The 72089-nt window shown below is 42.2% G+C and overlaps 5 protein-coding genes and 2 pseudogenes across 7 annotated transcripts in view; all 7 read right to left on the reverse strand.

Annotated features, from left to right (window-relative positions):
• Positions 1-9094: 9094 nt before the first annotated feature.
• Positions 9095-11303, reverse strand: LOC311626888 (disintegrin and metalloproteinase domain-containing protein 21-like; the record flags this gene model as incomplete). Its single annotated transcript, XM_084892820.1, has 1 exon — positions 9095-11303. The coding sequence occupies one exon, from the start codon at positions 11301-11303 to the stop codon at positions 9171-9173; it is 2133 nt and encodes a 710-aa protein (XP_084748946.1). The 3' UTR covers positions 9095-9170.
• Positions 11304-25865: 14562 nt separating this feature from the next.
• On the reverse strand, positions 25866-28144 carry LOC311613498 (disintegrin and metalloproteinase domain-containing protein 20-like; the record flags this gene model as incomplete). Its single annotated transcript, XM_084867471.1, has 1 exon — positions 25866-28144. The coding sequence occupies exon 1, from the start codon at positions 28116-28118 to the stop codon at positions 25866-25868; it is 2253 nt and encodes a 750-aa protein (XP_084723597.1). The 5' UTR covers positions 28119-28144.
• Positions 28145-41007: 12863 nt separating this feature from the next.
• Positions 41008-41744, reverse strand: LOC311613509 (disintegrin and metalloproteinase domain-containing protein 30-like; the record flags this gene model as incomplete). The annotated part of the gene is given in 2 exon segments (XM_084867480.1): positions 41008-41267; positions 41270-41744. Coding segments are annotated over 2 exon segments (735 nt in total).
• A 6377-nt stretch (positions 41745-48121) lies between these two features.
• On the reverse strand, positions 48122-50338 carry LOC311613514 (disintegrin and metalloproteinase domain-containing protein 20-like; the record flags this gene model as incomplete). Its single annotated transcript, XM_084867496.1, has 1 exon — positions 48122-50338. The coding sequence occupies one exon, from the start codon at positions 50336-50338 to the stop codon at positions 48122-48124; it is 2217 nt and encodes a 738-aa protein (XP_084723622.1).
• A 4950-nt stretch (positions 50339-55288) lies between these two features.
• Positions 55289-57650, reverse strand: LOC311613518 (disintegrin and metalloproteinase domain-containing protein 30-like; annotated as a pseudogene). The gene is made up of 3 exons: positions 57340-57650; positions 56984-57164; positions 55289-56265 (listed from the first exon to the last, which is right to left on the reverse strand). The product of its transcript is annotated as a disintegrin and metalloproteinase domain-containing protein 30-like (transcript).
• Positions 57651-62563: 4913 nt separating this feature from the next.
• LOC311613527 (disintegrin and metalloproteinase domain-containing protein 20-like) lies at positions 62564-64822 on the reverse strand (the record flags this gene model as incomplete). Its single annotated transcript, XM_084867521.1, has 1 exon — positions 62564-64822. The coding sequence occupies one exon, from the start codon at positions 64820-64822 to the stop codon at positions 62564-62566; it is 2259 nt and encodes a 752-aa protein (XP_084723647.1).
• Positions 64823-70211: 5389 nt separating this feature from the next.
• LOC311613533 (disintegrin and metalloproteinase domain-containing protein 30-like) overlaps positions 70212-72089 on the reverse strand; it is a 5853-nt pseudogene continuing 3975 nt past the window's right edge. The window contains exons 2-3 of the transcript in view: positions 71623-71822; positions 70212-71119 (exon numbers count right to left, since the gene is read on the reverse strand). The product of the transcript in view is annotated as a disintegrin and metalloproteinase domain-containing protein 30-like (transcript). The remainder of the gene's footprint in view (positions 71120-71622; positions 71823-72089) is intronic.

The raw sequence follows: 72089 nt of genomic DNA on the forward strand, positions 1-72089 counted from the left end.
TGCACTGAAAGGTCACCTTTTTGATTCCTGGTCAGGGCACATGTACGGGTTGTGGGCTTGATCCCCAGTAGAGGGCATGCAGGAGGCAGCCAATTAATGTTTCTCTCTCACATAGATGTTTCTCGCTTTGTCTCTCTTTATATTCCCTGGTACTAAAACCCACTTCAAAAACAGATTGCATGACTACCTGCATTTCTTAGGCTCCTTGCTCTCCCACTGTAAGATCCTTTGCTCTCTCTGTAATATCAATAAAAACATATATTTTTAGAAAGAATGCATTTGACCAAATTGACAACATACTGGGGAGCAAGATCTCAAATGCTCCATGGAAGTCATCTCTTTCTGTATCCTGAATGGACACAGGTCCAAACCTTCCCCCATCTTTGCATTGTAAGATGTACTATCTGGGAAGTGCCACTATATACCCCATTTCTGTCTTGCCAGCTCTCTTCCAGGTAGCTGTGCCAAAGGGGGGGGCAGTAGAAGTAGCCTGGAATAAAGGATGAGGGAAGAAGGAGTTGACTTTCCTGTGTGCTAAAAGTTAACACTTAGTGCCATTTTGGCTGGAGCCATTCACTCTGGTTGTCATGTTCGGTTTGGGATTCCAGTTTTGTTGGCTTTGTTAGAACCACCCTCATCCTTGCTTAGAAGCACCAGCACCAGTTGGCCACAGATACCCCTCAGAGTTGTGATTTCAGTGCTGGGGTTAGCAGGGTGATCCTCCTCTGAGTTCTTGAAGCATGAGCGGTAGCTGGTCACTTGCCCTCCTTAAAGGGTCTTGGTCCCTGTTCTGCTGAGGAGCTCTTTCAATACGCTCAGCTTTTCTTTGCTCCCCTGGCCCTAGGGATTCATCAGGAATGACTTCCTTCTGGTGGTTGGAGTTCTCCAGAAGCAGACCCCAAACTGGAGTTTAGAATGCAAGATGTTTCTGAGGGATGAGCACCTGGAGAGGAGAGCGCTGCGTGATGAAGCCAGTTCTGCAGACAGAGAAACCGAATTGTTTTGTAGGCCTGAGCAAGCCTTGGCCAACTTGGATGAGCACCAGGGACCAAATATTTTCTGTCAGATTTTTCCTTGCTTTGGGCTGCATTGGCAGGGCCTTCATCCCCAGATATATGAAATGAGAGTGCTGGGGGTTCTGGACCTCACTTACACTGCCCATTCCCTATAATCGTTTCCTTGAAGTTATAAATAAGGTTTAATGAGGGTTAAGACCTCTGATTCCTAACAATCCAGTACTTTTGTTTTCTTTAAAATAGTTGAGAAAATTAGCTGTTGAAATCTTTTGTTAATCTACGATTTCAAATTCAATCCCTTTAACAGAGGTAGAACTATTTCGTTTTTTATTTTTTAAAATATATATTTCTATTGATTTTTCACAGAGGGGAAGAGAGAGGGATAGAGAGTTATAAACATTAATGAGAGAGAATCATCGATCAGCTGCCTCTTGCATACCCCCCACCGGGGATGTGCCCGCAACCAGGGTACCTGCCCTTGACCGGAATCGAACCTAGGACCTTTCAGTCTGCAGGCCAACGCTCTATTCACTGAGCCAAACCGGTTTTGGCAACTATTTCGTTTTTTAAATCTTGTGTCAATTTTGGTAAATTACGTTTTTCATCATTTCCTCCCTTATTTTTCTCAAGTTTATTAGCATAAAGTGTTCATAATACCATATCTTTTTCCTTTTTATATTTATATGAACTCTAATAATGTATCCTTATTCATTTTTTCCTGATACAATTTCTCAATTTTGTTCTTGATCAATTTTCTATATGCCTGTATTCCTATTCAGTTAGGATTATTAGGTTTTCTTTCTTTTTAAAAAATTATTGTTTAAAGTATTACACAATAATATTTCTCAATTTTGTTATTGATTAATTTTATATATGCCTGTGTTCCTATTCAGTTAGGATTATTAGGTTTTCTTTCTTTTTTTAAAAAATGTTGTTTAAAATATTACACAACTTTTCCCCATTGACTTTGCCCTGGCCACTCTCACCCCATAGCACATGCCCTTACCCCCTTAGTGTCTGTGTCCATTGGTTATGCTTATATGCATGCATACAACTCCACTTACCCCTACCCCCTCTCCTGCCTTCCCTCTGAGGTTTGACGGTCTTAGATGCTTCTCTGTGTCTGGATCTATTTTTGTTCATCAGTTTATGTTGTTCATTATATTCCACACATAAGTAAGATCATGTGATATTTATCTTTCTCCAACTAGCTTATTGAACTTAGCATAATATTCTCCAAGTCTATCCATGCCGTTGGGAATGGTAAGAATTCCTTCTTTTTAAAAGCAGCATACTATTCCATTGTGTAGATGTACCAGTTTTTTAATCCACTCATCTGCTGATGGGCACTTAGGCTGTTTACAAATCTTAGCTATTGTATTGTGCTGTTATGAATATAGGGGTGCATATATCCTTTCTAATTGGTGTTTCTGATTTCTTGGGCTGTATACCTAGAAGTGGGATTCCAGGGTCAAATGGGTGTTCCATTTTTTATTTTTTTAGGAAAATCCATACTGTTTTTCACAGTGGTTGCACCAGTCTGTATTCCCATCAGCAGTGCACAAGGGTTCCTTTTTCTCCACATCCTCGCCAGCACTTGTTGTTTATTGATTTGTTGCTGTTAGCCATTCTGATACTTGTGAGATGGTATCTCATTGTCATTTTGATTTGCACCTCTCAGGTGATTAGTGAATTTGAGCATGTTTTCATATGTCTCTTGGCTTTCTGTATGTCCACTTTCAAAAAGTGTCTATTTAGGTCTTTTGCCCATTTTATTATTTGATTGTTTATCTTCTTTTGTTAAGATGTATGAGTTCCCTATACATTTTGAAGATTAGACCCTTATTGGATATATTGGTAACATTGCCAAGTATGTTTTCCCATGGAGTGGACTTTTTTGTTTTTTTTGATGGTTTCCTTTGCTATGCAGAAGCTTTTTATTTTGATGTAGTCCCATTTGTTTATTTTCTCCTTAGTTTCCATTGCCCTAGGAGCTGTGTTGGTAAAGATATTGCTATGATATATATCTGATATTTGGGGATTGTTAGGTTTTCTTGATGTTCTCTTCTAGTGAAGTTACTATATCTAACACAGTACACATGACTGGAGTTTTTATTTATGCAAGTTGATGATAATTCACTATCACTCACAAAGACACATTTGATTCTTTGCTGTAGAAATACTATTGAACTAAATGGGAATAGGATGTGGATCACCACCTGCAGCCATTAAGTGGTGGCATTAATCTCTGCCGCTTCATTCATGATATGTTTGTGTTTCTGTTTTACTATAGAGATAGGTGGGTATGGAGGAAATATTTAGGGTTTCTCACTTGGACTTTGCTATCGTAACTTACTTCACAGATCAAAGAATCATTATGCAGGCCCTGTCATCTTCTGAATTTATTTACTTGGGAGCCAAGGAAGTTACCAAAGTGTGGTACACAGACTTATCGGACCCATTTTGAGATGCCCTGGGATCAGAATTTTCTTCATTAACATGGTCTCCTTCATGGGACATTTTGTGGTGTCTCTGTGAGGTCAGACCTTGCATCTGATAGTCTTCAAAAGATCTGAATATTCCCCCTTCTCCCATTGTGCGGTTACCCTCAATGTATATTTATTTGGGGAACAAGAACCTTGGGGAAAACAAGGCCCAGTTGGGGGAAACAAGGTAAGGGTTATTTTTGTATATATTTGTGGTGACATTCCATGGTGTTTCCTGAAAGGTACCTCATTTTTCCTTCCATTGGAAATGGCTCATTCAATGATCTGACTCAGGATTTGAAAACTGGACAAAAGATGGCCACTGCAGAAGTTGGCATCAGTATGCTGATCACCAGCTCTTGATATTTTTTTTATTGTATAATGCAATAAATGCTCTCATTGTCTGCCCCTCCTATATCACCACTAGGAGAACCAAAATCTATTATACATGGCCTCAGATATACTTAGGTCAGGGCCCAGAGTTCATCATTCTAGTCTTATTGCCCATTACAGTAATTATACCATTTTGTTTCTAATAGTTAAGGACTAAAACTTTTTTTTTTTTTTTTTTACTATTCTGTAATCTATGACCTTCACTGGCACTACAGAGCCCAGTTCTATAGCACCCAGTCTTGTCAGCCCAGGTCTACAGAGACAGCCACCATTGAGGTCCCAATGCTGACTGCTTTCCTCTGACTGGCATGTGCATTTCTTACTGCTTAAGTCAAGATGTTCCTCTGGGATCTCCAGAGAAATGGTGTCAGCGGTGATTTCTCTGGCCTTTCATAAGAAATTCATTCTTACACACCTTCTTCCCTAAATGTTCTGATCCCCATATTCACTTTTCTGCCAAAGTAGTTCTAGCATCTCTACCTCAATTATTATAGTCCACCAATATTTCCAAGCCTCAAAGACACAATTCCAGCATGGCCGGCATGGCTCAGTTGTTAAGCATTGACCTATGAACCAGAAGATCATTGATATTTCTTTCTCTCTCTCCCTCTCCCTTACTCTCTGAAATCAATAACATATATATATGTTGTTATTATTATTATTATTATTATTTTTTTTTTTTTTTAAGAAAGAAAAACTTCTACAGAGACTTCACTGTTTCTGATTCTGTGACAGCCTTGAAACCTAGGTCTTCACAGAAAGTGAATTTGTTTAAAAAAATAAATAAAAATAAGGAGGTGCTCAGGATTTAACATTCTTTTTAAAAATATATATTTTATTGATTTTTTACAGAGAGGAAGAGAAAGGTATAGAGAGTTAGAAACATCGATGAGAGAGAAACATCGACCAGCTGCCTCTTGCACATCCCCTACTGGGGATGTGCCCGCAACCCAGGTACATGCCCTTGACCGGAATCGAACCGCAGACCGACGCTCTACCACTGAGCCAAACCGGTTTCGGCAGGATTTAACATTCTTGCAAAGGTACCAGAGCTGATTCTAATGTGCTGCTGGAATTATTGCATTAAAAATATTTTTTTATTTACTTCAGAGAGGAAGGGAGAGGGAAAGAGATATGGAAACATGATGAGAGAGAATCATTGATTGGCTATCTGCTGTACACCCACTGTGCCCTGACCAGGAATCAAACCTGGGACCTTTAGTCTGCAGGCCAACACTCTATCCACTGAGCCAAACCGGCTAGGGCTGACCCCCCCGCCCCCCTTATTTAAAAGCTTTCCCTTGTATAATCTTATATTCTATTTCTCCTGAAACAAAATCTTTAGCATCTGTTCCTATATATTCCTGGTTCCCAGAGCTCTCTTGATGGTGACCTACTTCTTCTCATATTAAGATCTGTACTGACCCCAGTTATTGGTCTGGGTGCAATGAGGAAAAGTTAGGAACAGAAATTTAGGAGGATAAGTATGATCTTTGGTGGAACATGATCTCCAGGCAATGAGATGCTGTGCTCTTGCAGCAAAGGGTAAGGAATGAGTTCTGCTGGCCCAGCATGTTCATGAGAACCTCAGGATTTAAGTTTTCAGATGCATCCACTCAAATGACATCCTAAATCTCAGGATGGCATTTCTTCTCTAACAGGATTTTCACAGAGGAAACATACCAGAGTTCTAAATTCAGTAAACCTTATAAATCTGCATATTTATGATAAATCTTGGGTATCATTTCAACACAGTCTGTAGAATGAGATTCTCTTCAAACATTGCCATAGAGGTCTTAGGACTTTCACACTATGTCTGAGTTATTTGAACTAAGCCTGTCATTTTCGTTCCTCTTGGCTTCTTCACCAGTTAACTAACTTCATAATCTTCATATTTCTAATTCAGACATGAGAGCTATTGTATAAGTCAGGGCACCATTTCCATCTGTACCTCATCTTAACATACCACAAGTGAGAGTCTTAGTTCCTGGTGTTGCAGCACACCGGTTGTTACAAATCCACTGGTGCAACTGTGAGTCCTAGGTGGCCTTCTGACAAATAAGCAATCCAGTTTTAGAATCTCACATCCTATGGATCTGCCTTTTAAAGAACACTTCTAATACTAGCTATCCCTGACTCTGAGTCCATGAGATAAACATTTGAATGTGAATAGTTTATTTGAGATACAGTCCCAAGATGTGAGTGCATGGTGAAGGAGTGGAAAATAGAGACAGGAAAGAGTTAAAAGCAATTCAAGCATACATGGGTGACCATGTGAACAACCAGAACAGAATTTTACTGTGGCCTGTCTGAGAGACATCGTCAGACACCTCACAATTATCCCATGAGGTTTGGGGGGCTATGAGGTATATTTACAAAATATCTCTTATTGATTAACAGTTACTCCCAGATGCATTAATTTCCTCTTGCTCCCAGCCTGCTCACTTCTGTAAAGTAAAAATGGGCCAAGCACACTTCTGTAAAGTAAAAAAGTATTGGTGTATATTTATAAAATAGTGTGTATTTATAATTCTGCCTTTATATAGGCAGAATTATAAATACGTCTGCCCTAGCATCTGTTTTCTATGGAATCTGAATACAGTAGATATTTATGGTCCACCCTACACCCCCTGGCAGCTATAGTAGACAATGTCCATCTCTGGAAGTTTCCTACTTTAAAGTGTTGTATCTCACTTTTTTTCCTGACAGCTTTCTCCTGCACCACGGAGGAGTATTCTGAGGTGTATTTCACACAGCTTCTTATTGAGTCTGCAGGGGGATAGCCCCAGTAGCTCACAGTGGGAACTTGCTCATTAATATGCTATTTTTGTGCTTCCAAATAACTAGCTCAACCTAAATCCTGGTCTTAGCATTTGCTTTTTTGGGAATCCAAAATAAAATAGCAGGTAAGACACTATGTTTGCAATGGGAGGTTAATTCTACAAAATTATTAAAAATACTAGAGGCCCAGGGCATGAAATTCATGCATATAGTTGTGGGGGGAAGGTCCCCCTCAGCCTGGCCTTGTAGGATCCCTCAGGGGATGTCTGACTGTAGTTTAGGCCCGATCCCAGCAGTCAGACATCCCTCTCACAATTTGGGACCCCTGGCTTCTAACTGCTCGCCTGCCTGCCTAATGGCCCCTAACTGCCTCTGCCTCAGCTCCCGCCACTGTGGCTCCGTCTGGAAGGATGTCCAGAATGAAGTACTGAATGTTGTTCAGCTGTCAAGTCTAATTAGCATATTATGCTTTTATTATTATAGATTTTTAAAATATATAAATCCTAGTAAATTTAAAATAATTGTTTAATTGATACATTTGACAATCATCAAATGTAACATTTTTTACAAAAATAAAACAACTTCGAAAGAGAAGTAACCTGGAACAGCTGCCTTTTGTCTCCAGATGGCCAAATACACTTAAAACATGTGGGTCTTCTTCAGGTATAATCAGATTATATTATTGCTTCATGCTTCCCTATTTCTATGGCTCTACTACATGTCCCTTCTTTCTATCCCTGGCTGGTAGGTTGTTAGACAATCTCCTCGTATATTCCTAGAGTGCATTAATTGGATTATCACAAAGTGACAGAAGCACATAAGTAGAACACATAACATTTCACAAGGAAATGCCTTTCCAAAGGTATGATGTTTAACCTTTACTGAGAGAAAAATTGGGAGTTTTCCAGGGCCTGTGTAGGGATGGTAGGTGGGGAGGGTGGTAAAAGGCATTTTTGGAATGAGAATTGCACGTACAGATGTGCAGACACACAACACAGTCAAGTATATTCAGAACAGAAAATAGAGGGTGCAAAGTGTGCAAAACATAATGAAAAATGGTATCAAAAAGATCTTTTAACTCAATTTACAAAGACTATCATTTAGAAGTTACCTAGATCATATATAAAGGGTACCTGATTAGATGTGTATTTTCAAGAGACAATATTTTCAAAAACATTGAAAATAGAATGGGGACTATTGTGGGGGGGGGGGAACACCTGTAATAATCTGGACAATAAAGATTTATTATTTAAAAAAAAATAGAATGGGGAGAAAACAAATTTGGGACAAAGAGACTAGTGAAGGGTAAGAACTAAAGGCAGAATTATAAATACACACTATTTTAAATATTCAATGTCCAATTTTGAGCAGAACCTTCAGTGGTTTTAAAAACAGGAGCAACTTTTAATTTTCCTAATTAATATAATTGATAATCCATTTGTAATATTTCTTTCAAATATTTATTGTATATAAGGCACTGTTCTATATATTGGGATAAAACAGTGTGCAGAAAAAAAACACACACAGATATAAACCACTCTGCCCTTCCAGAGAGCATGTTCTGATATTCAAAGAAAATACTCCAAGAAGATACCAAACCATCAAATGAAGGCAAAGAAAGCAGACAGACTTGATTAGAAAACAGAGAGGGTGCAGGGCCAGGAGTTTTATTAAGCAATAATTTGTTTATGCTTTAACAGGAATTTCTTTTGGTTGCCCAGTAGACCCAAGAGTTTGGGTGGGACAAGCAATTGTATCCTCTTCCTTTTCAGATTTTGGAGCAGAATGTTAGAAATTTTAAATAATTTCTCCAACATCATTACATCTCTTTTGATAATAGGAGGCACTGTCATACAGGGAATCCAGGCCTGGGCATTTCCATCTTCTGGGCATTGATGGGATGTTCCACTCTGGAAGGTCATGTTCATTGACCTGGTTTTCTACAGAATTCTGTTAATGATGAAGTTGGCAATCTCAACTTGTTTTATGCTTATCATTGGGAAAACACTTTCAAGATTTTAAATTTCAATCCCAATCAAAATCACATAAGTACCCACTGCTGATAAATGGTATTCACTATGCTGACAATAAGAAATGTATCTTCTTTACCTTTGAGAAATTACTTTGGGAATAAAAGGAGAGGCAAGACTCACCCATGGGTCTTTAGATGTCTGTCTCCTGGCTTTCCCATGAGTCGTATGTGTACTCAAGAAACACAAAGAGTACCAACTCAGAGGGAATTTTTTTGTGCTCTTTATACAATGAATAGTAGTTAGGCAGATGTTGGGAATTACCTTTTTCTTGATGGCAATGTTTCTGAAATTGACCTATTATAAAGGAAGGTCTCTTCTTTTTTTTCTTTTCTTTTTTTTGTGATCTGTCAGAAATGTGCTTCAGGCATGTAACCTTACTACCTCCAAGAAACTAAAACTTTATAATGTATAAGATATTAACTAGAGGCATTTTCTTAATCTGAAGGGTGAGCCTTGGTCTTCTAGGGACCCAAACGTTTTTGGAGATATATAAACACAATAGTCAACAGTAGGAGAAAAACAGACAAACTAAGAATCATAAATAGAAAGAATACTTTTCTGGCAGATGCTGGGCCACTGTCAACACTACCTCCATAGCCTCTGTGCAGGCAGTAGGGCGGGGACCACCCATAGCCACAGTGGCAGTGATGCTTATTATTGCAGATTCCCTTCATGTTGCAGTTCTCAGGCAGGCAGACTTGTGATAGGAGAGGGAGACTGACACACTTCTTCTGTATGCAGATCTTTCCTGAACCACACATGGTGCCATCTTTCACTTCACCAATATCAGGTGTGTTCATCCCTAAATGATGGCCGACACCCCAGCAGGGGACACCATTGATGTGAATGTGCTGCAAAGCAGAGTGATCTCTTAGACGGGGAATGTTTCTTACATTCTCACACTGAACTCTCCCACAGAAGATATCTGAGGTATTACATTTTAGGTATGTAGTACTATCTAGACCACAGTGGCCATAACGGCTTCCCTGGGAGTTGATTTCTTTGTAGCACTCCTGAGATGCACTCTTTGCATCTTCACCAAAAATCTCCCTGCACTGTCTGTCATGGCTGCTACAATTCTTTTTATAGCAGTAGGCTTTGTCACCACAGGGATTCCCATCCTGCACATATCCGTCTTCTGGGCACTGGTGGGATGTCCCATTGCACCACTCTGGAAGGTCACATTCACCGACCTGTGGTCTGCACAAAGCCCCTGATGGCATGAGCTTGCAGCCTTTGCAACACAACCCAAAAGCACAAGCAGAACCAGGGCTCAGAGTGCAGTTCAACAGACAACAGGGATCTTGTTCACACTGCTTTATAGATCCACAATCACACTCCTCTCCTTCTTCAATCACATCATTTCCACAGCGCTTCAGCATAATCATTTCCCCTGTACTTGGAAGATTGTGCAGACATGATCCTTGGTTTAAAGTGGTCTTTGTAAAAGCTGCATAACTACAGTTGGTGAATCTCTCTGCTAGCATTCTAACAGCACTCATAATGCAACCACTTTGCCCACACCAGCAAAAATCTTGATCGTGCTGCATACCCAAAGTATGGCCTAACTCATGGGCCACGGTGAGGGCAAAAAGAGACCAGGGGTCTTCTTTGAAATTATTAACTGCACAGTCAATAGGAGGCCGGCATATTCCTGCAACATAGGCTATACCAAGTGTACTTACAAGTGAATTTTTAATGAAAATATGGGCAGCATCACACTTTAGCCTTGAAAGACTTATTTGTTTCCACTGAGCGAAATCCTCCAGAACCTGTTCTATGCTTATCATTGAGAAAACATTTTCATGATTCCAAATCTCAATCGCAATCAAAATCACATAGGTATCCAACTGCTGATAAATAGAATCCACTATGTTGATAACAAGATATACATCCTCTTGCACCTTTGAGAAGTTACTTTGGGAGTAAATGAAGAAATTTCGATCTACCACCACAACCAGCTCCAGAAACCATGAGTGGGCCCACCAGTTATCAGTTGGATTTTGTTTCAGAGTTGTTTTCTCAGTCTCTTCTAATCCCAGTTGTTGATGTGCTACATCCTTCTTTGTCAAGCCACATCTCATAGGTGGGAACTGTACTTCATCATTATCTATCTTATACACCAGGTGTTCAAATGTGGTAGAGTGTCTGATGGGCTCGATTTCATAAGCAAGGTCATTTATGTGTAGCATTCCTCGGAAACCTCCAGAACAGGTACTGAGGGCAACCAGGGACCCTGGGACCCCCTGCACATAACCATGGTAGTAGCAGTCATCAGGGACAAAAGGCTGATCCTCTTGGAGGGCATGCTGGTCTGTGTAGGTGAACACTGGTAGGTGTCTGGAAACCAGGAACTTCTTGACCCTCATGTGGATAATGTGTCTCTGGCCCCCTAACTGAATGCTATAGGAGAGCCAGCCTGGAACCTCTGAACCTCTGCCCTTGCTTGTCACCTTCAAGGGGACTACCACTTCTGGGGAGCTGAGGTGTTGAGAAAGCCTAGCCTGGGAGAGGCCAGAAGGGGATAGAAACACCCCAAGCCAGAGCAGCAGGATAATAATTCTCATGGACACCCTGGCCTCACCAGTCTCCATTATGGAGCTGCCATTACGGAGTCATCTATCCAGGCAAAAAGAGTTTGAGGCACTGTTGGTCTTGCTCTTGCCTATGAGCTGGTCATTGTGTAGAGCTGACCTTTAAGGATCTGATTTCTGGCAGAGCTTCAGTGCTGAAATTGAAAATAAAAAGAAGGAAAGTGGGAGAGAAGAAGAATTGAATGGTGAAAAGTGATTAATGAATCATGAAAATGCTTTAGATTTGCTTCCAATAAATTGGGGTGGGAAGTTGGGGATTATAGATAACACAGAATTGGCCCTATGTTGATAGTTGTTGCAGCTGGATGATAGGTATTTGGGTTTTAATTTAATCTGATTAAGCTTCTGATGGAGAAATGGAAATGAAGATGCCTGACCAATAATCTGCTGGACTCTGAATTAATCCCTAGTCGATTTTTCTTTTACTCTGATTAAAATCCTTCTATGTCATCTGTCCATACAGCTTCCCTTATGACTTCTGTTGTTGTTGTTTTTTTATGACAAAGAAAAAGAGAACCAAAATGAATCCTAAACCTCTTCACAGAGCTCCTCTATATATACTTATATATTAAACTTGAACTTTCCCTAAAGCTAACTTTAGAGAAATCCAATTCTCAGAATCCCTATATACTTCAGGGTCCAGAGCCATAAAACTCCCCATGAAGTCATTTCCAAACTATTCATCCTGCTACATTTGACTACACTAATTTTTAACTTTTCTTCCTCACTCTTCCAGTAACCACTCCCTATCTTTCTTATACAAACTTCAATAGTCTTATGCTCCATCAAAAATCATGAACAATGATAGAAAGTATATAGACAACTCATCTGAAAACCAGAAGGGTTTTTCAACATTTTTCAACCTCTCCAATTCAGCTTCAGTGTACTTCAGTTTACCCACCCATAGTCATAATCTATACCTCGTTATCAGCAAATGAAGCAAAACCAAGCCATTTCTTATACACTAAGCCATTTACCAATAATTTTAATCATTCCAGCTCTCCTTACTCCTGCTATATCTATTTCTCAAACTCAAAGAGAACCCACATATTTTTGTCTTTCATTATTTCCCATTTCTCTCAACTTCATGCCCCTGTCTTCAGTTCCATTCCATTTGAGCCTAGTTGGTCAGTTCTATCACTCCAACTACTTTCTGACAAAATCTTTAATTCCCAACAGCTCTACTGTAATTCTAATTTGCAAAAGAAATACAACTGGTTTAATTCTGCCATATACTTTTTCCATTTCATACACCATGGCAGCAGGCGGGGGTCGGGGGGCAGAGTGGATCTCAAAATAATTTGTTTGTAAAAATCTTACAAGGGGAATGCATAATCAGAATGAGAAAAGTTTGTGCTAGCTCCCCACCCTAAGGGATGGAGATGATAACTCAGCTGATATTTCAAACCCTCCTATGCCATATTGCTCCTTTCTTCATTTATTCTCCTGGACATTACATTTACACATCCCAAATATTTGAAGTTCCTCATTTATGTATAGTGCCAGTAGTCAATTCATTCTGATTACCTTTCATTCACAATTAAATAGTTAAACTACAGCATTTAAGATTATAATTTATCCTAGACTTGCTTTTACCTTGATGCTGGTGGGTAGGAAGGACTTGTTTCAGTCTGAACAATATCCTTAATATTAACCTACCTAGAGAGCTTGGAGCCCTATGAGCACATTCCATTGCTAATGGATAGGCACTTTATTCCAGGCACAAGTAGTTCACAAGAGGAAAAACAAAATTTATAGATAATTCAACTATATAAAAACTTCCAACAGCAAAGCTCTCTAAATTGGGTGATACTCTCTTGATATGTTTGTTACTTATTATGGAGTGCAGTTGTGGCTGGAGGGGCTGATAAAAATATGGTGTGGTGAAGAAGGCTGATAATCTATATAAACCATGTCATATTATTTTTCTTAGCGCTCATCTTGAGAGCAGGCAATAATAGGAAAATGCTTCAAAGAATCTTTGAGCCATACCCTTTGCCCTTATTATATTATTCTAAAACCCCAGAGACTCAAACTCCTAAAGGAACATCATCCTACCATCAGTGTAAAGTGGTGCCATTAAAAATCCACATGCTCACTCAGCCTGTGTGACTCAGTTGGTTGTAAATCATCCCATGCATCGGGAGGTCACTTGCTTGATTTCCAGTCAGGACACATGTTGGGATTGTGGGCTCAATCCCCAGTAGGGGATGTGCAGGAGGCAGCCAATTCTTGCTTCTCTCTCATCCATGTTTCTTTTTCTCCCTCTCTCCTCCTTTCTCTGAAATCAATGAAAACATTTTTTTAAAAATCATTATTAGAATCTCAAAGTAGAGAATAGTCTTCCTCCACATCTCTCCTTTTCCCACAGCTATTTCAAATTCCTCAAGACCTACCCATTTCTCCTCTTATTCCATCATGCTCAAATGCTCTGTTTTCCCATCTGTCTGTCTCATGAGTGAGTCGTGAAATCAGTGTCATTGGGCACAAGCTTCAGTTTTTTCTTTAAGGAAGTTGAATAAAAATATTAGAAGACATTCCTAGAAATTCCTAAGCAACTCTTAGGACAAAATTTTGGGGGTGTTTGTGGCCACTGGGGCACAATATGAAATTGACTTATTACTCTGAAACAGAGTAAAAATGCATATCTATAATGATGCCAAATTCAAAGATAAAATGGCTTCTAAGGTTTTCACCAGTACAAACTAATCTGAATTTATGCCCATTTCTACTTTTCCTTTACCCCACTCCATATCCCAGTCCAAGATCACATCTCCTACGTACTAGAGGACTGATCCTGTCAGTTTTCCCTACTTTCAACTCTATTTTGTGTTATTTTATCAGTTTTTTAATGTGTTTTTATTGATTTCAGGGTAATAGGGGAAGAGAGAAGGGGAGAGAGATAGAGACATCAATGATGAGAGAGAATAATCAATTGGCTACCTAAGATAATAAGGGCAATCATGTCCCCAACCTGGGATTAAGCCCACAACCCAGGCATGTGCCCTGACTGTGATCTCCTGGTTCATAGGTCAATGCTCAACCACTGAGCCACACTAGACAGGTTATTTTACCAGTTTTTAATTGATAATTAGGGTAAGCAATTTATTCTGGGTTGCCGACTGTCTTGGTGCCTGGTTTTTAAACCACAAGTCCTATATCCCAGTAACCCCTTCAGTCCTAGGTAAAGTGGAATGGTTAGTCCGCCTATCCACAACACCTTACCCCGCCCATGCTCAAGTCTCTCTTGTCTTTAAAAAGGAAAACAAAACAAAAATTAAACTTCACATTATCCAATATAATAAGGAGCTAATATGCTAATTAGATCAAACAGCAGAACAACTGTCCAGATGACCTTCCTGATGAAGAGGGGATGTGAGGGCCAGCTGAGGCAGGAACGGCTGAAAGGGCTGAGCCCCTTGCATGAATTTTGTGTATCGGGATTCTAGTACAACATAATATTCTGGATATCAACAAATATAGAGCCAAATTTGATGAATGACTTACCAGCAGAAGAAACTAGTCTGCATGATCTTTTCTTCTTAGACTGTTAGTACTACACTCATCAATGAACAAAGATTGGTAGTTGAGACCTCACATAACAAAGGGAAACATTAGCTCACCCCTTTTGTCTCTCAGGTGACTAAATTCTATATTTAGCTGCTTAGCAACAAGAATCTTTCACTTTTCCAGAAACAATTGACTCTGAAGAATATGTTACTCTGGTTCCACAATTTATATACAAATTTATGTCTGACTTTAATGTAAATGGAATTGGGTAGCCTCCTCAACTCCATTCTATATCCTCCTACAGTACAGATGAATTTCTGCTCCATAATTTTGCTCATGCAATTTGCACTGGCCTAGACTGTTAATCACTTTTCACTATTGGACTAAATTATGATAACTTTCTAGGTTAAATCAAATTCTACATCCAGCATCATATTGATATCTTCTGTAAATCATATATTCAGCATCAAGACAACATTGATATTCTATAATACCCTTTAAATTACCATATTCAATGTATTTTATTTTTTCCCATATTTATTTATTTTATTTTAATTTTGTTTTCCCATACTTATTTAATAAATATTTATTGTTCAGATTATTACAATTGTTTCTCCTTTTTCACCCCAATAGCTCCCCTCCACCCAGTTCCCACTCCATCCTCTGCTCTTACCTCCCCCACATTGTCCTCATCCATAGGTGTCCATTCTCTTCCTGCACCCCCCACACTCCTTTCCTCCTGATAATTATCAATCCACTCCCTTTCTTTGCCCCTGATTCTATTATATTCACCAGTTTATTCTGTTCCTCAGATTTTTAATTTTTAGGTTCACTTGTTTTTTTAAAAAAATTTTAACAAACCTTTATTGTTCATATTATTACAAATGTTCCTCATTTCCCCCCCCCCTCTCCATTGCTCCCCTCCACCAGGTTCCCACCCCACCCTCTGCCCTTTCCCCACCCCCATTGTCCTCATCCATAGGTGCACAGATTATGTTCAGTCTCTTCCCAAACCCCCCACTTCCATTTTCCCCGAGAATCGTCATTTCACTCCCCTTCCATATCTCTGATTCTATTATAGTCAACAGTTAATATTGTTCATCAGATTTTTTAATTCCCTTGGTTTTTAGATTCATTTGTTGATAGTTACGTATTTGTTGTTTGTAATTTTTATCTTTATCTTCTTCCTCTTCTGAAAGAACCCCCTTCAATAATTCATATAATTCTGGTTTGGCGGTGATGAACACCTTTAGCTTTTTTTTATTTGTGAAGCTCTTTATCTGGCCTTCCATTCTGAGTGATAGCTTTGCTGGGTAGAGTATTTTTGGCTGTAGGTTCTTGCTATTCATCACCTTGAATATTTCTTGCCATTCCCGTCTGACCTGCATGGTTTCTGTTGAGAAATCAGCTGACAACTGTATGGGTGCTCCTTTATAGGTAACTACCTGCTTTTCTCTTGCTGCTTTTAATATTTTCTCTGTCTTTTGCTCTTGGCAATTTAATTACGATGTGTCTTGGTGTAGTCCTCTTTGGATTCCTTTTGTTTGGAGTTCTGTGTGCTTCCTGGACTTGTAAGTCTATTTCTTTCACCAGGTGGGGGAAGTTTTCTCTCACTATTTCTTCCAGTATGTTTTTGGTATCTTGCTCTCTCTCTTCTTCTAGGATCCCCATAATTCTGATGTTGGTATGCTTGAAGTTGTCCCAGAGGCTTCTTACATTATCTTCAACTTTCTGTATTCTCTTGTCCTCTTGCTTCTGCGGAGGTGTGTCCTCTGGCTCTTTATATTCCAAATCATTGACTTGATTCTTGTGATCTTCCATTCTGTTTTTAGGACTCTGTATAATATTTTTTATTTCAGACAATGTATTCTTTATTTCTAGTTGATTCCTTTTCATATCCTCATAGATCTCATTTATTTTATTGGCACTTTCTAGGAAATTCTTGAAAAACCTTATAACCATGGTTTTTAACTCTATATCCAGTTGCTTGTTGTCCTCCATTTCTTTCGTTTGTGATCTGTTTCCTTGTCTTGGCATTTTCGCTGCTTCCCTGAGTTTGTAGGGTGGCTTTGTGTGCTAAGGTGTCCTATATGGTTCATTGGGTCAGTCTCCCAGTTACCTGAGGTGGACACTCTTGGTGCCCCCTTTTGTGGATTGTGTGTACAGCCCTGTTGTAGTTAAGTCTTGATTGTTGTTGGTATCACTGGGAGGAACTGACCTCCAGGCCAATTGGCTGTGACTATCAGCTGTGTCTATGCCAGGAGACAACCTTATTCGACTAGACTTGGAAAATTGCACAAGCCTCTGTGCTCAGCTTGGATGGGGCAGAGTGTCAGGGTGGAGTCTACAGCCTTGGCTTCCTGTCAGCCCCACCCTATGAGGTTCCTGAGTCTCAGTGTTCCTCAGTGTCCTTTGGTACTCGCTGCAAGCACCTCTGAGAGAAAGGTGCCCTTGGGTTTCGCTTGCTACCAAACAGTCTAGGCTCTCCCTCAATGAGCCTGGAACTGGGGTTCAGTGCAGTTGGAAGTGAGGTTGGAAGTGGGGTTCACAGCAGCCTGGAGCTTTTGTCTCCTTCCCGCTAGGGCAATCTAGTGCTACAGTCAACAGTCCGTCCTCTGCACCCAATGTGCACACCTCTGGGACTGCCTTTAGCTGCTCCCCTGAGTTTCTGCCTCACAGCCCAGACTCTCTCCATATGAGCCTGGGTCCCCAGGGTCTGGCATAGAACTGGGGTTCAGTGCAGTTGGAACTGGGGCTCAGCACAGTCCAGAGCTTTTGTCTCCTTCCCGCTAGGGAACGCCAGCCAGGCATTCAGCCTCCCCCTCCTCTCCGGCTCCGTCCTCTTTCTGCGCGCACTGCATCTCCGTACCTTAGGCTTTTACAGCTCCTCTGATTTTCCTTCTGGTTTTCTCTTTCCTTCTAGTTGTAGAATATCCAGTCAGTCAACTTTCCTGTAGTTCTGGATAATGTCCATTTTGTATTTTACAGTAGTTGTATTTTTTTGAAATTGTTGTGTGAGGCTGCAGTTAGGCGTTTACCTATGCTGCCATCTTGGTTTCTCCACAGGTTATCTAGGTTCACTTATTGATAGATATGTATTTGTTATTCATAATTTTTATATTTATTTTTTTCTTCTTCCTCTTCTTAGAGAATACCTTTCAGCATTTCATATAATATTGGTTTGGTGGTGATGAACTCCTTTAGCTTTTTCTTATCTGTGAAGCTCTTTCTCTGACCTTCCATTCTGAATGATAACTTTGTTGGGTAGAGTAATCTTGGTTGTAGGTTCTTGTGGGACACAGGCCCCGCCACCACCCCAGAGCAACACCCCACCAAATCACAGCCAATGCTGTCAAGACCCCATGGCACAAAATGTGACCCACAGCCATGCTGAGCATGGAAACAGTTGCTGTGGGCACTGGGTAATGATATCATGTAGCAACGCTCAGCTTCTTCTTCCTAGTGACTAGTCTCCTTGGAGTTTCTTCAGCTGAGGAACCTGACTTGCTTTATAGCCAGGTGCAAACATTTTATAGTTCAAACAAATGTCTGTGAAGCATTTTCCTATGCCTCATCGCATTTGATAATCACAGAAGTCCTGGAATAGGTATATAGAAGACTCAGTAGAAAGACAATGGAGATTTAGAAAGTTTAGACACTTGACCCGACTGAAAAAAAGAAATGGTGGAACTTAAATACGACTTCAGGTTTTCTCACTGTACAGAATATAGTCAAACACTGCTACAGTTCAATATTTTACCCTTTTTTCTCCCTACGTGATCTACAATAATAATCTGCTGTGTTGCTGACAATTACCTGAAAGAGAAGTTGGGGTGCTTCACTGGGCTGGAAAAAGTTTAGCTAAATCAGAAAGCAGGTCTAATTAAGCAAGTTTATCTATCCTATATAATAAAAGGCTAATATGCAAATAGACTGAATGGCAGAACAACTGGACAATCGAACAACAGGTCGCTATGACATGCACTGACCACCAGGGGGGATGTGCGGAACCTAATGGGCATTGGCTGAGATGGGATGGTGGAGCAGGTGAGCTGGGTCACCAGACTAAGGCAGGGAGCTGGTTGCTGCCATCAGGGCGAGCCTCTGGTGGTTACTGAAAATTCTTTGCTCCCATGTGCCATGGTCCAACCCGCATTTGTACCTGCTCCCAGCGCCAGCCCTGCTCACACCCACTAACAATACCAGAACTGCCATTCGCACCCACTGACAGTGCCAGCCCTGCTCACACCCGCAGCTGACAACTGAGATGCCACTCCCACTCACTTGCCAGTGCCTAGCTCCGGTCCCAATCACTTGGTGCCAGCAGCAGGTGTGAGTGGCAGCTGCCAACCTGATTGCATTTGAGGGCTTCTCCACCTCCCCCTGTTCCTGAGGGGCAATCAGGGCAGCTGCTGCTGTTTGTACCCGCTGCTGGTGCCAGCCCCCATTGCTCCCCACCATCAGTGGGTGCAAGCAGTGCGGGCACCGTCAGTGTGTGGGAATGGCAGGAACAGAGTTACCAGCAGACAAGGGACTGGGGGACACAGCAGGAGGAGCCAGGTGGGGGCACAGAGGATAGGCTGAGACCTGCCCCTGTGCCTATCATAGCTTCTCGGCCCACATTCTTTACAAGGTGCACAAATTCATGTACTGAGCCCTAGTACATATATAAAAGGCTAGGTTGATTCATGCATGCGTGATTCATACAAAGCTCTCACTGGCACCAATTGCATGCATGTGTTTTGATCTGTCATTGTCGATCATGAATTTGGTTGACACTTCTATTATAGAGAAAGGATGAATAGCGATATTTCTTCTAATTAATTTCCTTTCAATGTGCACAAAACACGGGACACTGATGTTTGTCATAATGTTGATATGTCCTTCATATCAACTATTTGGATATGAAGGACATATCATGGGAACTTGGACTCCAGTACCTTCTGCCTATTACAATTTGGAGCTGGCTCAGGGGTCATTGTCTCTATACCCACAGGCCTGTGCCTGCTGCCTATTTGGATGCAAGGCTTCCCTGCAATTATCATATGCTGCCACTAGGTGATAGTAGATACAGAGATACAGCAGTATTTTGAGAGGTGCTCTTTTTTTTTTCCTTTTTCTCCCCCGCCCCCCAGGTCCCAGATCTCAGATAATCTGGATTCCAGATTTGTACCCTCTTATTTCTGAGCAGAGTGCCTGGTAGGATGTCTCTGTAACATGTGGAGGAAAGAGCAGAGAGCTTTGATCCTAGAGACTGCATACAAATTCTGGTCACCACATCCCAGCCTGTGCCCTGGACTATTCACAACAGCCCAAAGGTGGGGGCCACACAGGTGTCCATGGACCTATGGCGGATAAACGGTGGAGGTCCACTTGCAGGAAGGAATATTACTCAGCTTTAAACTGAGTGATATTCGTTCCTAGGGAGATTCTGACACATGCTACAACCTGGAGGAGCCTTGAGGATGTCCCAAGTGAGGGTAATACAGTACATAGCCACAGTGTCAAATGCACAGAGGGTCCTGGAGCCTCCTGGGTTCGTGAAAATGGGGACCACACACAACAGCGGCAGAGACTGTCCTGATTCCCAATCTAGCTCTGCTCCATCCTAGCTGAGGGAGTACCCAGGCCTGGCTCGTATCTGTGAAATGAGAATGATGTGCTGGGTTGGCTCCCAAAGGGCACTGGTTGGGCTGCAGGGATGACTCAATGTTCCTGTTTCTTTAGGCCAGTCTGTAGTCATCAGAGCAGCAGCCCCAGGAAAGAGACCCCTCCTTTGGGGGCTTTGACTGGGGGTTCTGGGTACAGCTGAGTCCTGTGCCCGGCCCTCTCATCCTCTAGACCTCTCATTGCAGGGGCTCACAAGGAGATTCATCCCTGTGCCTGAGCCTCTTCCCTGTCTCTCGCCCCCTAGGGGGCTCCTCAGCAGTGACAGTGCAGTGGGCACACCAGGGCAGCTGCAGGAGGATGATTCAGGGCACTCCCCAGCCCCACCCTTGTCTACCAGGCCTTCCCCCTAATGAGTTCATCCTGGGCCTCCACTTCCTAGAGCATCTGGGCTGACAGGAGACAGCAACTGGGTTGTCATGCCCATATTCTAGATGCCAAAACTGAGGCTCAGAGAGGGAGAGCAGAGGTCCCTACCCTAGCCCACCTCCCCCTCAACTTAGCCGAGCTCACATGTGGCTCCCCTAGCTGTCACCTGGTTGCCATGATGTTAGAGGAGGAGGAGGAGGAGGAGGAGGAGGAGGAGGAGGAGGAGGAGGAGGAGGAGGAGGAAGAGGAGGAGGAGGAGGAGGAGGAGAAGGAGGAGGAAGAGGAGGAAGGAGGATTTCCTGGACCTGGGCTCCAACGTCCTCCCACAGTTCCCAGACCAGGCACGTTTCCTGCCTCCCTGCCTCCACCTTGAATGTCCTTCCTGTCCTTCAAATCCCAGCTCGACTTTAACTCCACTGGAGAACCTTCCCTTAGTCACTTGGGGCTCCCCCTGCATCCTGCACCCACCCCAGTCACAGCTGCTTTCCTGATGTTCTCAGGGGGCTGTGAGGTCTTGGGAATGCTAGCTTTGCCTTTGAACCCTAGCCCCTGGCACAGGCAGTTGCTCAGTAAATCTGGAAGGAAGGGAAAGAGGGAGGAAGGAAAGGGAGCAAAGAAACATCTCTCCTAGGACTGGAGAGGATCTGGATTGTGAGCACCTGGCACAGGGCTGGGCACTGAGCAAAGCCCTTTTCCTTCCTGCTGCCTCCACTTGAGCCTGGCCTCCAGCACCTTCTGCTTCATCTGATTTGGAGCCAGCTCAGGGGTCATCTCCATACCGGCAGGCGTGTGTCTGTCCTCCATTTGGATGCAAGGTAATTACACCAGGATGCAGCCGTGCACTTGACTTCATAAGAAGCTAGTGTGTTTGGGAGAAAGCCCTCCATTCTATGAAATCCCGGACTGTGCAAGCTTGCAAGGGCCTGAACAGGGGTTTCCACACTGAGTACTTTCTGCAAACAAAGTCTTACCTGAGGCCATTATATAAAACAGATGGAAACTAAGCTGCTTGGCCGAAGTGGTGGGTGTTGAAGGCATCTGAGAGAGGGGACCAGAGCCCCCTTTCCTCTGTAGTTCTGGGTTTCAGGGTTGGGGTAGGCCCTGGCAGTGGAATGGAGCAGCGAGGAGAGAGGGAGAGCCCTGGGGAGAGTCCAGTGGCTGACATTAACTAACTGGTAGAGAAGGATTTCAGTGGCTGGGCCGACAAACTCCTCTTTCACAGCAAGAAGTCAATCTACACTAACAAAAATGAAAATGCACCCTTGGAAAAACTCATGACTTCAACCTTTAATGTTCTCACTGTTTCTTTATTTTCCACCATTAGGGGAAGTATCTCTTGTCTAGAGGAAATATATGAATTCATCAATTTCATCAACTTTTCTTTCTTTTTCTTTTGTGAAATTCAAGTAAAAGTAAATTTAAGATTGTATAAAACACACACACACACACACACACACACACACCCCACATTAAAACATGCAGCAGTGGTTGTCTCAATTAGATCCCACTCAAATCACCAAGTGAGCCCCTAAAAAAACCATACTCATCCTGAAGAATAACTGTAAATTATATCAAGCTCTACCCAGCAGAATCTCTTATTGTAGCTGCTGCATCAAATGCGCTGTCATTGCTAGAGCAAACTAAGGTGGCCTCAAGTGCATGACATTCATCCATGTATTTAGTCATTGTGCTAATTGCTGTTATGATCAGAAAAAGAGTATAATAAACAATCAGGCTCCACGAGGCAAGGAAAAATGTCCTTATTTATAGCTTCACCCATCCCTCTTACCTTTGTCTTATATTTTGCACTTTCTTGATATACCAAAGCCCTAGATATAGGATTAAAAAATTTAAGGCTAACCCTGAGCATTTCTGCCCTTGCTTTAACTGGGAAAAGTCCAGCTGCAATGAATTTGTCTCGGATATCTGGCCCAATTAGAAATCACTTTTAGGGAATACACATGGTAGGCCTTACCACGACACAGCTATCTTTTAGAAGTTTCGGTGTACATCCTGAATTGTCAATGCTATTTAGAAATATTTTAGATGGGCAGACTACACCCACACTGTGGTTAAAATCTTATTTCACAATTCTGGAGAGAGCATGATAACCAAGGACAAAACCACACACTCTAAGTTATTGTAGAAGAAATTAAACAGCCCCAGGGAAACAAAAGGTCCTTAAATGCAAAACAGATTAGTAAGGATATGAACCAATATTAAAAAGTGGAGGTGGGAGGCTAGGGGGAAAAAAGAGGGAAAAATCTTTGGGTTTTTCACAAAGGCTCAAGCACAAAGATGAATCTCCCCAGCTGTTGCCAAAAAAATTTCTAGGTCCACAATTAACATGCTCTGGTCAACAGGCTGCTGAAACTGAAACAGATTTGCTCCCCTCCTAGGAAGGGAGTCTGGTATCAACAGTTGCCCAGGCATCTGCAAGAAATAACCCTCTTAGCCAGTGGTCATCCAACCTCGATTATAAGACATCCAGTTGACAACTGGAAAAGCAGCCCCCCGTTTGGTAAGAAATATAGGAAATAGGGACTCAGACCCATCAAGGATGAAGGTCCAAATCACTCGACCACGTACCAATAAGCCACCTGCAAGTGCTGGCCATTAGAGCTTTATACACGAAGGACTAATTGCAGTGTGACAGACTGATTCTCTCATTCTTCATCCCTGCTCCATTTCTGGGTGGCTACCCTCATCTGGACTCTGTATTTTCACAAAGAAACTTGATATGAAGCCTGAGGCATCTAAATGGCACAAATACAAGACTCTACTTATCAGACTCTGTCCTAGAGCACTATTTCTGAAGTGATTGCTTCCTGTTTCCTTTGACCTAAATGTGTGTCTTTGTACACACATATCAGACAATGAGTTCTATTCTGTAACTTATAGGCAGGCTGTGATTAGTCAATTCCTTAGATTTTAATTGTGAGATACTATGACTTCAATAACCACATGCCTAAGTGATATAGGCTGTAAGGAAACAAAGCTTGATCAGGTGCATGTAATTGAGTAGGATCAAAACTCATGAGAATGTTGTAAACATCTTGACCATGCCCTTACTTTGCATCCTGGCATCTGGTTATAAAATAAAGACATGCCTTGTAGTCCGTGATAATGTTACAAGCTCTGCATCAGAGTGGACAGAGTTCCACTGAGCCCTACTCTCATTCTCTTGTTTGTCTTTTCTCAATCCTTAACGGGCCCAACTCAGGTTCACTCTTGGCTGTGCTTATGTGACACAAGATACTATGAATTCAATAACCAGAGGCCTTATGAAATGATGTATCAGCATCAATGGCTCCTCGAGTGTTTTACAATAAAGATGCAAGGCTGAAGTCATTATATTTGCAACTAGTGGCCTGGTGCATGAAAGTCATGCATGGCTTGAGTTGGGGAAGAGTGCTTGTGTCCCTCAGCCCAGCCTGCAATCTGGAACCCCTTGAGGGATGTGTGACTGCACTCTCACAATTCTGGACTACGGGCTCCCAACCACTCGCCTGCCTGCCTGCCTGATTGCCCCTAACCACTTCTGCTTGCCTTCCTGATCATGCCCTAACTTCTCCCCTGCCAGCCTGATAAATGCCTAACTGCTCTCCTACTGGCCCAACTGCCTCTAAATGCCATCTCCTGCTGGTCTGGTCTCCCCTAACTGCTTTCCCCTGCCAGCCTGGTCTTGCCTAATTTCTCACTTCTGCTACTGATCCCCCACCCCAAATACCGTCCATGCTGGCGTGGTACCTCCAATGGCCCTCCTCTACTGGTCCAGTCACCCATATCTGACCTCTACTGCAGGGCTAATGGCCCACAGTGACCTCCCCTACAGGCCTGGGAATCAACCTTCTAACTGTCTTACCCTGCAGGCCTGATGACACAAAATGTGCCACCCCACCTAACTTTCCTCTTATACTAGCCAGGCTGCCCCTAATTTCCCTGCCATTGGCCAGGTCAAACCTAACTTGGTTCCCCTGCTGGCCTGCTCATCCCCAATTGCCCTCCTTACAAGTCTGGTCCCCAGAAACTGCCCTATCCTGCAGGCCTAGTCTCCCTGAGCTGGCTTCCCCTGCAGAAACCCCGAGAGCAGCGCCTGTGTATTGTGTCCCTTGAGTGCTGTCCTCTGCTGGCTTGATCAAACACAACTAATCTCCCAAGCAGGCCTGGGTCCCCCACCGCCCCTGTATTCCTGCACACCCCCAACGGCCCACCCCTGCTGGCCAACTGTGGCAGCCGTCTTTGACCACATGAAGGTGACCATCTTGTGTGTTGGAGTGATGGTCAATTTGCATATTACATCTTTATTATATAGGATACTCCAGTTTAGCACAACCAAAGAAGAATAATGACAATTAGGAAAATGTCAGAGTTAGCATAGAATGTGCTTCCAACCTGGGGGCATTTCTTAGATGTTTTCTTTGAGCATGATTTAACCTTAGAAATACATATCTATAATTTCTACATGTATTTGTGGATCTTGAAAACATACAATTCTAAGACTTCATGAAGGATCACAAACTGAACAAGTGGTAGCAGTACTGTTGATATCATGATCCTATGCCCCAGAAGTATTTTTATCTTCCCAGTTTTTCTAAAGAGGAATTCCTCATATGCTTACTTTACACTCACAATGAAGTCAACAAATAACAGAAATTTAGTACATAACTAGTTAATGGAAAACTGTTATAAAAATCGTGAACACTACTGTACACAAGGTTTTCTTCAGGCGTATCAAAAAGACATAAGGACCAACATCTTACTTAAATACAGGTCTTCTTACTAGTCAATCTAAGTACCTACTATCATCTAAAGGAATATTAACAATATGGCCACATATTATGACATGTTAAATGAGTTGAAACACACTGGGCCTTTTGAAATCTCCAAGTTATTTTATTTCAAGATGACAACCTTGGAATAGTTATAGAATGATGTCATTATCAGAGTGAGTATTAACCATTTCTCCCAGTAAGTACAATGTGTTTTTACCGATTGTGTAGTTCCAGTCAGCAATTAGGAAAGTTGTAGGGATTCTATTTCTGTACCAGGTAAATTATGAGACTCTTCATCTTCATCTTCATCCTTTCCTGAACCTAAGTATGAAATGCAGCCAATAATGAATGCACACATTAAAAGGGCTGAACGAATCATTACTAGAACTAGGGCCATGTTTACATTCACATCTATTTTGCCGCGAGTAGATGGTTCTCTGTCAGGTGGAGGGCCGCTGTCTATACTGCCACCTGGTCCTCGGATGTCACACAGGGGTGGATTCCATCCGTGCTGACAGTGACAATTTTTCCTATTGTTGCACACCCCTCTGAAATTGCATTTCTTGACATCACAGTCAAAGCCCATGTCTCGATGAAAAGTGCAATTCTTGTTAAAACAGTAACTTCCTGGCCCACAGGTTGCACCATCTATTACATACCCCAGTGGTGGCAGGTCTATGCCAAAGTGGTAATCGAATCCAAAGCATTTTTCTTGCTTAACTAATAGCTGACGAAATGTAGTGTGCTCACCTCCACCAGGTACTTGTTTGACATCACGACAGTGCAAAATTCCACAAAGAACATCATCTGGCTCACATGGTTTATGTCTTTCTCCCCCTTTATAACGGTACTGTCCACAGTTTCCAAATCGGTCACCCCTTACATTCAAGATATCATAGCACATTTGCGGGGCATCTCTTACTTCATAGCCAAACAGGGCTTGACACTGCAAGTCACGGTCACTACAGTTTCCTCTCATACAAACGGATAATGCTGAACACGGGGTTCCATCCTGGATATAAAAGTCATCTGGACAAGTAGCCTTTTTCCCATCACAGTATTCCAATAGGTCACAAATGCCACCCTTCTCTCTACAAATCCTTCCAGGATGAGCATATTTACAGTTAACACAGCACTCTCCTGTACTGCATTGACTTCCAAGGGAGAGGGCACAATTGGTCTCACAACATTTATTTTCAGCACAGTCTTTCAAGGAGCCACAGTCACATTCTTCGGAACCATCTATGATCTTGTTGCCACAGCGAGGTGCTACATAAGGAAAATTATTGTATGGTACCATTGTGTAAGCCAAACAATCATCATAAACTTGCATTCGATAGTGGATTAACGTATAAGAACAATTGCTGAACATATCGTGAAGACCTACATAAGGAGCCATGACACAAAAAGTTCTTCGAAAACATTTACAACCAGCTACATCATGGTTTATGTTAAACATATGACCCAATGTATGTGCAACGATACTGGCACCTAAGAATAGATGAAAATCTTTTACATATACAAACATTGCCCCCCAGTCGGGATTGCATAAACCATTTTCAAAGCCAAAATATGCTCTACCACCGACTTTATGTCCTGTAAGAAGTACTGATGTATCATGAGGAAATTTCTGATAAAATTCTAGAAATTTATAGTGACCATATGCTTCCATAGCTTTATATGTACTTTTATAATTCGTTATGTCGCTTTCATCGTCCTTCTCCCATATGATCAAGGCATGTAAGTGGACAACCAGACGATGATGATAATAAATGCTGTGTAATATGCTGTTCATCATCACTACTCTCTCTATTATATCTGTCTTATTGGGCCTGATCCTGAATAATGAGTTACTAACTGTGTACTGAAGTTTTAAGTCTCTCCTATGGGGCCACCATAAATACACAGGCGCTGCTCTTGGAGTTTCTGCAAACTTTGCCTCTTCAAATGCTAGATCTGCATCATCTTTTTTAATCGTACAACGTTCGTCCTCTGTTGATGGTTCTTTTACAAGCAGAGAAATCACATGCTCAAACTTGGTCGAAGCCTCCATAGGCTTGATTTCATAAGTCGAGTCATCCACCTGCAGCATGCCTCGCAGACCCCCATAGCAAGTGTCCAGTGTTCCCATAGACCCAGGAACCTCCTCCAAGTAGCAAAAGTAGTAGCAGTCTCGAGGGATAAAGGGGTAGTCCTCCTGCATGGCACCCTGGTCATTATCCGTGATAACTGGAAAATGTCTCGGCAGGAAGTCCTTCTTGACCTTCATGTGAACCACATGTCTTCGGCCACTGAAGTGAATCCTGTAGGAGAGCTGGTCTCGGACCCCAGCTCCACCCAGCCTGTGGGACACCTTCCTGGGAATCACAATTTCAGAGGAAGTGAAACGCCATCCGGGTAGGGCATGGGAACAACTGACCTGGGACAGGAGTAGCCAGAGGAGGGGCAGCCAGAGAGGCCCTGTCAGGTGGGCCTTGGCCCAGGCAGTTGCCATGAACAAGGGATCCTGTGACCATAGAAAGTGCAGGCAAGACTAAAGCTGCAGTGGCATCTTTTCCAACAGGAGGACAGCAGAGACAGGCTGGCTGTTTGGCACCCCCAGAGCCTGGGAGGGGGAGGGGTTAGCTATTGCATAACAATGGTGCATTCTTTGGGGGAGGCTGTGCTCAGTGATGTAGGGAGCCTGGGCTGAAAGGTCCCCTGGTCTCTTAGAGAGGACTCAGGGGAAGGCTAAGTGGATTTGGGGGTAATTTAAAGACACTTGTTGGCTTTTTTCCTCAAGCCTAGAACATAATAGGTCAACATGACATTAAAATGGAGAATTGTAAGGAGAGTGGAAGCTTCTCTGTATAAGAATTTTGAGGAGAGAATTAGATTCTCTCACAGTTTATAAAAATCAAATGCAGTTGGACTGAGTGTTGGAAAGAAAGTGTAAGTAGATGTCACCAATAGAGAAACCGGGGTGTATAATCATAGTTTCTTATAGAGTGAAACTCACATTACTCTATGTCCCAAGATTGTACTGCTAGGAAATTACCACTAAGATGTGGGTATGAATATTCATAGGGGCATTATTCATGAATTTATCCCATCAAATGGAAACAACTACTACTCAACAGACCAATGGATAAACAAAAGGGTATATTTGTCCCATAGAATATTCTCAGCAAATTAGAAGAGACTCCTGATACGTGTAAGAACATGGCTGTGTCGCACAGATATGATGATGATGATGATGATGATGATGATGATGATGATGATAGAAAGACATGAGACCAAATCAACATAATATATGATTTAAATTTTATGATGTTCTAGAAACTGCCAAAGCCAGTTCTAGCAATAGAATTTAAATCAGTAGTTTCCTGACTTTGGAATGGAGGAGTGGAGAGATCTTTACAGTGATGGAAAACGTGTGTATCTTTTTTTTTTTTTTTTTTTTTTTTTTTTTTTTTTTTTTTTTTGAAATGGGAACATAAAGATTTTATTTTATTTTATTTTATTTTATTTATTTATTTTTTTTAATATATTTTATTGATTTTTTTTTTTACCCCCTCCCTCCCTCCCACACATCCCCTCCCTCCCCAGAGTTTTGTGTCCATTGGTTGCACTTATATGCATGTATACAAGTCCTTCGGTTGATCTATTATCTCCCCCAGATCTTCCTCCCGTCCCCACTGTAACTTGACAGTCTACTTGTTGATATACTGTCTCTATATCTATCTTATGGTTCACCAGTTTATAATGTTCTTTATTATCCACAAATGAGTGAGGTCATGTGGTGTTTCTCTTTCATTGATTGGCTTATTTCACTCAGCATGATGTTCTCCAATTCCATCCAGGATGCTGCAAATGATGAGAAATCCTTCTTTTTTATGGCAGCATAGTATTCCATTGTGTAGATGTACCATAGTTTTTGGATCCAATCATCTGCTGACGGACACTTAGGCTGTTTCCAAATTCTGGCTATTGTAGATTGTGCTGCTATGAACATAGGGGTGCATATATCCTTTCTGATTGGTGTTTCAAGTTTCTTGGGATATATTCCTAGAAGTGGGATTACTGGGTCAAATGGGAGTTCCATTTTCAGTTTTTTGAGGAAACTCCACACTGTTCTCCACAGTGGTTGCACCAGTCTACATTCCCACCAGCAGTGCGCGAGGGTTCCTTTTTCTCCGCAACCTCGCCAACACTTGTCGTTTGTTGATTTGTTGATGTTGGCCATTCTGACAGGTGTGAGATGGTACCGCATTGTTGTTTTGATTTGCATCTCTCGGATAATTAGTGACTTTGAGCATGTTTTCATGTGCTTTTTGGCCTTCCTTCTGTCTTCTTTTGAAAATATTCTATTTAGGTCCATTGCCCATTTTTTAATTGGATCATTCATCTTCCTTTTATTTAGTTGTATAAGCTGTTTGTAGATGTTGGAGATTAAACCTTTATCAGTGGTAACATTTGCAAATATGTTCTCCCACACAGTGGGCTTTCTTGTTGTTTTGTTGATGGTTTCTTTTGCTGTAAAAAAGCTTTTTATTTTGATGTAGTCCCATTTGTTTATTTTCTCTTTAGCTTCCATTGCACTAGGGGTAGTATCAGTGAAGAAGTTTTTTTGGCATACGTCTGAGATTTTGTTGCCTGTGGATGCTTCAAGTATTTTTATGGTTTCCCGTCTGATGTTTAAGTCCTGTATCCATTTTGAGTTTATTTTTGTGTATGGTGTAAGTTGGTGATCTAGTTTCATTCTTTTGCATGTATCTGTCCAATTTTCCCAACACCATTTATTGAAGAGACTGTCTTGACTCCATTGTATATTAGTGCCTCCTTTGTCAAATATTAATTGAGCATAGTGATTTGGGTTGATATCTGGGTTCTCAATTTGATTCCATTGATCTATATGTCTGTTTTTGTGCCAGTACCAGGCTGTTTTGAGAACAGTGGCTTTGTAATACAGTTTGAAGTCTGGTATTGAGATACCTCCTACTTTACTCTTCTTTCTCAGGATTGCTGTGGCTATTCGGGGTCTTTTATTGTTCCAAATGAACTTTTGGAGAGTTCTTTCTAGGTCAGTGAAATATGCCGTTGGTATTTTAATGGGGAGTGCATTGAACTTATAGATTGCTTTAGGAAGTATGGACATTTTGATGATGTTGATTCTACCAATCCATGAACATGGTATGTTCTTCCATCTGTTTACATCTTCCTCTATTTCTTTTTTCAGTGTCGTGTAGTTTTCCGCAAATAGGTCCTTTACTTCCTTAGTTAAGTTTATTCCTAGGTATCTTAATTTTTTTGGTGCGATCGTAAATGGAATTGCTTTTTTAGTCTCTGTTTCTATAAACTCACTGTTGGTGTATAGAAATGCCATAGATTTCTTGGTGTTAATTTTGTATCCTGCTACATTGCCAAATTCATTTATTAAGCCAATTAGTTTTTTAATGGAGTCTTTTGGGTTTTTTATATACAATATCATGTCGTCTGCAAATAAGGATAACTTTACTTCTTCTTTTCCAATTTGGATGCCTTTTATTTCCTCCTCTTGTCTAATTGCAATGGCTAGTACTTCCAGTACTATGTCAAAGAGGAGTGGCGATAGTGGGCATCCCTGTCTTGTTCCTGTTCTTAGAGGGAATGGTTTTAGTTTTTGCCCATTGAGTATGATGTTTGCTGTGGGTTTATCATATATAGCTTTTATTACGTTGAGGTATGATCCTTGTACTCCCACCTTGTTAAGAGTTTTTATCAGGAAAGGGTGTTGGATTTTATCAAATGCTTTTTCTGCATCAATTGATATGACTATATGATTTTTATCTTTCAACTTGTTTATGTGATGTATCACGTTTATTGATTTGCGGATATTGTACCAACCTTGCATTCCTGGTATAAATCCTACTTGGTCATGGTGTATGATCTTTGTGATGCTCTGCTGGAGCCGATTTGCTAGAATTTTGTTGAGGATTTTGGCATCTATGTTCATGAGGGATATTGGCCTGTAATTCTCTTTCATTGAGTTGTCTTTATCGGGTTTTGGTATTAGGGTGATGCTGGCTTCATAGAAGGAGTTTGGAAGTGTTCCTTCCTCTTGAATTTTTTGGAATAGTCTGAGGAGGATAGGTTTTAGTTCTTCCTTGAATGTTTGGTAAAACTCTCCTGTGAAGCCATCTGGCCCTGGGCTTTTGTTTGCTGGAAGCTTTTTGATGACTGTTTCAATTTCTTCCCAAGTCACTGGTCTATTGAGATTTTTAGATTCTTCCTGATTGAGTTTTGGAAGTTTGTATTTTTCTAGGAATATGTCCATTTCCTCCAGGTTGTTCAGTTTGTTGGAATAGAGTTGTTCGTAGTATTTTGTAACAATCCGTTGTATTTCGGTGGGGTCTGTTGTTATTTCACCTCTTTCATTTCTGATTTTGTTTATTTGGGTCCTCTCTCTTTGTTTCTTGGTTAGCCTGGCTAGAGGTCCATCTATCTTGTTTATTCTTTCAAAGAACCAGCTCTTGGTTTTGTTGATCTTATGTATTGTTTTTTTGGTCTCTATGTCGTTTATCTCTGCTCTGATTTTTGTTATTTCCTTCCTTCTGCTTACACTGGGTTTTTCTTGTTGCTCCTTTTCTAACTCTTTGAGTTGTAGAGTTAGATCATCTGTTACTATTTTTTCTAGTTTTTTGCAATAGGCTTGTAAGGATATGAACTTCCCTCTCAAAACTGCTTTTGCTGTGTCCCAAAGATTTTGGATTGTTGTGCTTTCATTGTCATTTGTTTCCAGGATGTTTTTAATTTCTTCCTTGATTTCTCTGGTAACCCAGTCCTTGTTTAATAGCAAGCTGTTTAGTCTCCATGTGTTTGATTTCTTTGGATTATTTTTATTGTAGTTAATTTCCAGTTTTATGCCATTATGGTCTGAGAAGATACTTGATATGATTTCTATCTTCTTGAATTTGAAGAGACTTTGCCTATGTCCCAAAATGTGGTCTATCTTTGAGAATGTCCCATGTGCACTTGAGAAGAATGTATATTCTGTGGCTTTGGGGTGGAGTGTCCTGAAGATGTCAATTAATTCCATCTGGTCTAGTGAGTCATTTAGGATTGATATTTCTTTGCTGATTTTTTGTTTAGATGATTTGTCGAAGGGTGACAGTGGGGTATTAAAATCTCCTACTATGATTGTATTGCTATTAATCTCTCCCTTAATGTCCTCTAGCAGTTTTTTAATGTATTTGGTTGCTCCTGTATTGGGTGCATATATATTTACCAGGGTTATTTCTTCTTGTTGGATTGTTCCCTTTAGTATTATGAAGTGGCCTTCATTATCTCTTGTTATGTCCTTCACTCTGAGATCTAATTTGTCAGATATAAGTATTGCTACCCCAGCTTTTTTTTCATTTCCATTTGCCTGGAAAACTTTTTTCCATCCCTTCACCCTCAGTCTGTGTGCATCTCTTTTTCTGAGGTGGGTTTCTTGTAGACAACAGATGTATGGGTCTTGTTTTCTTATCCAATCTGTTACCCTATGTCTTTTGATTGGAGCATTTAATCCATTTACATTTAAGGTTATTATTGATAGGTACTCATTTGACGCCATTTTTATTCTATACCCGTGTTCCTTCTTCACTTCTTATTTCTTTATTTTTACAGTAGACCCTTTAGCATTTCTTGCATTGCTGGTTTGGTGGAGATAAATTCCTTCAGTCTTTTTTTGTCTGTGAAGCTCCTGATTTCCCCTTCAATTTTGATTGATAGCCTTGCTGGGTACAGTATTCTTGGATTCAGACCCTTCCTTTGCATGACTTTGTATATTTCATCCCATTCCCTTCTGGCCTGATAAGTTTCTGTTGAGAAATCAGTTGCTAGTCTGATGGGGGTTCCTTTGTATGTAACTTTCTGTCTCTCTCTGGCTGCTTTTAAGATTCTTACTTTGTCGTTGTTGTTTGCCAATTTAATTATAATGTGCCTTGGAGTCTGTCTTCTGGGATTCATTTTGCTTGGGACTCTGCGGGCATCTTGGATTTGTGTGGGTTTTTTCTTTTCTATTTCAGGAAAGTTTTCTGTCATTATTTCTTGAAATACTTTTTCCATGTCTACCTCAGTTTCCTTTCCTTCTGGAACCCCTATTATTCGAATATTATTTTGTTTTGTTTTGTCCCAAAGCTCCCGTAGGCTCTCCTCCTGCTTTTTAATCTTTTTTTCTAGAAGTTGCTCTACTTGGGTATTTTTTTCCATCTTATCTTCTAGCTCACTGATGCGGTCCTCTGCTTCATCTAGTCTACTCTTGATGCTTTCTATTGAGTTCTTCATGGTAGCGATGTCACTTTTCATTTCTTCTTGGTTCTTCTTCAGTTCCTCATGGCTCTCCTTCATTTCCTCATGGTTCTTTCTCATTTCTTCTTGGCTTTTGTCAAATTTCTCTTCCATTCTTTTTAGCCATGCTATGATCATTACTCTGAATTCTTGCTCTGGCAGGCTGCTTACCTCTGGCTCGTTTACTTCCTTTTCTGGTGATGCCTGCTTTTCTTTCAAGTGCGGACTATGTTTTTGTCTCCCCATGGCCTCTCTTTTCAGGATGTCTGGTTATGTGGTATTCCTTCTCCTGCGTTGATTTTGAGGTACAAAATACAACACTACCAGGTACAACACAAGCGGCACTTAACAGGAATGTATTTACAATATTAATAACCTCTAATAAAGGTGACCACTAGAGAAAGGCAACTTAGGGGATAGGAGAGAAGGAATAAAGGTAAAAATAAAATAAAGAAAAATTAAAAAAAAATAAAATTAAAATTAAAAAAAAAATTAAGTAAATTAAAAAAAAAAGAGGGATAAAGAGATAGAAAAAGAAGAAGAAGAAAAAAGTAATGACAAAATGAAGTTGGAAAACAGGGAAAAAAAGAAGAGGGAGAGAGAGAGAGAGAGAAAGAGAGAGAAGAAGCAAACTAAAAGAGAAATGGGAAACAAACTATATATATATGGAGAAAATTGCCATAGAAAAACCTCTGGACCCAGCCAATGCCAGTAACAATACTTGGAGATTAATACAAACTACAATATCCACTATTATTAAGTAAGGCTATGATATACAGAAGTAAAATAAACAAACAAAAACAGAGGATTTAAAAAAAAATACAAAGCAACAATAACAATACAGGAATAAGCATAACAATTTCACTAAAAGGCATAAAAATTCACAATAATCAACCTTCACACATACAATGCGAAAAGGATAGAGGGGAGAATGGATTTTTTTTTTTTTTTTTAACTAGTTAATATAGTGCAGAGATTGGTATTTATACACTTGGATCAGGGGTTGGAACTTAGGTCTATAAGTATAGTGAGAGCTTTAGCAGGGGGTATAGAGAGAGAATAGAGGAAAAACTAAAGCCGGAAAGGGATAGGATAAACTGTAGACTAAAGGGTAAAGTTTAGTAAGAGAGTGATAGTGTAAAGGTTGAGTTGAGATAGGGTTGAATGATGCTATAGTAGAGATTAAAATAGAATGAAAGTTACTCCCAATGTAAAATAAAGAAAAAATAAAATGGTACTAGAGAGAGAAAAAAAAGAAAAGAAAGAAAGAAAAAAAAAATAAATAAAATTTTTTTTTTTAAAAAATTGCAAAATAGCTGTAGTAATAGTGATAGAGATTGAAAAATGTAGTAATTGAAAAGGTAAAATCAAGTAAGGAAAAAAGAAAAAAAATTGTTTCTTAAGTAAAAGATATGAAAAATGAAAATTAAATAAAAGATGTAAAAAATGAAAATAAAGTAAAGTATAGCAAAATTAGCATAAAAATGACCAGTACTGGTCACTCACTTCCTCAGTTAATGTATTTGGCACTTCTGATTCTCGGACCAGACAGTCTTGCAGTTCCCAGCTTTCCACTGCACCTCAGTTTTGTAAGGTAATCCTTAATTTTTAGTAGACTATATCTTAGATATTTGTGTCCATTTATTTTTGATTAATTAAAAGACAAAAGAAAAGAAAGGAAAAAAAAAGAAAAAAAAAAAAAAGAAGGGCAGTTTGTAATTCAGCTCTTAGGTGTCAGTGTTTCCGGTTTGACCTCCCAGTCTTTTTGGTTGCTCCGGCCTTCTTTCTCTATGGCTCTAGCTGGCAGGGTGCCAGCTGGCTCCCAGACTATCTCTTCTGGCTCCGATCCCTTGTTTCCAGGGAGGCACTTTCTCCCTGCAAATTCCCCGGATATGCCCAACTAGGCTGATCTTCCCTAGTATTCCGAAGCTAGGGGGTGAAGGGGATCAGGCGCCGAGGTGTCCAGATGTTCCGCCCTTGGCGGGACAGCCGCGATTCTTAGCACTCTGTCCCGTGTCCCCTGGCTTTAAAAAAAAAAAAAAAAAAAAAAAAAAAAAAAAAAAAAAATTCCCGCTTCTGGGGAAGCTTATGCCAAACCCAGCACTAGATGTCGCTGCAGCCTTCTTAGGGTTCAGCTTTGCGGGCGCTGCATGGAGGCAGGGCCGGAACTCCCCGGCTACTGTGGCTGCCGGCACCGCGGGACCGCGATCTCTCAGGCTTTCCTCGCAAATTCTGACCTTTCCGTGGGTGACCGAAGAACTCCTTTGAATCCACACGCCAGCGCCAACTCGGGCGTCTCAGCTACTGGATGGACCTCTCCGCTGTGGGCTTTCCCGGCCTCAGAGAAGCCACTCCTTTCTCACAGCGCCGCCGCCGCTGCTTCTGCCGCCGCCGCAGCCGCCGCGGCCGCCGCTGTGGCTGTGTTGGCCACCGGCTGGAAATCCTGTCCAGCGGATCGCTGCCTAGCTTCCTTGAAACCTCTGCTGCCCCTCAGCTGCCAATCAACCCTCCCTGAGCGACTCAGATGTTACTTTTATCTGTTCTGGGACCAGAGTCAGAACAAGTCCGACTGTTCGGTCGCCATCTTCAAGCTCCGCCCCCGAAAACGTGTGTATCTTGACTGGGAAGTGCTATAATTAATTATTTGTGTCCCAAATTCACATGTTGAAATTGTAAGTGTACCTGGGTTTTGTGAAATTTGAGTAAACTTTAAAATTGTATCAGAAAAAAATAAAAGTCTAAAACATGCAGCAGTGGTTGTCTCTATCAGAACCCACTCAAATCACCAATTGGGCCCCTACAAAAACCATACTGATTCTGAAGAATGACTGTAAATTACATCAAGCTCTACACAGCAGAATCTCTTATTGTAGCTGCTGAATCAGATGTCCTGTCATTGCTAGAGCAAACTAAGGTGGCCTCAAGAGCATGTATTTAGTCATAGTGCTAATTTCTATTATGATCTGAAAAAGAGTATCATAAACAACCAGACTCCATGAGGCAAGGATAAATGTCCATATATTATAGCTTTGCCTCTATCAGCAAGGGCTATATTCACCGATGTCCTTACCTTTGTCTTATAATTTTGCACTTTCTTGGTATGCCAAAGCCCTAGATATAGGATTTAAAAATTTAAGGCTAACCTTGATTCATTTCTGCCCTTGCTTTAACTGGGAGAAGTCCAGCTGCAATGAATCTGTCTCAGATATATGGCCCAATTAGAAATCACTTTTAAGGAATACACATGGTAGGCCTTCCCATGACACAGCCACCTTGAGAAGTTTGACGTACACCTTGAATTGTCAATGCTATTTAAAAACATTTTAGATGGGCAGACTATTTCCACACTGTGGTTAAAATCTTATTTCACCATTCTGGAGAGAGCATGATAACCAAAGACAAAACCACACACTGTCTAAGTCATCATAGAAGAAATTAAACAGCCCCTAGGAAACAAGAGGTCCTTAACAAATGCAAAACAGATTAGTAAGGATATGAGCTAATATTGAAAAAGTGGTGGCGGGAGTCAGGGAAAGAAAAGACGAAAAATATTGCTCGGTCCACAATTGACATGCTCTGGTCAACAGGCTGCTGAATCTGAAAAAGAATTGCTCTCCTCCTTAGAAGAGAGCCTGGTCCCAACAGTTGCCCATGAATCAGCAAGAAATAACCCTCTTAGTCAGTGGTTTTCCAACCTCGATTTTTGGAGAGCCAGTTGACAACTGCAAATGCAGCTCCCCTGTTTGGTAAGGGTATAGAATATTGGGACTCAGACCCATCTGGATGAAAGTCCAAATCACTCAACCACATACCAGTAAGCCACCTGCAAGTGCTGGCCATGGGAGCTCTATACAAGATGGACTAATTAATTGCAGTGTGACAGACTGATTCATTCTTGCTGCGTCCCTCCTCCACCATTTGGTGGCTGCCTTCATCTGGACTCAGTATTTGCACAAAGAAACTTGATCTGAAGCTTGAGGCGTCTAAACGGCACAAATACAACACACTACTTATCAGACTCTGTCCTAGTGCACTATTTCTGAAGTGATTGCTTCCTGTTTCCTTTGACCTAAATGTGTGTCTTTGTACACACATATCAGACCAGGAGTTCTGTTCTGTCATTTATAGGTAGGCTGTGATTAGTCAATTCCTTAGATTTTAATTATGACATATGTGGATAGCAGCTACAGTGTTTGGACAGGGTGAAGACTTGGACTAATGAAAGGGCACAGTCCTCTCATGGCCACGTTCAAGTGCCAGCTTGGAGTCAGGGCTCTCCCAGCACAATTATAGGCAACAGCTATAGTTGTAAGCTTGAACCTATGGTTCAAACAGGTTGCCCCACGTGCCTAAGTGATATAGGCTGCAAGGAAACAAAGCTTGATCAGGTGCATGTAATTGAGAAGGATCAAAATTCTTGAGAATGTTGTAAACATCTTCACCACTTCCTTACTTTGCCTCCTGGCATCTGGTTATAAAATAAAGTCATGCCTTGTATTCCGTGGTACTGTCGCTAGGTCTGCATCAGAAAGGACAGTGTCCCACTGAGCCCCAGCTCTCATTCTCTTGTCTGTCTTTTCTCAACCCTTCACCAGCCCCAGTCAGGATCACTCTTGGTCATGCTGGTATGGCCCTAAATATTATGACTTCAATATCAGAGGCCTTATGAAATTATGTATCAGCATCAATGGCTCCTCTGGTATAGTTTTGCAATAAAGATGCAAGGCTGAAGTCATTATATTTGCAAGTAGAGGCCTGGTGCATGAAATTTGTACATGGGGATGGGTTGGGAAGGGGAGCTTTGTGTCCCTCAGACAAGCCTGCAATCTGGAACCCCTTGAGGGATGTTCAACTGCCCTCTCACAACACTCGTCTGCCAGCCTGCCTGATTGCCCCAACCGCTTCTGCCTGTCAGCCTGATCACCCCTAACCTCTCCTCTGCCAACCTCATCAATGCCTAACTGCTCTTCTGCCAGCCTGATTGCCCCAACTGCACTCTTCTGGTGGCTTGGTTTCTCCTAATTGCCCTCTCCTGCTGGCCTGGTCTCCCCGAACTGCTCTTCCCTGCTTTTCTGGTCGCCCCCAACTGCCCTCCCCTGCAGGCCTAGTCCAACCCAACTACCCTCTCATGCTGACCTGGTCACCCCTAATTGCCCTCCTCTGCCAACCCAGTCACCCCTAACTGCCCTTCCCTGCAGGTCTGATCACCCAAAACTAACCTCCCATGCAGGCCTGATTGTCCCTAACTGTGCTCCACTGCTGGCTCAATCATCCCTGACCACCATATGTTGCCAGCCTGGTCACCCTTAACTGCCCTCTCCTGCCAGGTCAGTTGCCCCAACTCCCCTCCCCACAGGCCTGGTCCCCTCCAACTGCCCTCCCCTGTAGTCCTTGTCTCCTTTAAGTGATCTCCCCTGCTGGCCTGATCATCCATAACTGACCTCCCATACAGGCCTGGTTGCCCCCAACTGCCTTCCTCTAAACGTTGGATCTTACCAACTACTCTTGCATGCAGGCCAGCGTTCCCCATCCCCCCCCCCCCCCACTGTCCTCCCCAGTTGGCCAGGTCCCCCCTCAATGCCCCTCCTTGCCAGCCTGTTCAACCCAACTGCCTACACCTGCAGGTGTGGTCCACCCCACAACTGCTCTCCCCTGCCAATCTAATCTCCCCTAAGTGTTCTCCTCTGCTGGCCTGATCGCCCATAACAGAATTCCCCAACAGGCCTGGGTCCCTCCAAACTGTCTTTCCCTGTGTACCTGGTCACCTCCACCTTCCCTCCCCTGCTGGCCATCTTGTGGCAGCCATCATGTATCCTCCTGGGGGCAAGCAATTTTGACAGCATGAGGGTGGCCATCTTGTGTGTTGCAGTGGTGGTCAGTTTTCATATTAACTCTTTAAAATATAGGATACCCCAGGTTGACCACAACCAAAGAAGAATAATGACAATTAGGAAAATGACAGAGTTAGCATAGTAAGTGCTTAAAACCTGTGAGCTTTTCTTAGATGCATTCTTTGATCATGATATAACTTTAGAAATATATACATATTATGTATATAATTTTTCCATATTAATTGTGGATCTTCAAAACATAAAATTCTAAAACTTCATGAAAAATCACAAACTGAGCAAGTGTGCTGGCAGTATTGTTGACATCTCGGGCCTATGCCAAAGAAGTTTTTGATTTTCCCCTTTTTTCTGATGAGGGATTCCTCTTATGCTTACTTTACACTGGCAATAAAGTCAACAATAACAGAAATTTAGCACATAAGCAGTTATGGAAAACTGTTATAAAAATTGTGCAAACTACTGTACACAAGGTTTTCTTCAGGCACATGTATAAGACATAAGGACCAACATGTTAATTAAGTACAGGTCCTCTTGCTAGTGAATCTAAGAGTTCCTACTGTCATCTATAGGAATATTAACAATATAGCCACATATGATGTGTTAAATGGGTTGAAACACAATGGGCCTTTTGAAATCTCCAAGTTATTTTCTTTTAAGATGACAACCTTGGAATAGCTGTAGAATGATGTCATTATCAGAGTGAGTATTAACCATTTCTCCCAGTAAGTACAATGCGCTTTTACCAATTTCGTAGGTTCCAGTCAGCATTTAGGAAAGTTGTGGGGATTCTGTTTCTGTACCAGTTTAATTATTAGACTCTTCATCTTCATCCTCTGAACCTAAGTATGAAAAGTAACCAACAATGAATGCACACATTAAAAGGGCTGAACGAATCAACACTAGAAGTAGAGCGAGCCCGGTTTGCATTCACATCTATTTTGCTGCGAGAAGATGGTTCTCTGTCAGGTGGAGGGCCGTTGTCTATACTGCCACCTGGTCCTCGGATGTCACACAGGGGTGGATTCCATCCGTGCTGACAGTGACAATTTTTCCTTTTGTTGCACACCCCTCTGAAATTGTATTTCTTGACATCACAGTCAAAGCCCATATCTTGATGAAAAGTGCAATTTATTTTAAAACAGTAACTTCCTGGCCCACAGGTTGCACCGTCTATTACATTCGCAAGAGATAGCAGGTCTATTCCAAATTAGTAGTCGAATCCAAAGCATTTTTCTTGGTTAGCTAATAGCTGATGAAATGTGGTGTGCGTACCTCCACCAGGTACTTGTTTGACATTACGACAGTGCAAAGTGCCACAAAGTACATCATCTGATTCACATGTTTATGTGTTTCTCCTCTTTTGTATAAGAGCTGCCCACATTTTCCATATCGGTCACCCCTTACATTCAAGATATCATAGCACACTTGCGGGGCATCTGTTACTTCATAGCCAAACAGGGCTTGACACTGCATGTCACGGTCACTACAGTTTTCTCTCACAAAACGGATAATGCTGAACACGGGGTTCCATCCTGGATATAAATGTCATCTGGACAAGTAGCCTTTTTCCCGTCACAGTACTCCAATAGGTCACAAATGCCACCCTTCTCTCTACAAATCCTTCCAGGATGAGCATATTTACAGTTAACACAGCACTCTCCTGTACTGCATAGACTTCCAAGGGAGAGGGCACAATTGGTCTCACAACATTTATTTTCAGCATAGTCTTTCAAGGAGCCACAGTCACATTCTTCGTAACCATCTATGATCTTGTTACCACAACCAGGCGCTACATAAGGAAAATTATTGTATGGAGCCATTGTGTAAGCCAAACATTCATCATAAACATGCATTCGATAGTGGATTGGGGTATAAGAACAATTGCTGAACATATCCTTAAGACCTGGGTGAGGAGCCATGACACAGAAAGTTCTTCGAAAACATTTACAACCTGCTACATTATGGTTCACGTTAAGCATATGACCCAGTTAATGTGCAGCGACACTGGCACCTAAGAATAGATGATAATATGGTACATATACAAAATTACCCCCCAGTTGTTGTTGCATATTCCATCTTGCAAGCCAAAATGTGTTTTACCAGCGATTTTATGTCCTGTAAGAAGTATTATAGTATAATGAGAAATGAACTTATGCCATTCATAATATTTCCACAAACCTTAAATTTCCATAGCTCTACCTTCATTGTCATAATTTGTTACCTCAACTTGTTTCCTATTCTCCCATATGAACAAGACACGTATGTGGACAACCAGACGATGGTGACGATGAATAATGCTCCTATGAATATTCATCCCCACATCTTAGGGGTAATTTCCTAGCACTGCAATATCAGAAACATAGATTAGGTGTGAGTTTCACTCTCCAGGAAACCATGATTATACATCCTGTTTCTCCATTGGTGACATCTAGTTACATTTCCTTTCCATCACTCAGTCCAACTGCATTTGATTTTTATAAAGTGTGAATCTAATTGTCTCCTCTAAATTTTTCATCACCACTCCATTAGATATGTCTGATTAGGCTTGATCTTGTATAATGAGTTAGTAATTGTGCAGTGAAGTTTTAAGTCTCTCCTATGGGGCCACCATAAATACACAGGCGCTGCTCTCAGTGTTTCTGCAAACTTTGCCTCTTCAAATGCTGCATCTTCTTTTTCAATGGTACAGCATTCATCCTCTGTAGATCACTCTTTCACAAGCAGAGAAATCACATGCTCACACTTGGTCGAAGCCTCCATTGCCTTGGTTTCATAAGTCGAGTCATCCACCTGCAGCATCCCTCGCAGACCCCCAAGCAAGTGTCCAGTGTGCCCATGGACCCAGGAACCTCCTCTAAGTAGCAAAAGTAGTAGCAGTCTTGAGGGATAAAGGGGTAGTCCTCCTGCATGGCACCCTGGTCATTATCAGTGATAACTGGAAAATGTCTGGGCAGCAAGTCCTCCTTGATCTTCATGTGAACCACATATCTTTGGCCACAGAAGTGAATCCTGTAGGACAGCTGGTCTCGGACCCCAGCTCCAACCAGCCTGTGGAACCCTTCGTGGGAAGTCACAATTTCAGAGGAAGTGAAAAACCATCTAGGTAGGGTATGGGAACAACTGACCTGGTATAGGAGTAGCCAGAGGAGGGGCAACCTGAGAGGCCCTGTCAGGTGGGCCTTGGCCCAGATAGGCCCCATGAGCAAGGGAACCTGTGACCATGGAAAGTGAAGGCAAGACTAAAGCTACAGTATCATCTTTTCCAGCCAGAGGACAGCAGAGAGAGGCTGGATGTTTGGCACCCCAAGAGATAGAGTGAGGTGGGGTAGCTATTATATAACAATGGTGCATTCTTTGGGGGAGGCTGTGCTCAGTGATGTAGGGAGCCTGGGCTGAAAGGTCCCATGGTCTCTTAGAGAAGACGCAGGGAAAGGCTAAGTGGATTTGGGGGTAATTTTAAGACACTTGGTGGCTTTTTTCCTCAAGCCTAGAACATAATAGGTCAACATGACATTAAAATGGAGAATGGTAAGGACAGTGGAAGTTTCTCCGTATAAAAATTTGGAGGAGAGAATTAGATTCACACTTTATAAAAATCAAATGCAGTTGGACAAAGTGATGGAAAGGAAATGTAACTAGATGTAATGAATAGAAATACAGGATGTATAATCATGGTTTCCTGTAGAGTGAAATTCATACCTAGTCTATGTTTCTGAGATTGCAGTGCTAGGAAATTACCCCTAAGATGTGGGCATGAATATCCATAGGGGCATAATGCATGAATTTTCCCCATCAAATGGGAACAACCAGTACTCAACAGACCAATGGATAAACAAAAATGTCTATTTGTTCCATGGAATATTCTCACTAATTCAGAAGAGACTCCTGATACGTGTAAGAACATGGATTGAAAGATGAGACAGAGGGCCAGAGAACCAGGACACAGGGTTTATTAGAAGAGAAGACCCCTGCCGGGCTACCTTCCAAAGGGAGAAAGAGCACATGTGCAGGGGTGAAGGAGCCTTTCGAGAGGAGTTAAGGGAAGGGATGGGGATTAGGGTACTTGGCACACGCTGATTGGTGGATTTATATAAGGCACATGATTAGGGACTTAGGAATCAGGGGCTTAGGGTATTTGGCAGGTGCTGATTGCTGGTTTAATGTACAGTCCATATAAAGTGCCTGGTTAGGTATTCATGAATGTTTGGGCTGCAGGTAGAGTTCGCTTCATTCTGCGTCCATCAGTTGGGGGAAGGGAGGATCTATCATGGATGTGTCTCACAGATATGATAATGGTGTGATGATGGCAGAAAAACATGAGACCAAAGCAACTTAACATATGATATAAATTTTATGAGGCTCTAGAACATTCCAAAACCAGTTCTGGAAATAGAATTTAAATCAGTAGTTTCCTGACTTGGGAATGAAGGAGTGAACTTTCTAGTAATGGAAAACTTGTGGATCGTGACTGGAGTGTGCTGTATTAGTGTCCCTCTCAAATTCACACGTTGAAATTGTAAGTGTGTCTGGGTTTTGTGAAATGTGAGTAAGATTAAATTTAAAATTGTATCAGAAAAGAAGAAAAGACTAAAACATGCAACAGTACTTGTCTCTATCATATCCCACTCAAATCACCAATGGGGCCCCTAAAAAAACTATACTGATTCTGAAGAATGACTGTAAAATACATCAAGCTCTACACAGCAGAATCTGTTATTGTAGCTGCTACGTCAGATGTTCTGTCATTGCTAAAGCAAACTAAGCTGGCCTCAAGTGCATGACATGCTCCCATGGATTTAGTCATAGTGCTAATTGCTGTTATGATCAGAAAAAGTGTATCATAAACGACCAGGCTCCATGTGGCAAGGATACATGTCATTATTAATAGCTTTGCCGGCAAAGGCCATATTCATCCACCCCTTTACTTTTGTCTTATAATTTTGCACTTTCTTGGTATGCCAACGCTCTAGATATAGGATTTAAAAATTTAAGGCTAACCCTGAGCCCTTCTGCCCTTGCTTTACCTGGGAAAAGTCCAGCTATAATGAATCTGTCTTGGATATCTGGCCCAATTAGAAATCACTTTTAAGGAATACACATGGTAGGCCTTCCCATGCCACAGCCACCTTTTAGAAGTTATGGCGTAAATCCTGAATTTTCAATGCTATGCAGATGGGCAGACTACACCCAGCTGTGATTAAAATCTTATTTCACCATTCTGGAGAGAGCATAATAACCAAAGACAAAACCACACACTATCAAATTTATCATAGAAGAAATTAAACAGCCCCAGGGAAACAAAAGGTCCTTAAGAAATGTAAAATAGATTAGTAAGTAATGAACCAAAATTAAAAAAGTGTGGGAGGTAGGCGTTGGGGAGGAGAGAGGGAAAATCTTGCTGGGTCCACAATTAACATGCTCTAGTCAACAGACTGCTGAAACTGAAACAGATTTGCTCCCCTCCTAGGAAGGGAGTCTGGTTTCAACAATTGCCCATGCATCTACAAGAGATAAACCTGTTAATCAGTGTTCGTCCAACCTTGATTTTGGACATCCAGTTGCAGCCCCCCCATCTGGTAGTAGTATAGCAAATAGGGACTCAGAACCATCAAGGATGAAGGTCCAAATCACTCAACCACATACCAGTAAGCCACCTGCAAGTGCTGGCCATTAGAGCTTTATACAAGAAGGAATAATTGCAGTGTAACAGACTGATTCTCTCCTGCTACATCCCTCCTCCACAGTTGGGTGGCTGCCCTCATCTGGATTCTGTATTTTTATAAAGAACTTGATCTGAAGCCTAAGGCGTCTAAATGGCACAAATAGAACACACTACTTATCAGACTCTGTCCTAGTGCACTGTGTCTGAAGTTTTTGCTCCTGTTTCCTTTGACCTAAATGTCTGTCTTTGTACACACATCAGACAATGAGTTCTGTTCTGTAATTTATAGACAGGTTGTGATTAGTCAGTTCCTTAGATTTTAATTGTGAGATACTATGACTTCAACAACCACATGCCTAAGTGATATAGTCTGCAAGGAAACAAAGCTTGATCAGGTGCATGTAATTGAGTAGGATCAAAACTCACGAGAAGGTTGTAAACATCTTGCCCACGCCCTTACTTTGTCTCCTAGCATCTGGTTATAAAATAAACACATGGCTTGTAGTCCATGGCACTGTCACTAGCTCTCCATCAGAGAGGCTCTATATTAAGGAGGACATGTCCCACTGAGCCCCTGGTCTCATTGTCTTGTTTGTATTTTCTCAATCCTTCACAGGCCCCACTCACGTTCACTCTTGGCTGTGCTTACGTGACACAGGATACTAAGACTTCAATAACCAGAGGCCTTATGAAATGATGTATCAGCATCAATGGCTCCTTGAGTGTTTTTGCAATAAAGATGCAAAGCTGAAGTCATTATATTTGCAACTAGTGGCCTGGTGCATGAAAGTCATGCATGGCGTGAGTTAGGGAGGGGGCTTTGTGTCCCTCAGCCCAGCCTGCAATCTGGAACCTCTTAAGGGATGTGTGACTGCACTTTCACAGTTCAGGACTGATGGCTCCCAACCACTCGCCAGCCTGCCTGCCTGATTGCCCCTAACCGCTTCTGCTTGCCTTCCTGATCATGCCCTAACTTCTCCCCTGCCAGCTTAATAAATGCCTAACTGCTCTCCTGCGGCCCAGCTGCCAATAACTGCCTTCTCCTGCTGGTCTGGTCTCCCCTAACTGCTTTCCCCTGCCGGCCTGGTCTTGTCTAACTTCTCACCCCTGCTACTGATCCCCCAGCCCAAATACCGTCCCATGCTGGCATGGTACCCTCCAATGGCCCTTCTCTACTGGTCCAGTCACCCATTTCTGCCCTCTCGTGCAGGGCTAATGGCCCATAACTGACCTCCCCTGCATGCCTGGGTACCACCCTCCTAACTGTTTTAACTTGCAGGTCTGATGACCCTAAATCAGGCCCACTTCCCCCTAACTTTCCTCCCATACTAGCCTGCCCACCCCAATTTCCCTCACCGGTTGGCCAGGTCAACCCAAACTTCATTCCCCTGCTGGCCTCCTCACCCCCATAGCCCTCATTACCAGTCTGGTCCCCAGCAACAGCCCTACCCTGCAGGCCTGGTCTCCCTGAACTGCCTTCCCCTGCAGAAACCCCGAGAGCTGTGCCTGTGTAATGTGTCCCTTGATTGCTGTCCTCTGCTGGCTTGATCAAACACAACTGATCTCCCAAGCAGGCCTGGGTCCCCAGCCTCCCCTGTATTCCTGGACACCCCCAACAGTCCTCCCCTGCTGGCCAACTGTGGCAGCCATCTTGTGACCAGGTGGGGTCTGCCATCTTAGACCACATGAAGGTGACCATCTTGTGTGTTGGAGTGATGGTCAATTTGCATATTACATCTTTATTATATAGGATACTCCAGTTTAGCACAACCAAAGAAGAATAATGACAATTAGGAAAATGTCAGAGTTAGCACAGAATGTGCTTCCAACCTGGGGGCATTTCTTAGATGTTTTCTTTGAGCATGATTTAACCTCAGAAATACATATCTATAATTTCTACATGTATTTGTGGATCTTGAAAACATAAAATTCTAAGACTTCATGAAGGATCACAAACTGAGCAAGTGGTAGCAGTACTTTTGATATCATGATCCTATGCCCCAGAAGTATTTTTATCTTCCCAGTTTTTCTAAAGAGGAATTCCTCATATGCTTACTTTACACTCACAATAAAGTCAACAAATAACGGAAATTTAGTACATAACTAGTTAATGGAAAACTGTTATAAAAATCGTGCACACTACTGTACACAAGGTTTTCTTCAGGTGTATCTATAAGACATAAGGACCAACATCTTACTTAAGTACGGGTCCTCTTGCTAGTGAATCTAAGTACCTACTATCATCTAAAGTAGGGGTGTCGAACTCAATCAGAGAAGGGGCCAAAATCTAAAATCCAGCCTAAATCGCGGGCCGAATGGTTTACTGAACAGTCATAAACTGACAATGTCATAAACTGACAGCGGAGTGCAGTGATGACAGCGAGGTGCGGGCCACATTGCAAGGCCTGGCCGGCCGGATTTGGCCCGCGGGCCTTGTGTTTGACACATGTGATCTAAAGGAATATTAACAATATGGCCACATACGACCTGTTAAATGAGTTGAAACACACTGGGCCTTTTGAAATCTCCAAGTTATTTTATTTCAAGATGACAACCTTGGAATAGCTATAGAATGATGTCATTATCAGAGTGAGTATTAACCATTTCTCCCAGGATGTACAATGTGATTTTACGGATTGCGTAGGTTCCAGTCAGCAATTAGGAAAGTTGTAGGGATTCTGTTTCTGTACCAGGTTAATTATGAGACTCTTCATCTTCATCTTCATCCTTTCCTGAACCTAAGTATGAAATGCAGCCAATAATGAATGCACACATTAAAAGGGCTGCCCGAATCATTACTAGAACTCGAGGCATGTTTACATTCACATCTATTTTGCCGCGAGTAGATGGTTCTCTGTCAAGTGGAGGGCCGCTGTCTATACTGCCACCTGGTCCTCGGATGTCACACAGGGGTGGATTCCATCCATGCTGACAGTGACAATTTTTCCTATTGTTGCACACCCCTCTGTAATTGCATTTCTTGACATCACAGTCAAAGCCCATGTCTCGATGAAAAGTGCAATTCTTGTTAAAACAGTAACTTCCTGGCCCACAGGTTGCACCATCTATTACATACCCCAGTGGTGGCAGGTCTATGCCAAAGTGGTAATCGAATCCAAAGCATTTTTCTTGCTTGGCTAATAGCTGATGAAATGTAGTGTGCTCACCTCCACCAGGTACTTCTTTGACATCACGACAGTGCAAAATTCCACAAAGAACATCATCTGACTCACATGGTTTATGTCTTTCTCCCCCTTTATAAAAGTGCTGTCCACAGTTTCCAAATCGGTCACCCCTTACATTCAAGATATCATAGCACACTTGTGGGGCATCTCTTACTTGGTAGCCAAACAGGGCTTGACACTGCAAGTCACGGTCACTACAGTTTCCTCTCACACAAACGGATAATGCCGAACACGGGGTTCCATCCTGGATATAAAAGTCATCTGGACAAGTAGCCTTTTTCCCGTCACAGTATTCCAATAGGTCACAAATGCCACCCTTCTCTCTACAAATCCTTCCAGGATGAGCATATTTACAGTTAACACAGCACTCTCCTGTACTGCATTGACTTCCAAAGGAGAGGGCACAATTGGTCTCACAACATTTATTTTCAGCACAGTCTTTCAAGGAGCCACAGTCACATTCTTCGGAACCATCTATGATCTTGTTGCCACAACGAGGCGCTACATAAGGAAAATTATTGTATGGTGGTCTTGTGTAAGCCAAACATTCATCATAAACTTGCATTCGATAGTGCAATGGCGTATAAGAACAATTGCTGAACATATCATTAAGACCTACGTAACGAGCCATGACACAAAAAGTTCTTCGAAAACATTTACAACCAGCTACATCATGCTTCATGTTAAACATATGACCCAGTGTATGTGCAGCAACACTGGCACTAAAGAATAGATGAAAATATTTTACATATACATACATTGCCCCCCAGTTGGGGTTGCATAAACCATCATCAAAGGCAAAATATTCTCTCTCAGCGATTTTATGTCCTGTAAGAAGTACTGCTGTATCATGATTTATTGTGGGATAATATTTTTCATATTTATAGTAACCATATGATGTCATAGCTTGATGTATAGAATCCCAAATCGTTAAGTCCTTTTCATCTTGATACTCCCATATGATCAAGGCATGTAAGTGGACAACCAGACGATGATGATAATAAATGCTGTGTAATATGCTGTTCATCATCACTACTCTCTCTATTATATCTGTCTTATTGGGCCTGCTCCTGAATAATGAGTTACTAACTGTGTAGAGAAGATTGACATCTCTCCTATGGGGCCACCATAAATACACAGGTGCTGCTCTCGGGGTTTCTGCAAACTTTGCCTCTTCAAATGCTAGATCTGCATCTTCTTTTTGAATCGTACAACGTTCGTCCTCTGTTGATGGTTCTTTTACAAGCAGAGAAATCACATGCTCAAACTTGGTCGAAGCCTCCATAGGCTTGATTTCATAAGTCGAGTCATCCACCTGCAGCATGCCTCGCAGACCCCCATAGCAAGTGTCCAGTGTTCCCATAGACCCAGGAACCTCCTCCAAGTAGCAAAAGTAGTAGCAGTCTCGAGGGATAAAGGGGTAGTCCTCCTGCATGGCACCCTGGTCATTATCCGTGATAACTGGAAAATGTCTCGGCAGGAAGTCCTTCTTGACCTTCATGTGAACCACATGTCTTCGGCCACTGAAGTGAATCCTGTAGGAGAGCTGGTCTCGGACCCCAGCTCCACCCAGCCTGTGGGACACCTTCCTGGGAATCACAATTTCAGAGGAAGTGAAACGCCATCCGGGTAGGGCATGGGAACAACTGACCTGGGACAGGAGTAGCCAGAGGAGGGGCAGCCAGAGAGGCCCTGTCAGGTGGGCCTTGGCCCAGGCAGTTGCCATGAACAAGGGATCCTGTGACCATAGAAAGTGCAGGCAAGACTAAAGCTGCAGTGGCATCTTTTCCAACAGGAGGACAGCAGAGACAGGCTGGCTGTTTGGCACCCCCAGAGCCTGGGAGGGGGAGGGGTTAGCTATTGCATAACAATGGTGCATTCTTTGGGGGAGGCTGTGCTCAGTGATGTAGGGAGCCTGGGCTGAAAGGTCCCCTGGTCTCTTAGAGAGGACTCAGGGGAAGGCTAAGTGGATTTGGGGGTAATTTAAAGACACTTGTTGGCTTTTTTCCTCAAGCCTAGAACATAATAGGTCAACATGACATTAAAATGGAGAATTGTAAGGAGAGTGGAAGCTTCTCTGTATAAGAATTTTGAGGAGAGAATTAGATTCTCTCACAGTTTATAAAAATCAAATGCAGTTGGACTGAGTGTTGGAAAGAAAGTGTAAGTAGATGTCACCAATAGAAAAACCGGGGTGTATAATCATAGTTTCTTATAGAGTGAAACTCACATTACTCTATGTCCCAAGATTGTACTGCTAGGAAATTACCACTAAGATGTGGGTATGAATATTCATAGGGGCATTATTCATGAATTTATCCCATCAAATGGAAACAACTACTACTCAACAGACCAATGGATAAACAAAAGGGTATATTTGTCCCATAGAATATTCTCAGCAAATTAGAAGAGACTCCTGATACGTGTAAGAACATGGCTGTGTCGCACAGATATGATGATGATGATGATGATGATGATGATGATAGAAAGACATGAGACCAAATCAACATAATATATGATTTAAATTTTATGATGTTCTAGAAACCGCCAAAGCCAGTTCTAGCAATAGAATTTAAATCAGTAGTTTCCTGACTTTGGAATGGAGGAGTGGAGAGATCTTTACAGTGATGGAAAACGTGTGTATCTTGACTGGGAAGTGCTATAATTAATTATTTGTGTCCCAAATTCACTTGTTGAAATTGTAAGTGTACCTGGGTTTTGTGAAATTTGAGTAAACTTTAAAATTGTATCAGAAAAAAATAAAAGTCTAAAACATGCAGCAGTGGTTGTCTCTAACAGAACCCACTCAAATCACCAATTGGCCCCCTACAAAAACCATACTGATTCTGAAGAATGACTGTAAATTACATCAAGCTCTACACAGCAGAATCTCTTATTGTAGCTGCTGAATCAGATGTCCTGTCATTGCTAGAGCAAACTAAGGTGGCCTCAAGTGCATGTATTTAGTCATAGTGCTAATTTCTATTATGATCTGAAAAAGAGTATCATAAACAACCAGACTCCATGAGGCAAGGATAAATGTCCTTATATTATAGCTTTGCCTCTATCAGCAAGGGCTATATTCACCGATGTCCTTACCTTTGTCTTATAATTTTGCACTTTCTTGGTATGCCAAAGCCCTAGATATAGGATTTAAAAATTTAAGGCTAACCTTGATTCATTTCTGCCCTTGCTTTAACTGGGAGAAGTCCAGCTGCAATGAATCTGTCTCAGATATATGGCCCAATTAGAAATCACTTTTAAGGAATACACATGGTAGGCCTTCCCATGACACAGCCACCTTGAGAAGTTTGACGTACACCTTGAATTGTCAATGCTATTTAAAAACATTTTAGATGGGCAGACTATTTCCACACTGTGGTTAAAATCTTATTTCACCATTCTGGAGAGAGCATGATAACCAAAGACAAAACCACACACTGTCTAAGTCATCATAGAAGAAATTAAACAGCCCCTAGGAAACAAGAGGTCCTTAACAAATGCAAAACAGATTAGTAAGGATATGAGCTAATATTGAAAAAGTGGTGGCGGGAGTCAGGGAAAGAAAAGACGAAAAATATTGCTCGGTCCACAATTGACATGCTCTGGTCAACAGGCTGCTGAATCTGAAAAAGAATTGCTCTCCTCCTTAGAAGAGAGCCTGGTCCCAACAGTTGCCCATGAATCAGCAAGAAATAACCCTCTTAGTCAGTGGTTATCCAACCTCGATTTTTGGAGAGCCAGTTGACAACTGCAAATGCAGCCCCCCTGTTTGGTAAGGGTATAGAAAATAGGGACTCAGACCCATCTTGGATGGAAGTCCAAATCACTCAACCACATACCAGTAAGCCACCTGCAAGTGCTGGCCATGAGAGCTCTATACAAGATGGATTAATTAATTGCAGTGTGACAGACTGATTCGTTCCTGCTGCATCCCTCCTCTACCACTTGCTGGCTGCCTTCATCTGGACTCAGTACTTGCACAAAGAAACTTGATCTGAAGGGCACAAATACAAAACACTACTTATCAGACTCTGTCCTAGTGCACTATTTCTGAAGTGATTGCTTCCTGTTTCCTTTGACCTAAATGTGTGTCTTTGTGCACACATATCAGACAAGGAGTTCTGTTCTGTCATTTATAGGCAGGCCGTGATTAGTCAATTCCTTAGATTTTAATTATGACATACTGTGGATAGCAGCTTCAGTGTTTGGACAGGGTCAAGCCTTGGACTAATGAAAGGGCACAGTCCTCTCATGGCCACGTTCAAGTGCCAGCTTGGAGTCAGGGCTCTCCCAGCACAATTATAGGCAACAGCTATAGTTGTAAGCTTGAACCTATGGTTCAAACAGGTTGCCCCACGTGCCTAAGTGATATAGGCTGCAAGGAAACAAAGCTTGATCAGGTGCATGTAATTGAGAAGGATCAAAATTCTTGAGAATGTTGTAAACATCTTCACCACTCCCTTACTTTGCCTCCTGGCATCTGGTTATAAAATAAAGTCATGCCTTGTATTCCGTGGTACTGTCGCTAGGTCTGCATCAGAAAGGACAGTGTCCCACTGAGCCCCAGCTCTCATTCTCTTGTCTGTCTTTTCTCAACCCTTCACCAGCCCCAGTCAGGTTCACTCTTGGTCATGCTGGTATGGCCCAAGATATTATGACTTCAATATCAGAGGCCTTATGAAATGATGTATCAGCATGAATGGCTCCTCTGGTGTAGTTTTGCGATAAAGATGCAAGGCTGAAGTCATTATATTTGCAAGTAGAGGCCTGGTGCATGAAATTTGTACATGGGGATGGGTTGGGAAGGGGGGCGTTGTGTCCTTCAGCCCAGCCTGCCATCTGGGACCCCTTGAGGGATGTTTGACTGCCCTCTCACAATTCAGGACTGCTGGCTCCCAAACACTCGTCTGCCAGCCTGCCTGATTGCCCCAACCGCTTCTGCCTGACAGCCTGATCACCCCTAACCTCTCTTCTGCCAACCTCATCAATGCCTAACTGCTCTTCTGCCGGCCTGAGTGCCCCGAACTGCCTTCTTCTGGTGGCGTGGTTTCTCCTAACTGCTCTCCCCTGCTGTCCTGGTCGCCCCCAACTGCCCTCACCTGCAGGCCTAATCCAACCCAACTATCCTCTCATGCTGACCTGGTCACCCCTAATTGCCCTCCTCTGCCACCCCTACCTGCCCTTCCCTGCAGGTCTGATCACCCACAAATAACCTCCCATGCAGGCCTGATTGGCCCTAACTGTGCTCCACTGCCGGCTCAATCATCCCTTACCACAATATGTTGCCAGCCTGGTCACCCTTAACTGCCCTCCACTGTCAGGTCAGTTGCCCCAACTCCCCTCCCCACAGGCCTGGTCCTCTCCCATTGCCCTCCCCTATAGTCCTTGTCTCCTTTAAGTGATCTCCCCTGCTGGCCTGATCATCCATAACTGACCTCCCATACAGGTCTGGTTGCCCCCAACTGCCTTCCTTTATAGGTCGGATCTTACCAACTACTCTTGCATGCAGGCCAGCGTTCCCCATCCCCCCCACCCACACTGTCCTCCCCAGTTGGCCAGGTCACCCCTCACTGCCCCTCCTTGCCAGCCTGGTCATCCCCAACTGCCTACACCTGCAGATGTGGTCCAGCCCACAACTGCTCTCCCCCTGCCAATCTAATCTCCCCTAATTGTTCTCCTCTGCTGGCCTGATCGCCCATAACAGAATTCCCCAGCAGGCCTTGGTCCCTCACAACTGTCTTCCCCTGTGTGCCTGGTCACCTCCAACTTCCCTCCCCTGCTGACCATCTTGTGGCAGCCATCATGTGTCCTCCTGGGGGCGAGAAATTTGACAGCATGAGGGTGGCCATCTTGTGTGTTGCAGTGATGGTCAGTTTTCATATTAACTCTTTAAAATATAGGATACCCCAGGTTGACCACAACCAAAGAAGAATAATGACAATTAGGAAAATGACAGAGTTAGCATAGTAAGTGCTTAAAACCTGTGAGCTTTTCTTAGATGCATTCTTTGATCATGATATAACTTTAGAATATATATATATGTATATATATATATGTATATATATGTATATTATGTATATAATTTTTCCATATAATTGCGGATCTTCAAAACATAAAATTCTAAAACTTTATGTAGAATCACAAACTGAGCAAGTGTGGTAGCAGTATTGTTGATATCAAGAGCCTATGCCAGAGAAGTTTTTGATCTTCACTGTTTTTCTGATTAGGGATTCCTCTTATGCTTACTTTACACTGGCAATAAAATCAACAATAACAAAAATTTAGCATATAAGCAGTTATGGAAAACTGTTATAACAATTGTGCAAACTACTGTACACAAGGTTTTCTTCAGGCACATATATAAGACATGAGGACCAACATGTTCATTAAGTACAGGTCCTCTTGCTAGTGAATCTAAGAGTTCCTACTATCATCTATAGGAATGTTAACAATATTGCCACATATGATGTGTTAAATGGGTTGAAACACAATGGGCCTTTTGAAATCTCCAAATATTTTATTTCAGGAAGACAACCTTGGAATAGCTGTAGAATGATGTCATTATCAGAGTGAGTATTAACCATTTCTCCAGTAAGTACAATGTGATTTTACCGATTGTGTAGGTTCCAGTCAGCATTTAGGAAAGTTGTAGGGATTCTGTTTCTGTACCAGTTTAATTATTAGACTCTTCAACTTCATCCTCTGAACCTAAGTATGAAAAGTAACCAACAATGAATGCACACATTAAAAGGGCTGAACGAATCATTACTAGACGTAGAGCCCTGTTTGCATTCACATCTATTTTGCTGGGAGATGATGGTTCTCTGTCATGTGGAGGGCCGCTGTCTATACTGCCACCTGGTCCTCGGATGTCACACAGGGGTGGATTCCATCCGTGCTGACAGTGACAATTTTTCCTATTGTTGCACACCCCTCTGAAATTGCATTTCTTGACATCACAGTCAAAGCCCATGTCTTCATTAAGTGCAATTCATTTTAAAACAGTAACTTCCTGGCCAACAGGTTGGACCGTCTATTACTAGGCAAGAGATAGCAGGTCTATTCCAAATTAGTAGTCGATTCCAAAGCATTTTTTCTTGGTTAGCTAATAGTGTGCTCACATCCACCAGGTACTTGTTTGACATTACGACACTGCAAAGTTCCACAAAGAACATCATCTGACTCACATGTTTATGTGTTTCTCCTCTTTTGTATAAGAGCTGCCCACATTTTCCATATCGGTCACCCCTTACATTCAAGATATCATAGCACAATTGCGGGGCATCTCTTACTTCATAGCCAAACAGGGCTTGACACTGCATGTCACGGTCACTACAGTTTCCTCTCACACAAACGGATAATGGTGAACATGGGGTTCCATCCTGGATATAAAAGTCATCTGGACAAGTAGCCTTTTTCCCGTCACAGTATTCCAATAGGTCGCAAATGCCACCCTTCTCTCTACAAATTCATCCAGGATGAGCATATTTACAGTTAACACAGCACTCTCCTGTACTGCATTGACTTCCAAGGGAGAGGGCACAATTGGTCTCACAACATTAATTTTCAGCATAGTCTTTCAAAGAGCCACAGTCACATTCTTCGGAACCATCTATGATCTTGTTGCCACAACGAGGCGCTACATAAGGAAAATTATTTTATGGAGCCATTGTGTAAGCCAAACATTCATCATAAACATGCATTCGATAGTGGATTGGTATATAAGAACAATTGTTGAACATATCCTTAAGACTTGGGTGAGGAGCCATGACACAGAAAGTTCTTCGAAAACATTTACAACCTGCTACATTATGGTTCACGTTAAGCATATGACCCAGTTAATGTGCAGCGACACTGGCACCTAAGAATAGATAATAATATGGTACATATACAAAATTACCCCCCAGTTGTTGTTGCATATTCCATCTTGCAAGCCAAAATGTGTTTTACCAGCGATTTTATGTCCTGTAAGAAGTATTATAGTATAATGAGAAATGAACTTATGCCATTCACAATATTTCCACAAACCTTAAATTTCCATAGCTCTACCTTCATTGTCATAAATTGTTACCTCAACTTGATTCCTATCCTCCCATATGAACAACACACGTATGTGGACAACCAGACGATGATGATGATGAATAATGCTCCTATGAATATTCATGCCCACATCTTAGGGGTAATTTCCTAGCACTGCAATGTCAGAATCATAGATTAGGTGTGAGTTTCACTCTCCAGGAAACCATGATTATACATCCTGTTTCTCCACTGGTGACATCTAGTTACATTTCCTTTCCATCACTCAGTCCAACTGCATTTGATTTTTATAAAGTGTGAATCTAATTCTCTCCTCCAAATTTTTCATCACCACTCCATTAGATATGTCTGATTAGGCTTGATCTTGTATAATGAGCTAGTAATTGTGCAGTGAAGTTTTAAGTCTCTCCTATGGGGCCACCATAAATACACAGGCGCTGCTCTCAGGGTTTCTGCAAACTTTGCCTCTTCAAATGCTGCATCTTCTTTTTCAATGGTATAGCATTCGTCCTCTGTTGATCACACTTTCACACACAGTGAAATCACATGCTCACACTTGGTCAAAGCCTTCATTGCCTTGGTTTCATAAGTCGAGTCATCCACATGCAGCATGCCTCACAGCCCCCAAACAATTGTCCAGTGTGCACATGGACCCAGGAACCTTCTCCAAGTAGCAAAATTAGAGCAGTAGGTAGTCCTCCTGCATGGCACCCTGGTTGTCATCGGTGATAACTGGAAAATGTCTGGGCAGCAAGTTCTTCTTGATCTTCATGTGAACCACATGTCTTTGGACACTGAAGTGAATCTTGTAGGAGAGCTGGTCTCAGACCCCAGCTCCACCCAGCCTGTGGGACACCATCCTGGGAATTCACAATTTCAGAGGAAGTGAAACGCCATTTGGGTAGAGCATGGGAACAACTGACCTGGTATAGGAGTAGCCAGTGGAGGGGCAGCCAGAGAGGCCCTGTCAGGTGGGCCTTGGCCCAGGCAGGCCCCATCAGTGAGGGAACATGTGACCATAGAAAGTGAAGGGAAGACTAAAGCTGCAGTATCATCTTTTCCAGCAAGAGGACAGCAGAGCAAGGCTGGATGTTTGGCACCCCAAGAGCCAGAGTGAGGGGGGTAGCTATTATATAACAATGGTGCATTCTTTGGGGGAGGCTGTGCTCAGTGATGTAGGGAGCCTGGGCTGAAAGGCCCCCTGGTCTCTTAGAGAAGACGCAGGGAAAGGCTAAGTGGATTTGGGGGTAATTTTAAGACAGTTGGTGGCTTTTTTCCTCAAGCCTAGAACATAATAGGTTAACATGACATTAAAATGGAGAATGGTAAGGACAGTGGAAGTTTTTCCGAATAAAAATTTGGAGGAGAGAATTAGATTCACACTTTATAAGCATCACATGCAGCTGGACTGAGTGATGGAAAGGAAATGTAACTAGATGTAATGAATAGAAATACAGGATGTATAATCATGGTTTCCTGTAGAGTGAAACTCATACCTAGTCTATGTTTCTGAGATTGCAGTGCTAGGAAATTACCCCTAAGATGTGGGCATGGGCTTGAATATTCATAGGGGCATAATGTATGAATTTTCCCCATCAAATGTGAACAACCAATACTCAACAGACCAATGGATAAACAAAAATGTATATTTGTTATATGGAATATTCTCAGTAATTCAGAAGAGACTCCTGATATGTGTAAGAACATGGATTGAAAGATGAGACAGAGGGCCAGAGAACCAGGACACAGGGTTTATTAGAAGAGAAGACCCCTGCTAGGCTACCTTCCAAAGGGAGAAAGAGCACATGTGCAGGGGTGAAGGAGCCTTTTGAGAGGAGTTAAGGGAAGGGATCGGGATTAGGGTACTTGACACACGCTGATTGGTGGATTCATATAAGGCTCATGATTAGGGACTTAGGAATCAGGGGCTTAGGGTATTTGGCAGTGGCTGATTGCTGGTTCAATGTACAGTCCATATAAAGTGCCTGGTTAGGTATTCATGAATGTTTGGGCTGCAGGTAGAGTTCGCTTCATTCTGCGTCCATCAGTTGGGGGAAGGGAGGATCAATCATGGATGTGTCTCATAGATATGATAATGGTGTGATGATGGCAGAAAACATGAGACCAAAGCAACTTAACATATGATATAAATTTTATGAGGTTCTAGAACATTCCAAAACCAGTTCTGGAAATAGAATTTAAATCAGTAGTTTCCTGACTTGGAAATGAAGGAGTGAACTTTCTAGTAATGGAAAACTTGTGGATCATGACCAAAGTGTGCTGTATTAGTGTCCCTTTCAAATTCACATGTTGAAATTGTAAGTGTGTCTGGGTTTTGTGAAATGTGAGTAAAATTAAATTTAAAATTGTATCAGAAAAGAAGAAAAGACTAAAACATGCAACAGTACTTGTCTCTATCATATCCCACTCAAATCACCAATGGGGCCCCTAAAAAAAGCCATACTGATTCTGAAGAATGACTGTAAAATACATCAAGCTCTACACAGCAGAATCTGTTATTGTAGCTGCTACGTCAGATGTCCTGTCATTGCTAGAGCAAACTAAGCTGGCCTCAAGTGCATGACATGCACCCATGGATTTAGTCATAGTGCTAATAGCTGTTATGATCAGAAAAAGTGTATCATAAACAACCAGGCTCCATGTGGCAAGGATAAATGTCACTATTAATAGCTTTGCCGGCAAAGGCCATATTCATCCATCCCCCTTACTTTTGTCTTATAATTTTGCACTTTCTTGTTATGCCAAAGCCCTAGATATAGGATTTCAAAATTTAAGGCTAACCCTGAGAACTTCTGCCCTTGCTTTACCTGAGAAAAGTCCAGCTATAATGAATCTGTCTTGGATATCTGGCCCAATTAGAAATCACTTTTAAGGAATACACATGGTAGACCTTCCCATGACACAGCCACCTTTTAGAAGTTATGGCATACATCCTGAATTTTCAATGCTATGTAGATGGGCAGACTAAACCCACCCTGTGATTAAAATCTTATTTCACCATTCTGGAGAGAGCATGATAACCAAAGACAAAACCGCACACTAAGTCATTATAGAAGAAATTAAACAGCCCCAGGGAAACAAAAGGTCCTTTAGGAATGTAAAATGAATTAGTGAGTAATGAACCAAAATGGAAAAAATGGGGGAGGTAGGCAGTGGGAAGGAGAGAGGGAAAATCTTGCTGGGTCCACAATTAACATGCTCTAGTCAACAGACCGCTGAAACTGAAACAGATTTGCTCCCCTCCTAGGAATGGAGTCTGGTTTCAACAATTGCCCATTCATCTACAAGAGATAAACCTGTTAATCAGTGTTCGTCCAACCTTGATTTTGGACATCCAGTTGCAGCCCCCCCGTCTGGTAGTAGTATAGCAAATAGGGACTCAGAACCATCAAGGATGAAGGTCCAAATCACTCAACCACATACCAGTAAGCCACCTGCAAGTGCTGGCCATTAGAGCTTTATATAAGGACTAATTGCTGTGTGACAGACTGATTCTCTCCTGCTGTATTCCTCCTCCACTGTTGGATGGCTGCCCTCATCTGGATTCTGTGTTTTTATAAAGAACTTGATCTGAAGCCTAAGGCGTCTAAATGGCACAAATAGAACACACTACTTATCAGACTCTGTCCTAGTGCACTGTGTCTGAAGTATTTGCTTCCTGTTTCCTTTGACCTAAATGTCTGCCTTTGTACACACATCAGACAATGAGTTCTGTTCTGTAATTTATAGACAGGTTGTGATTAGTCAATTCCTTAGATTTTAATTGTGAGATACTATGACTTCAACAACCACATGCCTAAGTGATATAGTCTGCAAGGAAACAAAGCTTGATCAGGTGCATGTAATTAAGTAGGATCAAAACTCACGAGAAGGTTGTAAACATCTTGCCCACACCCTTACTTTGTCTCCTAGCATCTGGTTATAAAATAAACATATGGCTTGTAGTCCATTGCGCTGTCACTAGCTCTCCATCAGAGAGGCTCTATATTAAGGAAGACAGTGTCCCACTGAGCCCCCTCTCTCATTGTCTTGTTTGTATTTTCTCAATTCTTCACAGGCCCCACTCACGTTCACTCTTGGCTGTGCATATGTGACACAGGATACTATGACTTCAATAACCAGAGGCCTTATGAATTGATGTATCAGCATCAATGGCTCCTTGAGTGTTTTTGCAATAAAGATGCAAAGCTGAAGTCATTATATTTGCAACTAGTGGCCTGGTGCATGAAAGTCATGCATGGCATGAGTTAGGGAGGGGGCTTTGTGTCCCTCAGCCCAGCCTGCAATCTGGAACACCTTAAGGGATGTGTGACTGCACTCTCACAGTTCAGGCCTGCTGGCTCCCAACCACTCGCCAACCTGCCTGCCCGATTGCCCCTAACCGCTTCTGCTTGCCTTCCTGATCATGCCCTAACTTCTCCCCTGCCAGCTTGATAAATGCCTAACTGCTCTCCTGCCGCCAGCTGCCCCTAACTGCCTTCTCCTGCTAGTCTGGTCTCCCCTAACTGCTTTCTTCTGCAGGCCTGGTCTTGTCTAACTTCTCACCCCTGCTACTGATCCCCCAGCCCAAATACCGTCCCATGCTGGCATGGTCCTCTAAATGGCCCTCTCTACTGGTCCAGTCACCCATATCTGCGCTCTCCTGCAGGGCTAATGGCCCATAACTGACCTCCCCTGCAGGACTGGGAACCACCCTCCTAATTGTCTTAACCTGCAGGTCTGATGACCCTAAATCAGGCCCACTTCCCCCTAACTTTCCTCCCATACTAGCCTGCCCACCCTAATTTCCCTCCCCGTTTCGCCAGGTCAACCCAAACTTCGTTCCCCTGCTGGCCTCCTCACCCCCAATAGCCTTCATTACCAGTCTGGTACCCAGAAACAGACCTACCCTGCAGCCCTGGTCTCCCTGAACTGCCTTCCCCTGCAGAAACCCTGAGAGCTGTGCCTGTGTAATGTGTCCCTTGAGTGCTGTCCTCTGCTGGCTTGATCACCCACAACTGATCTCCCAAGCAGGCCTGGGTCCCACACCTCCTGTTTATTCCTGGTCACCCCCAATGGCCCTCTCCTGCTGGCCAACTGTGGCAGCCATCTTGTGACCACGTGGGGGCTGCCATCTTTGACCACATGAAGGTGACCATCTTGTGTGTTGGAGTGATGTTCAATTTGCATATTACATCTTTCTTATATAGGATTACCCTGTTTAGCACAACCAAAGAATAATAATGACAATTAGGAAAATGTCAGAGTTAGCATAGAATGTGCTTCAAACCTGCTAGCATTTCTTAGATGTTTTCTTTGAGCATGATTTAACCTTAGAAATACATATCTATAATTTCTACATGTATTTGTGGATCTTGAGAACATACAATTCTAAGACTTCATGAAGGATCAAAAGCAGAGCAAGTGGTAGCAGTACTGTTGATATCACGGGCCTATGACCCAGAAGTTTTTTTTTATCTTCCCAGTTTTTCTAAAGAGGGATTCCTCATATGCTTACTTTACACTTACAATAAAGTCAACAAATAACGGAAATTTAATACATAACTAGTTAATGGAAAACTGTTATAAAAATCGTGCACACTACTGTACACAAGGTTTTCTTCAGGCGTATCTATAAGACATAAGGACCAACATCTTACTTAAGTACAGGTCCTCTTGCTAGTGAATCTAAGTACCTACTATCATCTAAAGGAATATTAACAATATGGCCACATATGATGTGTTAAATGAGTTGAAACATACTGGGCCTTTTCAAATCTTCAAGTTATTTTATTTCAAGATGAAAACCTTGGTATAGCTATAGAATGATGTTATTATCAGAGTGAGTATTAACCATTTCTCCCAGTAAGTACAATGTGTTTTTACCGATTGTGTAGGTTCCAGTTAGAACTTAGGAAAGTTGTGGGGATTCTGTTTCTGTACCAGTTTCTTCATCTTCATCTTCATCTTCATCTTCATCTTCATCCTTTCCTGAACCTAAACATGAAATGCAGCCAATAATGAATGCACACATTAAAAGGGCTGAACGAATCATTACTAGAACTGGAGCCTTGTTTACATTCACATCTATTTTGCCACGAATAGTTGGTTCTCTGTCAGGTGGAGGGCCGCTGTCTATACTGCCTCCTCGTCCCCAGATGTCACACCGAGGTGGTTTCCATCCATGCTGACAGTGACAATTTTTTCTATTGTTGCACACCCCTCTGTAATAGCATTTCTTCACATCACAGTCAAAGGCCATGTCTTCAAAAAGAGTGCAATTCTTGTTAAAACAGAAACTTCCTGGCCCACAGGTTGCACCATCTATTACATACCCAAGTGGTGGCAGGTCTATGCCAAAGTGGTAATCAAATCCAAAGCATTTTTCTTCTTTAGCTAATAGCTGATGAAATGTAGTGTGCTCACCTCCACCAGGTACTTCTTTGACATCACGACAGTGCAAAATTCCACAAAGAACATCCTTTGACTCACATGGTTTATGTCTTTCTCCCCCTTTATAAAAGTACTGACCACAGTTTCCAAATCGGTCACCCCTTACATTCAAGATATCATAGCACACTTGCGGGGCATCTCTTACTTCATAGCCAAACAGGGCTTGACACTGCATGTCACGGTCACTACAGTTTCCTCTCACACAAACGGATAATGGTGAACACGGGGTTCCATCCTGGATATAAAAGTCATCTGGACAAGTAGCCTTTTTCCCGTCACAGTATTCCAATAGGTCACAAATGCCACCCTTCTCTCTACAAATCCTTCCAGGATGAGCATATTTACAGTTAACACAGCACTCTCCTGTACTGCATTGACTTCCAAGGGAGAGGGCACAATTGGTCTCACAACATTTATTTTCAGCACAGTCTTTCAAGGAGCCACAGTCACATTCTTCGGAACCATCTATGATCTTGTTGCCACAACGAGGCGCTACATAAGGAAAATTATTGTATGGTGCCATTGTGTAAGCCAAACATTCATCATAAACTTGCATTCGATAGTGGATTAACGTATAAGAACAATTGCTGAACATATCGTTAAGACCTACGTAAGGAGCCATGACACAAAAAGTTCTTCGAAAACATTTACAACCAGCTACATCATGGTTTATGTTAAACATATGACCCAGTGTATGTGCAACGACACTGGCACCTAAGAATAGATGAAAATATTTTACATATACAAACATTGCCCCCCAGTTGGGTTTGCATAATGCATTTTGAAAGGCAAAATATCCTCTACCACCGATTTTATGTCCTGTAAGAAGTACTGATGTATCATGAGGTAATTTTTTAAAATATGCATCATCTTTATAGGAACCATATGCTTCCATAGCTTCAAATGTACTTTTCCAATTTGTTACGTCCTTTACATCTCCATACTCCCATATGATCAAGGCATGTAGGTGGACAACCAGACGATGATGATAATAAATGCTGTGTAATATGCTGGACATCATCACTACTCTCTCTATTATATCTGTCTTATTGGGCCTGATCATGAATAATGAGTTACTAACTGTGTACTGAAGTTTTAAGTCTCTCCTATGGGGCCACCATAAATACACAGGCGCTGCTCTTGGAGTTTCTGCAAACTTTGCCTCTTCAAATGCTAGATCTGCATCTTCTTTTTGAATCGTACAACGTTCGTCCTCTGTTGATGGTTCTTTTACAAGCAGAGAAATCACATGCTCAAACTTGGTCGAAGCCTCCATAGGCTTGATTTCATAAGTCGAGTCATCCACCTGCAGCATGCCTCGCAGACCCCCATAGCAAGTGTCCAGTGTTCCCATAGACCCAGGAACCTCCTCCAAGTAGCAAAAGTAGTAGCAGTCTCGAGGGATAAAGGGGTAGTCCTCCTGCATGGCACCCTGGTCATTATCAGTGATAACTGGAAAATGTCTCGGCAGGAAGTCCTTCTTCACCTTCATGTGAACCACATGTCTTCGGCCACTGAAGTGAATCCTGTAGGAGAGCTGGTCTCGGACCCCAGCTCCACCTAGCCTGTGGGACACCTTCCTGGGAATCACAGTTTCAGAGGAAGTGAAACGCCATCCGGGTAGGGCATGGGAACAACTGACCTGGGACAGGAGTAGCCAGAGGAGGGGCAGCCAGAGAGGCCCTGTCAGGTGGGCCTTGGCCCAGGCAGGCGCCATGAACAAGGGAACGTGTGACCATACAAAGTGCAGGCAAGACTAAAGCTGCAGTGGCATCTTTTCCAACAGGAGGACAGCAGAGACAGGCTGGCTGTTTGGCACCCCCAGAGCCTGGGAGGGTGATGGGGTAGCTATTACATAACAATGGTGCATTCTTTGGGGGAGGCTGTGCTCAGTGATGTAGGGAGCCTGGGCTGAAAGGCCCCCTGGTCTCTTAGAGAGGACTCAGGGGAAGGCTAAGTGGATTTGGGGGTAATTTAAATACACTTGTTGGCTTTTTTCCCTCAAGCCTAGAACATAAAAGGTCAACATAAAATGGAGAATTGTAAGGAAAGTGGAAGCTTCTTTGTATAAGAATTTTGAGGAGAGGATTAGATTCTCTCACAGTTTATAAAAATCAAATGCAGTTGGACTGAGTGTTGGAAAGGAAGTGTAAGTAGATGTCACCAATAGAGAAACCGGGGTCTATAATCATAGTTTCTTGTAGAGTGAAACTCAAATTACTCTATATCCCAAGATTGTACTGCTAGGAAATTACCACTAAGATGTGGGTATGAATATTCATAGGGGCATTATTCATGAATTTAACCATCAAATGGAAACAACTACTACTCAACAGACCAATGGATAAACAAAAGGGTATATTTGTCGCATAGAATATTCTCAGCAAATTAGAAGAGACTCCTGGTACTTGTAAGAACATGGCTGTGTCGCACTGATATGATGATGATGATGATGATGATAGAAAGACATGAGACCAAATCAACATAATATATGAGTTAAATTTTATGATGTTTTAGAAACCGCCAAAGCCATTTCTAGCAATAGAATTTAAATCAGTAGTTTCCTGACTTTGGAATTGAGGAGTGGAGAGATCTTCACAGTGATGGAAAACGTGTGTATCTTGACTGGGAAGTGCTGTAGATTAATTATTTGTGTCCCAAATTCACATGTTGAAATTGTAAGTGTACCTGGGTTTTGTGAGATTTGAATAAAATTTAAAATTGTATCAGAAAAAAAAAAAATCTAAAACATGCAGCAGTGGTTGTCTCTATCAGAACCCACTCATTTCACCAATTGGGCCTCTACAAAAACCATACTGATATTGAAGAATGACTGTAAATTAAATCAAGCTCTACACAGCATAATATCTTATTGTAGCTGCTGAATCAGATGTGCTGTCATTGCCACTAAGGTGGCCTCAAGTGCATGACATTCAGCCATGTATTTAGTCATAGTGCTAATTTCTATTATGATCTGAAAAAGAGTATCTTAAACAACCAGGCTCCATGTGGCAAGGATAAATGTCCTTATATTATAGCTTTGCCTCTGCCAGCAAGGGCTATATTCACCGATCCCCCTTACCTTTGTCTTATAATTTTGCACTTTCTTGGTATGCCAAGGCCCTAGATATAGGATTTAAAAATTTAATGCTAACCTTGATTCATTTCTGCCCTTGCTAAAACTGGGAAAAGTCCAGTTGCAATGAATCTGTCTCAGATATATGGCCCAATTATAAATCACTTTTAAGGAATACACATGGTAGGCCTTCCCATGACACAGTGACTTTGTAGAACATTGACGTACACCTTGAATTGTCAATGCTATTTACAAACATTTTAGATGGGCAGACTATTCCTACACTGTGGTTAAAATCTTATTTCACCATTCTGGAGAGAGCATGATAACCAAAGCATGTTAACCACACACTGTCTAATTTATCATAGAACAAATTAAACAGCCCCAAGGAAACAAGAGGTCCTTAACAAATGCAAAACATATAAGTAAGGATATGAGCCAATATTGAAAAAGTGGTGACGGAGTCAGGGGAAGAAAAGACGAAAAATCTTGCTGGGTCCACAATTGACATCTCTGGTCAACAGGCTACTGAATCTGAAAAAGAATTGCTCTCCTCCTTGGAAGAGAGCCTGGTTTCAACAGTTTCCTATGCATCAGCAAGAAATAACCCTCTTAGTCAGTGGTTTTCCAACCTCGATTTTTGGAGAGCCAGTTGACAACTGCAAATGCAGCCCCCCTGTTTGGTAAGGGTATAGAATATTGGGACTCAGACCCATCTTGGATGGAAGTCCAAATCACTCAATCACATACTAGTAAGCCACCTGCAAGTGCTGGCCATGAGAGCTTTATACAAGATGGATTAATTAATTGCAGTGTGACAGACTGATTCGTTCCTGCTGCATCCCTCCTCTACCACTTGCTGGCTGCCTTCATCTGGACTCAGTACTTGCACAAAGAAACTTGATCTGAAGGGCACAAATAGAACACACTACTTATCAGACTCTGTCCTAGTGCACTATTTCTGAAGTGATTGCTTCCTGTTTCCTTTGACCTAAATGTGTGTCTTTGTACACACATATCAGACAAGGAGTTCTGTTCTGTCATTTATAGGCAGGCCGTGATTAGTCAATTCCTTAGATTTTAATTATGACATACTGTGGATAGCAGCTTCAGTGTTTGGACAGGGTCAAGCCTTGGACTAATGAAAGGGCACAGTCCTCTCATGGCCACGTTCAAGTGCCAGCTTGGAGTCAGGGCTCTCCCAGCACAATTATAGGCAACAGCTATAGTTGTAAGCTTGAACCTATGGTTCAAACAGGTTGCCCCACGTGCCTAAGTGATATAGGCTGCAAGGAAACAAAGCTTGATCAGGTGCATGTAATTGAGAAGGATCAAAATTCTTGAGAATGTTGTAAACATCTTCACCACTCCCTTACTTTGCCTCCTGGCATCTGGTTATAAAATAAAGTCATGCCTTGTATTCCGTGGTACTGTCGCTAGGTCTGCATCAGAAAAGACAGTGTCCCACTGAGCCCCAGCTCTCATTCTCTTGTCTGTCTTTTCTCAACCCTTCACCAGCCCCAGTCAGGTTCACTCTTGGTCATGCTGGTATGGCCCAAGATATTATGACTTCAATATCAGAGGCCTTATGAAATTATGTATCAGCATGAATGGCTCCTCTGGTGTAGTTTTGCGATAAAGATGCAAGGCTGAAGTCATTATATTTGCAAGTAGAGGCCTGGTGCATGAAATTTGTACATGGGGATGGGTTGGGAAGGGGGGCGTTGTGTCCCTCAGCCCAGCCTGCCATCTGGGACCCCTTGAGGGATGTTTGACTGCCCTCTCACAATTCAGGACTGCTGGCTCCCAAACACTCGTCTGCCAGCCTGCCTGATTGCCCCAACCGCTTCTGCCTGACAGCCTGATCACCCCTAACCTCTCTTCTGCCAACCTCATCAATGCCTAACTGCTCTTCTGCCGGCCTGAGTGCCCCGAACTGCCTTCTTCTGGTGGCGTGGTTTCTCCTAACTGCTCTCCCCTGCTGTCCTGGTCGCCCCCAACTGCCCTCACCTGCAGGCCTAATCCAACCCAACTATCCTCTCATGCTGACCTGGTCACCCCTAATTGCCCTCCTCTGCCACCCCTACCTGCCCTTCCCTGCAGGTCTGATCACCCTCAAATAACCTCCCATGCAGGCCTGATTGGCCCTAACTGTGCTCCACTGCCGGCTCAATCATCCCTTACAACAATATGTTGCCAGCCTGGTCACCCTTAACTGCCCTCCACTGTCAGGTCAGTTGCCCCAACTCCCCTCCCCACAGGCCTGGTCCTCTCCCATTGCCCTCCCCTATAGTCCTTGTCTCCTTTAAGTGATCTCCCCTGCTGGCCTGATCATCAATAACTGACCTCCCATACAGGTCTGGTTGCCCCCAACTGCCTTCCTTTATAGGTCGGATCTTACCAACTACTCTTGCATGCAGGCCAGCGTTCCCCATCCCCCCCACCCACACTGTCCTCCCCAGTTGGCCAGGTCACCCCTCACTGCCCCTCCTTGCCAGCCTGGTCATCCCCAACTGCCTACACCTGCAGATGTGGTCCAGCCCACAACTGCTCTCCCCCTGCCAATCTAATCTCCCCTAAGTATTCTCCTCTGCTGGCCTGATCGCCCATAACAGAATTCCCCAGCAGGCCTTGGTCCCTCACAACTGTCTTCCCCTGTGTGCCTGGTCACCTCTAACTTCCCTCCCCTGCTGACCATCTTGTGGCAGCCATCATGTGTCCTCCTGGGGGCGAGAAATTTGACAGCATGAGGGTGGCCATCTTGTGTGTTGCAGTGATGGTCAGTTTTCATATTAACTCTTTAAAATATAGGATACCCCAGGTTGACCACAACCAAAGAAGAATAATGACAATTAGGAAAATGACAGAGTTGGCATAGTAAGTGATTAAAACCTGTGAGCTTTTCTTAGATGCATTCTTTGATTATGATATAACTTTAGAAATATATATATATATGTATATATGTATATATACATATATATGTATATATATGTATATTATGTATATAATTTTTTCCATATAATTGCGGATCTTCAAAACATAAAATTCTAAAACTTTATGTAGAATCACAAACTGAGCAAGTGTGGTAGCAGTATTGTTGATATCAAGGGCCTATGCCACAGAAGTTCTTGATCTTCACCGTTTTTCTGATTAGGGATTCCTCTTATGCTTACTTTACACTGGCAATAAAATCAACAATAACAGAAATTTAGCACATAAGCAGTTATGGAAAACTGTTATAACAATTGTGCAAACTACTGTACACAAGGTTTTCTTCAGGCACATATATAAGACATGAGGACCAACATGTTCATTAAGTACAGGTCCTCTTGCTAGTGAATCTAAGAGTTCCTACTATCATCTATAGGAATTTTAATATAGCCATATATGATGTGTTAAATGGGTTGAAACACAATGGGCCTTTTGAAATCTCCAAATATTTTATTTCAGGAAGACAGCCTTGGAATAGCTGTAGAATGATGTCATTATCAGAGTGAGTATTAACCATTTCTCCCAGTAAGTACAATGTGATTTTACCGATTGTGTAGGTTCCAGTCAGCATTTAGGAAAGTTGTAGGGATTGTTTCTGTACCAGTTTAATTATTAGACTCTTCATCTTCATCCTCTGAACCTAAGTATGAAAAGTAACCAACAATGAATGCACACATTAAAAGGGCTAAACGAATCATTACTAGAAGTAGAGCCCTGTTTGCATTCACATCTATTTTGCTGGGAGATGATGGTTCTCTGCCATGTGGAGGGCCGCTGTCTATACTGCCACCTGGTCCTCGGATGTCACACAGGGGTGGATTCCATCAGTGCTGACAGTGACAATTTTTCCTATTGTTGCACACCCCTCTGAAATTGCATTTCTTGACATCACAGTCAAAGCACATGTCTTGATGATAAGTGCAATTCATTTTAAAACAGTAACTTCCTGGCCAACAGGTTGCACCGTCTATTACATACGCAAGAGATAGCAGGTCTATTCCAAATTAGTAGTCGATTCCAAAGCATTTTTCTTGGTTAGCTAATAGCTGATGAAATGTAGTGTGCTCACCTCCACCACGTACTTGTTTGACATTACGACACTGCAAAGTTCCACAAAGAACATCATCTGACTCACATGTTTATATGTTTCTCCTCTTTTGTATAAGAGCTGCCCACATTTTCCATATCGGTCACCCCTTACATTCAAGATATCATAGCACACTTGCGGGGCATCTCTTACTTCATAGCCAAACAGGGCTTGACACTGCAAGTCACGGTCACTACAGTTTCCTCTCACACAAACGGATAATGGTGAACACGGGGTTCCATCCTGGATATAAAAGTCATCTGGACAAGTAGCCTTTTTCCCGTCACAGTATTCCAATAAGTCACAAATGCCACCCTTCTCTCTACAAATCCATCCAGGATTAGAATATTTACAGTTAACACAGCACTCTCCTGTACTGCATTGACTTCCAAGGGAGAGGGCACAATTGGTCTCACAACATTAATTTTCAGCATAGTCTTTCAAGGAGCCACAGTCACATTCTTCGTAACCATCTATGATCATGTTACCACAACGAGGCGCTACATAAGGAAAATTATTGTATGGAGCCATTGTGTAAGCCAAACATTCATCATAAACATGCATTCGATAGTGGATTGGTATATAAGAACAATTGCTGAACATATCCTTAAGACCTGGGTGAGGAGCCATGACACAGAAAGTTCTTCGAAAACATTTACAACCTGCTACATCATGGTTCACGTTAAGCATATGACCCAGTTAATGTGCAGCAACACTGGCACCTAAGAATAGATAATAATATGGTACATATACAAAATTACCCCCCAGTTGTTGTTGCATATTCCATCTTGGAAGCCAAAATGTGTTTTACCAGCGATTTTATGTCCTGTAAGAAGTATTATAGTATAATGAGAAATGAACTTATGCCATTCATAATATTTCCACAAACCTTAAATTTCCATAGCTCTACCTTCATTGTCATAAATTGTCACCTCAACTTGATTCCTATCCTCCCATATGAACAACACACGTATGTGCACAACCAGACGATGATGATGATGAATAATGCTCCTATGAATATTCATGCCCACATCTTAGGGGTAATTTCCTAGCACTGCAATGTCAGAAACATAGATTAGGTGTGAGTTTCACTCTCCAGGAAACCATGATTATACATCCTGTTTCTCCATTGGTGACATCTAGTTACATTTCCTTTCCATCACTCAGTCCAACTGCATTTGATTTTTATAAAGTGTGAATCTAATTCTCTCCTCCAAATTTTTCATCACCACTCCATTAGATATGTCTGATTAGGCTTGATCTTGTAAAATGAGTTAATAATTGTGCAGTGAAGTTTTAAGTCTCTCCTATGGGGCCACCATAAATACACAGGCGCTGCTCTCAGGGTTTCTGCAAACTTTGCCTCTTCAAATGCTGCATCTTCTTTTTCAATGGTACAGCGTTCATCCTCTGTTGATCTCACTTTCACACACAGTGAAATCACATGCTCACACTTGGTCAAAGCCTCCATTGCCTTGGTTTCATAAGTCGAGTCATCCACCTGCGGCATGCCTCGCAGATCCCCAAGCAAGTGTCCAGTGTGCCCATGGACCCCGGAACCTTCTCCAAGTAGCAAAATTAGAGCAGTAGGTAGTCCTCCTGCATGGCACCCTGGTTGTCATCGGTGATAACTGGAAAATGTCTGGGCAGCAAGTTCTTCTTGATCTTCATGTGAACCACATGTCTTTGGACACTGAAGTGAATCCTGTAGGAGAGCTGGTCTCAGACCCCACCTCCACCCAGCCTGTGGGACACCATCCTGGGAATTCACAATTTCAGAGGAAGTGAAATGCCATTTGGGTAGAGCATGGGAACAACTGACCTGGTATA

Source organism: Pipistrellus hanaki, assembly GCF_964339955.1.
Source record: "Pipistrellus hanaki genome assembly, chromosome: 1".
NCBI classification, from domain to species: domain Eukaryota; kingdom Metazoa; phylum Chordata; class Mammalia; order Chiroptera; family Vespertilionidae; genus Pipistrellus; species Pipistrellus hanaki.